The 63,545-nt window shown below is 40.7% G+C and overlaps 4 protein-coding genes across 4 annotated transcripts; 1 reads left to right on the top strand and 3 right to left on the bottom strand.

Moving 5' to 3' along the window:
- Nucleotides 1-8,417: 8,417 nt before the first annotated feature.
- On the bottom strand, nt 8,418-9,243 carry LOC131784726 (uncharacterized). The gene has a single exon (XM_059101550.2). The coding sequence runs from the start codon at nt 9,241-9,243 to the stop codon at nt 8,527-8,529; it is 717 nt and encodes a 238-aa protein (XP_058957533.1). The 3' UTR covers nt 8,418-8,526.
- Nucleotides 9,244-30,859: 21,616 nt separating this feature from the next.
- Nucleotides 30,860-31,510, bottom strand: LOC131784676 (uncharacterized). Its single transcript, XM_059101485.2, has one exon. The coding sequence runs from the start codon at nt 31,508-31,510 to the stop codon at nt 30,860-30,862; it is 651 nt and encodes a 216-aa protein (XP_058957468.2).
- Nucleotides 31,511-32,095: 585 nt separating this feature from the next.
- Nucleotides 32,096-33,169, bottom strand: LOC136283458 (uncharacterized protein F54H12.2-like). The gene has a single exon (XM_066172417.1). The coding sequence runs from the start codon at nt 33,167-33,169 to the stop codon at nt 32,096-32,098; it is 1,074 nt and encodes a 357-aa protein (XP_066028514.1).
- A 7,530-nt stretch (nt 33,170-40,699) lies between these two features.
- On the top strand, nt 40,700-41,836 carry LOC136283457 (uncharacterized). The gene has a single exon (XM_066172416.1). It carries the CDS (start codon nt 40,700-40,702, stop codon nt 41,834-41,836), a length of 1,137 nt encoding a protein of 378 aa, XP_066028513.1.
- The last annotated feature ends 21,709 nt before the right edge of the window (nt 41,837-63,545 follow it).

The following is a 63,545-nucleotide window of genomic DNA, read 5'->3' as shown; positions in this document are numbered from 1 at the left end:
CAAGTCAACTGTTGCTTGGACATGATTATAAAGGTCATTATTGTCCTGGGTGGTCGCATAAGGGGGATGGTATATGACAGCCAGTAGTACTTACGAAACTGACCTGGGGAGCCGGCGGGGTCTGAGCTGTAACCATAGGCATTCCAAAACATTTCCGGGGTTCACAAACTGAGAAAGCGACTTACAGCGAATGGTACTATTCACGTACACAGCAAGACCGCCACCACAAGACACTGATCGATCTTTCCGAAAGACCATGAAATCACTCATAGCAATCGCCGAGACTCTGTTACACAGATGACGTCAGCATTGTTTTGGCGAGCGACACACTCGAGTTCATCGACTTTACAAGTCAAAGAACGTGTGTTAGAGATAAGAAGGGATGGAATAGATGCTTTAGGATGAAAACGCCCGAGCATTGTTGACATCAGAATGCAAATGAGACCTGTTCAAACAGTTCAAATTTTCCCACCATCTTTGAGATCTTAAGTCTTGGTGTTCTTTCACTCGCTTTCCTGATCTCTTTCCACGATATCTGAAAATATCGTTATCCTTTAGGACAGCTATAAGCGTCGTATCAATGATCACGTGTCTTCAAAACCTTTTAAGCTGGTCCCTAGAGTATTGTAGTGAAACTTGAATCTGGCGAATATGTAAATTTCCATTGGAGACATGGTTTCTTGGGTATGACAGTGGGAGTTCATTTGTGAGAATTGCCATCGATTTTGTCCTCTTTGATACAGTCATTTCCTTTTTCTTCCTTGGTCTGCTCATTTTCAATGTTCCCAGTTCCTTTGTTGACTTTCTTTTCGTTCACAGAGTGACCAACACCCCTCACACTTTTCCTCATTTTTGACCTTTTTAGCATTTCCTTGTCAGAGTGTTTTCTAAATTTTGACATCTCATAGGCTGGATGTGACGCAAAAGGTTTAGGGCAAGAATCTACTCTCAGCTCACTAAAATTATGAAAAAATTCATGGTCAATCGGTTCATTCTTTTATGAACAGCAGTTTCTTGAATATGAATGACACTTGATTTCTTCTCACATTTGCTGATAAAAGGCATCTTTTATTTTCAAGAATAGCTCTTTTTCCCTTTGTCAATTGTGACATTTTGGCGGGCAGGTTAATATAAGTCAATATCCGTATGTGGTTGTACAAATCTTGTCTCTGTTAGTTTTATGAGGTTGTCTTTATTTTCGCAGTTTCATTATAACTATGATGGAGATAATTGTCTTCTCAAGTTTGTGATGTTCAAATATCCTAAACACGCTTTGTTATAAAATGCAAACTGCATGTTTTTTCTGTAGAAGTGAGAAATTTTATCGCCCTTAACTCCTGACTTTTAGCATGCCACGTATTTCTAAGGAGAAATGAGTGGACCTATTGAACCATGCGAGAAAAGCATCATGCCTTTTTCAGTTCCTTGTTACTTGTGCACAAAGAAGTTTAAAACAAGTGATTCATTGTGAACACATTCTGTTTTGAGGCACAAACAGAGAAACATTGACATTGTGCAATTTTTGGATGGGTCTGGTAATCCGTGTGAACAGCCAAAAGCAGCTGCACTCACTGAAGAGGAACTTGAAGATTATTTCAAATGGCTTGGGGTCCTGTTGGAGTGAATCAATGGATCACTGGTAAGGGATCATCCAGATAAATTCCTACCCTTCAATATGTTTATTCTGTTCGACTTGATAATTTTTTTCTTTCCTTGAAAGGAAAATGGTGTCATGTTGACTGCCCTCAAGTAAGGCAGAAGTACTTCGCTTACATGCTCCATTGCCTAGGAAACTCTATGCTGGACAGTGTGTGTGTGATGTTCCCCACCTCTGTCGGCTGATTTTCAAAAGAAAGGCATGGTGCTTCTCATACAAAATTTTCAATGAGGAAACTTTTGAGTGAGTTCTAGAGGAGCCAAACCATTGACCTTAGCGCCCGACGAGTTCTCCTTGTCCACTTTTTTGGGCATTGAAAGTACGATTTGGCCAAAAAATGTCCCCATAAAGTGCGTGGCCAAAATGATCACATTACATAGCTGTGATGTAGAAAACTGTGAAGACACATTGGTAACTAGAATAGAGCAAGAAGAAATCTAGAGGAAAGGACGGTTGTATTGTGTGGCTGGGGTGCCAACTGATGGTAGCTACAAGATTAATACACATGTACCAAGTATTTTTAAACGCTACATCAAAAGGATGTAGCTGTATGGCCAAAATGGACATGTTTTTACTCTTCAAAGTCATCTGCCTTATGCTCCGTTCTGGTTTCAAAGACGGCTGTTACTAACACATGCCACTAGCCAAATCAGGGGAAGATAACCAATGGATTCAGTCAAAAAGAATACCGATTAAGGGGCCTGTTCCCACACTGAACACAATTGTTCAACATTCTTTTCAGCTGGCATTCCACAAGCAAAGAACGGCAAGCTCCTTATTGTTGTTTATTTCACACTAGAGAAGTACTTATATTCCTTGTCTTTCCACATGACTACATTTGTGCTTTTCTTATTGTATGAAAATCAAACCACTTGTTGTCTCTATCATATTTTAATAACAGAACTACATCATTTTTAGTAAAGTTCAAGCCCTTTCCTGAACTGACCAATATCCTATTGCGTGAACAGTGCGAAACCTCTGGCGGATGCTGAAATAAACACAAGCTCAAAGCAACTGTGTATTCTCTTTTCCTAGGTTTCTGAAAATCTATCCCACAAACCATCAATTCTCCCTGCTCATAAGAAACTAAAAGAAGCAACAGCAGCAAAGTCATTGTGATAACAGTACTGCAATAAGGTAAATAAAGAAATACCAGTTTTATTGAATTAGATGGTAGTAAGATCAAGTGCTGTGTGAAAGTCGATGCATATGAATTATTCATTTACTCATTAGGCGAGATGGGTCATGTAGCAATGCTGCACTTAAACTAAAGAAGTTTTTCTTTACTAAAATCACTTTTTGAGATTAACTTGAATCAGATTACTATAAACTCACTCTCTGTTTGACCAGCTCGATGACAATAGCCTCTGCCTTTGCACTCTCTGAGGAAAGGAGCAACTTACAGTGAAAGTGCCCTATGACTTCTTGGCAAAAAATCATCGTGCCTTGTGATACAGCTGATTTTTTTGTCAAAAGTTGGCTTTTGGTTTGCTAAGAGAATTGTTCTACAGCAACGAAACTTTAGAGCACTGAGCGAGGGGAACCTTCGCCACACTCAGTGCAAAAGAATGAAACGTTATGGCAATAGAAATGAACACTCCCATTCTTAACATGATTTTGCCATAGAGAACAAAACACAAATGCAACAAACTAATTCAGTAACGGGAGTTTTTTGTTCTAGTCTTGACCTGAAAACCGCAGGTGAGAAACCGTCTTAGTCTTCATTGAAATCTTCGTTTGATGCCTGCGGTTCTCATTCATAGGGCTGAATCATGCTCTCAACTTCCATTTCTTCTTTGCTACTTGAGTATGATGTATCACAACTCTTGGTAGAACTTGATGAAGGTAAGTATACATTGTTATTGGTCATAAATTCAAGAGCATTTCCACGATGATTGATACAAAATTACAAGAGATACAAAATTACAAGAGATGTGAGAGATTTGTAAGTGTCAACTGAGAGTTTTCACAGTTTTCTACGTCGTCACTTGCTAATAATATGTCTTTATTCCATCATAAGATAAAACTACATATCTTATGTTACAATGAATTGAAAAAACTACAGAAATCTACATACATATTATGAATTAAAAAGTATATCATTACAATAAATGGAGCTTAAATATCAACCTATTTACAAATGTGTTCATAAAGCGCTGTGTATTAATTTTCGGGCGCGCGCAGCCTTTTTTCCTGAGATTGTGTAGATATGTCTTTTGGACAGGAATGATATCTTTCAGGGGGTGGCAATCCGTTGATTTTAGTTTCTTCAAAATATTTCTGTCTTGTTTGTTTAAAAGGTTCTTGATAAAAACTGGGAATGAGATAAAACCGCGTTCATGACATCGGTCTAAAAATTTTTGTACAACCGTAAGATCGGACTCAGATGCCCCATAGACTGAAAGTGCATAGCTAAAATTAGCCAAAACAATCGATATAAAAAGATGATCAATCTCTGCCTGAGAGTAATGTTCCTTTCTCAATGTTCGTAGGACGTGTAAACACTTGTTTGCTTTGACAAGCTTAGTTCTTACATGCTCATCAAATTTTCCATCACTCTGTAAAGTTACTCCTAATAAAACGAAGCTATTACATTGGGGAATATTATTAATTGGAGAGTAGAGTACATTATGATTTTTCTTTCTAACAACCAGCTCTTTACATTTGCAAGGGTTGCAGACCATTCTATTGTCTTTACACCATGTTAAGAACTGTCCTACTAAGTCGGCAGACGGGTCACTATTCCTAGTGATAGGCGAAAGAATAGTGGAATCATCGGCATATTTAAAAAGCACAGGGCAACCATTAAAAAAAAAATCTGCTACTTCGTTACCAGTCCATGGGACACTTTTAAGACAGAATAAGAGCACTTCAGGGCCCAAAAAAACGTGTTTTGGGCTTTTTGAAATTTTTCTTCAATCAGAATTGGTTTGTACATATGATAAACTAAATATTTACAAAAAATAGTCTCTTGTCATAGGCACTTTAACAGGGTGACACCAATTACTTTGAAATGATCTCCCTTGTGGTCCTTTAAAAACAAAATTGATAATAAACTACAAAAATGATGATAACAAGCCTATTTACAAATAGTAATCATAATAAAAGACCTTTAAAATTCTTGTATTCTCCCTCCCTAGTGGCCTTCTAAAAGCAAAATTGATAATAATAAAATTACAACAATCATGATAAAAAGCCTATTTACAAATAGTAACTATCATAAAAGTTCTTAAAAATTCTAGAGGTTGAAAAAAAGAAAACATTGGCAAAAAAGGAATCCAATCTACAATGATATTTAAAAAGCACAGATTTTTAAAAATCAGAATAACTTTTTAACTTTAAAATTGTCCACTGTATAGTTTGAGGCAGTGCTATTAGTCAGTGTTGTCTTCATTAAGCTAATAGAGGTGGTTGGTTGTAAGTTAAGAGCATTTAGTTCTGTAATAGTAGAATAAAAGAATGTTCTCCTTATGCTTCAGTTCTGCGTTTGGGTAAGCGGTATAATGTAGAGTACTTGCATTCAAACTGGAGTCCAAAGTTGCAATTAAGTATTTTGGTGCTTTTCCATAAATAACTTTCTTTAAAAGGTGGAATTTATTGAGCTCGAAAAGTTGATCAACCGGTAGCCACTTAAGCTTTTTAAAATTATCATAAGATCGTGCATCCCGAGGACTATCCAAAATAAATTGTGCACAGCATTTTTGAAGTTTAAACAGTTCATCCAAGTTTGTTTGGCTACAGTTGCTCCAAACAGTTCAGCAATAATTAAAGAGCAGTTTGATACTTGCGTTGTAGAGAAGCAATTGATATTTGGTTGATATATATTTCCAAGCTCTTGCTAAAATTGCAATTCCTTGAAGTAGTTTTCGACGCAGTGTGTCGATGTGTTCATTCCAGATGAGTTGACTATCAATATACACTCCTAAGACACGTTCTGACTCAACCTTAGTGAGTTGCATGCCATCAACTGAAAGGTCAAGAGATTGTTTTGCTGAATTTGCAATTTTTTGTCTGGTCTAGGTTATACTGTACTTTGTCTTTGCTGGATGCATTTTCATTTTATTTTCCTTTGCCCACATCGATACTGCATCAATGTCAAGTTTAATTTTCTCCTCGACTTCAGCTAAGGTAAGTGCAGATGCATAAAGGTTCGAGTCATCGGCATAAATGCCAGTATTATACTCCCTTGCAGTACACCATAGTGAATACTGAGTGGTTCAGATAGTTTACCATTAACACATACCTTTTGATACCTTCTGCTGAGGTAACTTTGGAACCATTTGAGGGAGTTAGTGTTCAAGCCATATACTTGAAGTTTCTTGAGCAGTAGTTTATGGTCTACAATGTCAAAAGCTTTGTGCAGATCAATCATAACACCAGTAAAGAGGCCTTTATCCATTGTTGCTAGCCATTCATCTGCAATTTTGATAAGGATGGTTTGCAGGAGTGGTTAGCTGTAAAACCTGATTGGCATTTGTATAGTAAATTGTGATTAGTGTGAAAATCAATGAAGTATTTGCAGATATGTTTCTCAAGAATCTTAGAATTGACAGGGAGGACTGATTTAGGTCTTTAATTGACAAGATTTGTTTTACTCCCCTGTTTGTAAATCGGAGTGACATGAGCCAGTTTGAGTTGAGCTGGGCAGATGTTGTTAATTATGCTGCTGGTAATCACTTTTGCTAGACTTGGAGTAACAGCAGGAGCGATTAATTTTAACAAAGAAGAGCTGATTCCATCAAGTCCAGTTGCAACATTTGATGGGAGTGATTTAATGATTTCTAAAACTTCCTGTTCTGAAACTGTGGGTATACTGAAATCAGCAAAGTTGCCAGCTTTTTTGCTATTTATGAAATCCATCAGATTAAGGAAAGAACAGTGATTGTCGAGCATCTTCTTTTAATAATTAATGGAAGATGGTCATCGTTAGTCACGTCATGAATTACTGTTGGTTCCAGATTTCTCGAACCTTTTTCATTCTTTAAGTGACTCCTTTTTCACTTGTACGCTTTATTTTAAGTTTGCTTTTAAAGGTCTGAGATAACCTCGAAGACTCAAAAAACGATAATTTTCATGACTGTTCTTTCCTTAATCTTAGTACCTTTTGCAGACAGGTATTAGGACAAACATCTTTTGGAAAACGTCTACATTTCTAGCAAACCGTGAGGCACTTGCATGCCAGTCCGTGGGACTGCAAAGAGGGTAAGAATTGAGATCAAATTGATGGAACAATAAGTGGTCTTCACTCTTTTCCTCCCATTATTCAAGTCCCAGTTTCCAGATGACCATCTATGAACATATAGTTACTGTCTCCACAAGAAAGGTTACCAGCTCAAAGACACACACCACAGATAAATACAAGTACAAAAAATAATTTTGCCAAGCCAAACTACATGATGAGCTTGTTCAGTCAAAATAATACAGTCTAAGAAGTTAGTACTCGTAAGCTACTTTGGATGACTTATATTCATAAGAAACTGGAAGAGATGGTACACATTTACCATGGTGAAACAGAGATTCCTCTTATCTGTACTCTTTGAGATAGCTTGGAGAAAAAAAAGGAACTGAATATGTGGCACTTGTTGAACAATTCTTTGTCAAGTTTGGAGGCAGCATAGCTTAAGAAGAAAGATTCCTTGAATTAATACATTAAAGTAGTTTGATATCTTCAAATACGTATCAGAAAGTCAGTCACTGTCTTTCTTAATCATGAATAAAGGTTGATTCTACAAATGATACCTTAGACCTCTGAAGTTTATAAAATTAATGTAAGTTTAGAAATCAAGATGATATACCTACAAGAGTCTTCTTCTCTACCTTGTTGCGTAACCTGTGCCCGGTTTTTTTTTAAACATCTTAAGATATCAGTGATTTTAAGAGAGAAAAAATTTTCTTGTATCTAAAATCTCTTGGAAATTGTCTTTGGTGGAGTGATTCATGATAACAAGATAAGATGTTACTGAAAATATCCCATCATTATAGAATGCTTAAGGCAAGTTGGCCATAAGCCTTAAGCAACTCTTACATCAAAAACAAGTCCACCACACAATCATTCACTTCCTTTCCATCCTCTAAAGTCTCAAGGTCCATTTCCAAATTCTCTATCCTACCCAGTGTGGGTGGCAGTGGAAACACAGCATAACTCTAATGATATGGGGTAATAAAACAGTTAATTTAGTTTTACAACTCTTAAAATTTCACTTCTATACCAACCACCTCTAAATATTTGAGGATGCTTTTCAAATAGATTGGGCATATAGTAAATGTACAAAATTTATATGTTGTCCTGGTGGTATAAAAGCATGAATTTATATGTTGTCCTGGTGGTATAAAAGCATAAATTTTCTATTGGAAGAAGAGTTGATATGATTGCATGTGACTCTTGCTTTTTAGTGTTTTGCAAAATGTTTTTACCTTTGTGGACAAGAGATTGCTTGTAATTCCCTGCAGTAAAATTAAAGATTATAGTACACATGTTTCACCAAGTACTCCTGATTGCTAATTTCCAATAAAAAATAGAAATAGACTCTATTCATCATCTGAACAAGTAACTGATGACAATGGATGACTAGGGTGTAACAACCGCTGGTCTTCTCAGTATAAACAATGCTTTAATAGAACAAACTTCTCCGACTCGAGCTGACAACGTGGTAATGCAAAGTGTTGCTAATGCGCATGTGCGAACTGAACTATGTTGCAAATCTCGGAATACTGGACTGGATATTACATTTCTCCTTTTCTTCCGAGATAGTCTCTTCCTTAAGTGAAAAACAACGCAACTTAAAACATGTGTCCTAACTTAGACTAGGCATGCTATTTTAAAGCACAGTCCTTTCTGTTCCATGTTAGGTACAGTTAAAGTACAGTCTTTAGGTGACAAAGTCTTTCAAATACTCTGGACGTTTTCGATCACACCTTGGTCTGGTCGCAGCTGTTGGCATAGATTGTTTGCTCTGGTCCGCTTTGTCACTGGTGTTGGTTTTAGCTGCTTCCTTTGCGCTGCTTTCCTTAGTCTCCTCCTGGACTGAGTGAGGGTTGGCATTCAGTAGAATCTTCTCTCTCCAATCCTCTTGGTTCTTTTGTTCTTCCTGGTCTTCATTTTCTTCGCTGGTATTTTCCTGGATCAGTGAGTTAGCAATCTTGAACTGGCTTCCGTCACGGTACACTTCGCATCCATCTGTGATCCTTTTTGCTGCAATGCTTGATCTGTCTATCCGAGTTACTCTGTAGAATGCTGGTTCAAATGCGGTAGACCATTTGTTTCTCTTTTTCTGTTTCAACAGGACATGATCTCCGACTAAGAAATTGTGCTCTTTGGTGTTCCTGTTCTCGGCATTCTGTTGGATCTTATCTTTGTATTTTTCATCCTGCTTATCGATGGCTGTGTCACGGGGATTCTCATTGCACTCCCTCGCTTGGTGATCTAGTTTGGTTCTGATCTTTCTCTTCATTAGGGCTTCATATGGTGGCACGCCAGTAGCAGGATGCGGTGTTGAGCGATAGCCTGTTAGCATCTCTTGAACAGCTACACTGCTTTTTCCCCCATTGAGACAAGCGATCTGCTCAGTCTTATTCAGTAGTTTCATGAAGCTTTCCGCCTCTCGGTTAGCACGTGCGTGTTCTGGGGTAACTCGGTGATGGTGGAATCCCTCTGTTTTGGCAAACTCGGCAAATTCTCTGGAGTTAAATGGTGGTCCATTATCGCTTTGTAGCTGTCTGTCTGTCCATGAGTGGCAAACATGGTTTTGAGCTTTTCCATTGTCAGCTGGAATGCTGTCGCGTGAGTCTTCATGACTTCAGGGTATCTTGTTCTCTTGTCAATGGCCACTAGGTTATAATGACCGTCAGGATAGGGTCCGCTGAAGTCTACAGATATGACATCCCAGGGTTTCTTTGATATGTCTGTGACTTTGATGGGTTCCTGTCTGTGCTGCTTCGTGGTTACCTGACATTCGTAACATTGACCGATGATCTGCTCTACCATATTGTTCATGGTTGGAAACCAATACTTTGCTCTTAACATCTGCTTTGTTTTTGTCATTCCTAGGTGTCCCAGGTGATGTGCTGCCTTGATGACCTTTCTCTGTAGGCTTGTTGGGACAATGATCTGATTCATCCTGAAGATTAGGTCATTGACTACGTACAACTCATTCTGTACACTATAAAATGGTGCAATGTCTGGGTCCTTCTTGTGTTGTTCCCAATCTCCAGTGAGTATTCTGATGGAAAGTTTCTGAAGCTGGGTGTCTTTGAGAGTTTCTTCCTTGATGTGATCTACAACAACAGCATGTTCGGCTGTCACCGTGTACTTGATCACTTTCTCTATGGTATCCTTTCCAGTTTCTGGCAAAGGGTGTCTCGACAGGAAGTCAAGTGGATCGGCTTCATCCTTTCCAGGTTCATAGATTAGCTCAAAGTCGACATCTTGCATTCCCATTACCCATTTTTCTATTCTTGGTGGAAGTCGCATGGCTGCCTTGTTAAACAATGGAAGTAATGGTTTGTGAGCTGTGATGATCTTGAATTTTGGCGCTCCCAGAAGGTAAATGCTAATGTATGGAGAGGGCATCTTTCTCTGTCTGACTGTATCTTTTCCCGGTGTCAGTCATGCTGTGGCTAATGAAGTGGACTGGCTGTAGGCCATTGCCTGTGTCCTGGAATAATCCGGCTGATAGTCCTTCATGGTAGCTGGCTTCAACTCTCACAACAATAGCTTTGGCTGGGTTGAAGTACGCCATTGTGCTTTCACTTGTTATGCTTGCTTTGAGCTTCTCAAATGCTTCATTCTCTTCTGCTCCCCATTTGAACTTCGTATCTTTGTGGGTCAGCTGTCTCAAAGGTGCGGTTAGTGATGCGTATTTGGGGATGAACTTTGATAAATACCCAGTCATGCCAAGAAAGCTTCGCACAGCTTCTTTCGATTCTGGTGGGCTGCTTTCCTTCACGGCTCTGACCTTCTCTGGGTTTGGTTTTAATCCGTTCTTCGTGAACTTGTGCCCATAGAACTCTATCTCTTCCACTCCGAGTTGGCACTTCTCAGGGTTGAAAGTGACACCAAAATCTGTTGCTCTCTGCAGAACGGCTTCCAATGTTTTGTTGTGTTCTTCTATGTCTTTCCCTCCTATCAGGATATCATCGCGCTGGTTGAGGCACCTTGGTATGTCTCTGAAAATTCGGTAGATAGCTTCATCAAAGAGATCTTGCGATACTTTTGCTCCAAAGATTAGACGTTTTGGTCGCATGTTCCCCCATGGTGTGCTGAAGGTAGCGACTTTTCTGGATTCTGGATCGAGAAGCAGTTGGTGGTACCCCTGCTTCATGTCAAATTTGGAGAAGATGGTACAGTCGTGGAACTTGTACATAAAGTACTCAACAACTGTTCCTTGGGTTATCCTGTGTCTCTCCATGAATTGGTTGGGTATCCTGAGGTCCACGCTGGCCCTAATCATGTGTGGTTCCAGGTCTTCCTTATCTACGCTGCTGAACTTTGGCTTTGGCTGAACTACTAATGGAGAGCACCATGTTACTGGTTCACCTTCAGGCACCTCTTCAAATATCTCCTCTTCTACACACTGTTCAAGCCATTTCTTTAAGGGATCTTGCAAATAATATGCGACTGGTCTTGGTTTCTGGGCTACAGGAGCAGCTTCTGGTCTCATGCTGAATTTAGCATAGAACTCTTTTCCATTCTTGATGTCTTGTATCTTCCCAATGCCCTTGAATACATCGCTGTATCGATCAGTGATTGCTTTGATTTCAGGATTGAGTATTACAGCTTGCTTGACACTCTTGATGTCTGGCAACTCTTCCTGGATTCTCAGGTCATTGGTCTCGGTGAAAGAGCCATCTTCGCGGATCTGTAGCATACCTAGCTCTTTGAGGGTGTCTTTGCTGATGAGCGGTGGGGAATTGATTCTACCCCTGACCACAACAAATCTTGCGACTGCTCTGTAGGTCTGGTTCCTTATGGTCGCTGTGAATTCTCCTTTCACGGGAAGCTCACTTTGTAAGGTACTCAGCTTCACTCTGCTTGGATGTAGTGTTGGCTTTACGCTTGATCGATTTGCCAATGCCTTGAATTGGTGTTCGTCCATAACATTCACCTCTGCACCACTGTCCGGCTCAACTCTAACATCAACATCTTCTATCTTCACTGACAGAGTTCTGCTCTCGTTATCTGTTTTGATTTTCTTCACCTGCTTAAGATGACGTACAGCTTGGCAGAAAAATTCGTCATCAGAACTTGTTGAGTTATCAGCATCTTCTTCTGTGGTTCGCTTGACACGGTGCTTGTCCCTCGAGGTTTCTGGTGGTTTTCGACTGTGTTTGTGCCCATGGCTTTTCTTGCTGTTGGGAGGTCCTCTGAACTTGCATACTGAGCTGAAGTGGTTAAACTTCTGGCATTTCATACATTTCCTCCCATATGCTGGACAGTTTTTGCCTTCCTCGTGTGTGCCTGTTTGTCCACAGTATCCACATGGTTGCTTTTTCATCGCAATTTGCTTCAAATTCGCAGTCGTTGGCTTTCTCTCTTAAACGTGCAGCGTACGCGTTCGTTGTTTCGCCATGTGCTGGTCTCATTTTGAGGAATACATATCTTGCGTGGTATTTATTCTTCTTGGGTTTGAAGTAGTCGTTCAGCTTTTTCCTCAGTTTCTCATAGTCATTACCGCCATCCGTTGGGTTCGGTAAGCTTTTCTCCAGACAAGCGATTTCCTTCCCGCCATAAATGATGAGTGCATCTTTCTTGTCGAGGGGTTCCGTAATCTTGAAATATCTGAATTCGCGCTCGATTTCTTCGAGCCAGTCGTCCCACGCTTTACCTGTGCCGATTGGGTCATCTCCCAGGTTGAATGGTTGAGATTTGAGATTTCTCGTCGCTGTGAAAACTTGTACTGGTGCTGTTGGTGCGGTGCCGCCGGTTGCTTCTTCGGTGTCGGGCATGTTTGTCGATCAATTGATTCAAGCGTTGACGTGTTTGTCTTGTTAGCCTCTCTCGCTGGGCTTCAAAACTCTCTGGCTTGGTTTCTCTAGCTTTCTTCTTTCTTCTTTGTGCTTAATCTAGTGTGGTATCCTCGTCGCCAGTGTAACAACCACTGGTCTTCTCAGTATAAACAATGCTTTAATAGAACAAACTTCTCCGACTCGAGCTGACAACGTGGTAATGCAAAGTGTTGCTATGCGCATGTGCGAACTGAACTATGTTGCAAATCTCGGAATACTGGACTGGATATTACATAGGGCAATATAAAAAACATACCTTGACATGAAACAGGTCAATCTCTCTTTGCTCCGTCTCTTTAAACACTTTTTCTCTTGTTACCATGGCAATTCCCCCCCATTCTCTTCAGACCTGGGATTAAATTTTGAGAGAATATGTTAAAATACAGCATTGAAGTAAATGAAGTTAGCACTGTATCAAACAAAAGGCTTTTCAATACAGTAAACAGCAACACCTCTACTATAGTGGTCTAGTATTTGGTTGTAATTTACATGTATCAGATTGGCAATTTATGTTATTGGAAAGTGTGAAGTCAATTGCAAGCTAGTCACAGCATATGCTATAATGTTTTAAATATCAACTAGACAAAGAAATAAATAATTGAACAAACAAGAACTTACAACTACACACAGGCTAAAACAACAGTACTCTACATTCAATAATGGTCTTCAAATCATGAATTTACTCAGAAGGCACTTTTAGTATCCTTGCAGGAACCCCAATTGATTTTCTGATAGAAATTTACCGTCCTCACCAATTCCAGTTTGTTAGCAATGTAAGATGCAAGTGCATCCTCTTCTGTGGGTAGAGACTTTTTGCATGACTTGCACAGCTTCTTGAAATAAACAGAAAACTCCTCCAACACTCTCTGCCACCCAACAAGACAACAACAACAACAACAACAACAACAACCTTTATTTATGTGTCAAATCTAAAATAGCAGTTATACAACCACTAACTGGGGACACTAAATACTACCTAAAAATTTGAGAAATTTAAAAATAAAACAATATATATGTACAATTTAAAATCTAACCTAAGTCTTACATAAAAGGCAGTTTTCACATTTACTATCAGTCAATTTAGAAACAAGGTCTATTCTACGTATGTTACATTTAAAAGATGATATGGATGTCAGTTCTCTTACATTTCTTGGTACAATTGCCCATATTTTGGGTCCCATATATCTAAGCGAATGTTTTCCAAAAGTGACAGTATTAAATCTAGGTATACCAAAATCATTATTACGCAGTGTGTACCTAAGTTGTGGAATTTGAAAAAGGCTACATATGTAATTAGGAGATAAATTGTTCTTTACCTTATACATAAGAATGGCTATGTCCTGTAGTCTTCTGTTCTGCAGTGTACTTAGGTTAGCCATGTCTAATAATTTATCATAACTACTCCCCTTATCACAGTAAACTGCCCTAAGTGCCCTTTCTTGAATACGTTCCAATTTTCTAGTATCACTCGCCCTACAAAAATGCCAGACAAGATGGCTGTATGTTAAATACGGAAGAATGGCTGCCTTAAACAACTTCAGCTTGGTGTCTGTTGGTATCATATTCCTGAGCCTCATCAGGACTCCAACACGCTGGCTACTCCTCTTACAAATGTTAGCAATGTGTTCATCAAATTGAAGCCTATTGTCTATATATACCCCAAGAAGTTTTAAACACTTGGTAGATTTAACTTCATTGTCATCAATTATAATACTATCCATATCATTATTTTTATTCCCAAGTGTCATTGTCTGATACTTGTCATAGTTCCCTTTTAAGAAATTCGATCTATACCATCTGGAGGCTAATTCGGCACTTGCTATTAACTTATCATGCACCTCAGTAACATTACTGCCTGCAGCATGGAACTGGTGGTCGTCTGCATACATATTGATATTAGAATTAGAATTTACACTGTATGTCAGATCATTTTGGAACATGTTCCATATCAATGGTCCAAATGCGGAGCCCTGTGGACATCCCCTTGACCCCCTCTCCCACTCACTCACTGTGGATCCCAACTTCACCCTATTGTACCGATCAGTGAAGTAGGAGTCCAACAATTTTAGACTGTTCCCCCGAATACCATAAGCCTTTAATTTAGCAAGTGTGAGTGGATAGTAGAGGGAATCAAAGGCTTTACTCATGTCCGTAGAAAGAACACCTACCACTTTATGTTCATCTAAAGATATCTTCCAATTCTCTGTCATAGCCAGTAGAGCTGTTTCGCAGCTATGATTTTTCCTGTAGGCTGTCAGTTTATCACATAATTTATCATTGAAACTATAATTAAGCTGTTTACTAAGTAACTGTTCAAAAATCTTATTTATAGTAACTTGTACAGTTATGGGCCTATAGTTCTTTTTCTCATGGGGGTCCTCTTTCTTAAATACTGGTGTCCACTCTCCTTTCTTCCACACCGCAGGCCACTCACCCAATGTTATACATGAATTGTATAATGCTGTCAGAGGCCCTGATAGTTCTCTAGCACCCAGCTTAAATGCTTTGGGGGGACACCATCCCAACCAGTACTCTTTCTGGGGTTAATACTTTCCAGTGCGGTCTCCACCTCAAGTATCTCCAGATTCCGAAACTGGAAGTCTTGATGGCCTATCATATTCTCTGTGATATTCCGAACACTTGAATGAGTCACAAAAGAAGAGTCAGTAATGCCTTCTGTGTCACCAATACCATCAGCAATGGTAGAAAAATAGTGACATAGATGATTTGCAATCTTACTTTGATCATGACTTATCGCTCCTTCAATGTTTAAGCTCAACTCATTAGTGGTACCCTTATTCCTCTTTTCACTCAAGAAGGGCATAAATGTTTTATAGAACTCACCAGGCTTACATTTCAATTTAGTAGTTTGATCTTTCCAATACTCCCTTATCGCCTTTCTCCTGAGTCTAGTGGCCTCGTTTCTTGCTTTACGTTTAGCCTCCCAATTCTCTCTGTTTTGCACCTTCAGATATTTCTTTGCTGCTCTTCTCTTAGCCCTAATGGCTTTTTTCCATTCGTTTGTCATATAAGGGACATCTTGAGTCCTCACTCTCATTTTCTTTTCCGGAAGATGCTCATCAACAATACTAGATAACAATGTTTCCAAAAAACTGGTCTTATCATCAGCAGTATCAAAAATTTCACCTACATGCCAGGGAGCCTGCATCAGTTCGTCCTTATACTTTTCTGCGTCAAGATGTTTAAATGATCTAAATTTAACAATCTTGCCTTTTTGAGGTTTTACCTTCTCATTCAAGAACCCATATACAAGTGCATGATCACTGATCTCTGGGTTATATACTCCACAGTCACCAAACAATTGTGGTTGGTTGGTGAGAATAACATCTATCAGACTGTGTGTAGTAATTGATCCTTGCATTTGTATCCTTGTAGGTGTGGTTATCATACAGTCAAATCCCTGTTCCACTTCAAGGTCAAGCAGTAGTTTACCCTCAGTGCTATCTGGCTTAAGCCTATTCAAATTCAAGTCACCAGTCATTATAACAGTTGAGTACTGCAATCCAGCCCAGTTGGAAATATGGCTCAGTTCTTCTTCTAGCAATAGTTGATAACTTCCAGTGACTTTCTTTGGTGGCCTATAGATAGCCACGACTATTGCATTTCTTGATTTAAGGCCAATCTCTAGTGCCAGAGGCTCGATTGTTTTGTATTTCCTTTCAATGGATATCCTCTTAGATTGTATCTTGGAAGAAACAAACATGAGAACTCCACCACCTCCTTTCTTCCTATCATTCCGGTGTAAATAATAACCCGGTATGAGAAACTGACAATCTGGGTACGATCCATCAATTTTTGTCTCACTTACAGCCATAATTTGCACAGTTGATTTGAGAATAATATCCTTCAATTCCTCAAATTTATTCTGGATACTGTTTATATTTAAATGACACACCAATAAATCCTTGCCATTCTTTTGTCTGGCAGTTTGAAGTGGGTCAATCATCAGTGTAGCGTCCTCCTGTTCCAAGTCAGTCTCCACTACCTCCTCCGAAATTGCCAACGATTCAGTAATATAATTGCTCACATCATAGAATGGTAGCTGTTCCATTAAATGTCTAGAAATACACATTGGGCAGATCCAAACTTGGTTTGCAAACTGCTGCATGCGTTTGTACTCGAAAGGCTTCACACCACCACATTTAATGTGGTACTCACTTGAACATGAAGCACAGCATAATACACGATGATTACGAGCGATAGATCTTAAGCATGTGCTGCATTTATCAGGCCCTGGATTTGGTGAAATATCGCCACTGACTGCTAACCTTTCCAGCTGAAAAGTCGACTCTGAGTTCGAATATCGCTTGATCCTTGCTGCAAAGTAAGCGGTTGATGGTTTGTAAAATCCAATATGGCGGATAGCCATGTGGCGACGAATGTCGAAGAATATCACCAAATTCACGTTAAATGAAGCGAGAGTCGGCCGAGTTTCGAAGCCATTAGATTCACTGATGACTCTGCCAGCGAAATATACATCTGGCCAGAGTAAATGTGTGCAAAATACGCCAAGAAAGTACAGACTTACTGGGACTATCAAAGACACAGCCGCCATTACGTGTTATTGTGTTGATCCATCTCAGAGTGACGCTAACAGCAAAGAATGTTATGCGGGGGCAGTGTAACCATCGTAACTGGTGATAAGACGAGATTCCATGTCAGCTTTAACATCTGTTAAACAGCAAGAAACAAAAATGTGAACTGAGAAAAAATTGTCATGAGAGGTCCCTTTGCAATTGTTCAGTGAAATATCTGTGGCAAGAAATTTGTTTTCCTGTGTGTAAGTTCATTTTTAAACTGCTGTGGCCATTTTTCAACTGGCTACATTATTAAGATATTTTTTGGAACAAGTTGTGTTTTTATTAACCTTTTTTTCATTTCAATGTAACAAACAAACGGAAGTTTAGTTATAAGACCAAGGATTACCGTCATTTGTAAGTGTTAAAAATAAGACAGTCTTAATACTTTAGCTCCACTTACAAACCTGAGCCTTTCAAGTCTACTTCCTCAGTGTGAGTGCTAAAATCTTGAATAAAGGTTCCCTTGCTTAGAGCTTCCACAAAGTACTAAAAGTTTTGAAAAGCATAGTAAGATACATGACAGTGCACTACCACAAACTGACAAGATCTTACTCTGTCACAACTTTAGTATCTTTAATCAAAGAAAATGTCTCAGTGTCTACTACAAGAAAACACTGGGTTACATTGCCCCCATAAGTGTGCCACCTAAAGTACAGGTTATCTCCTCAGTGTGAGTACCAAAATCTCAAAATAAAGTAAATAAACGTGCTGTTACGAGTGTTGATGTAGAGCAGGGTTGTTCCTAGACAAAACTCAGTATCGTCAGTAAGAGCAACAAACTGATTTATTTCCACATAGTCGACTTCTCGACTTTACAGCAATAAGCATCTTCACACTTCTCTGAGTTTTTTTGACGAAACCAATGTTCTTATACACATAAAGTCCAAGGATGTAGAAACTTCTCTAAAGAAATAAATTAAGATTAACATGGTTTCTAAATCTGAGTAATTACATAAGAAATAGAACGTTCCAGAATGTTCTTATACAAGAAGGTCATGGCTATATGACCTCGGGTTCTAGACTGTTCTATCAAACATTCTAGGACTTAACTTAGACAAAGTCTGTCTGAATATTTAAATTGGGCTTAAGTTTCTTAATGAAGAGCATTTCAAATACTAAGCAATCAAATTTGCTCTGGCACTTTCTTAAAACCGTGAATTGGCTTTCTCTCAAAAGGTTGTTGTTACCATGAGCTTCTAAGAAATGTCTACCGATTGCCGAATTTTTGTGCTCAGCAATGCGTTGATGAAGGTGTTGGGCTGTATACCCGACATAATCTGCATTGCACAGATCACATGAAAAATTGTAAACAACACACTGCTTATTAACAATTGACGGCTTGATTTCTTTGGGTCTGAGGTCTTGCCCCAATTTCTTGCTCACGAAAACTGGTTGCAAAGTAGGGCCAATCTTATGGCTAAGATCGCGTAACCGCTTACGAACCGCATTAGTGGCCACTTGATCTTTAAAAGGAAGACTAATTCTTACTGTGCTACTATCATCATTGTTTCTTTCTGCTTTGTTCGCTGAGGAATTTAGAAAAAGAAACTTTTTGATAGCAGAATCAATAACACTCATTGGATAGTCATGGTGACTAAATATAGAGCGCAACTTGGCACATTCTGCATTGAAAGCCTCTGTTGTAGACAACAAGGAGAATGGAACTAAACTTTAATCTTGAAATGATTTTAAGAAATGTTTTATCGCAAAGATTTTTTCAACTGGGTCATCTTTGCTGTCACCACCACACTTTCCCATTCTTTCGTGCTGTTGAGAATTTCCACTTATTGGGTTTTGCTTAGTGGCAAGTGGTGTGATTTTGGCCTATTGGAAGGAGTATTCCGAGTTGTGAGGTGTTGTCCCATTTTTGTTCAGCAGATATCAACCAAAATTGTTTAAATTAATGATAAAAGCATTAAACTTTGCCACAACACTTATGACCCTAAGACTAACATTTTCTGATATAGGGACAATCCAAATTAACTTCTGGTGAGGAGAACCATGCATGTCAGAAATTTGTTAACATGGAAATGAGGTTAAGAATTAAAAAATCCTCCTTAGCAACATTGCTTGGGGAAATTTGCAACAAAAGCCTTCAAACATAACAACCAAGTCATTTTCTGTCTATTTGTATTCATCTTATGCTATTAAGCTATCCTTTATAATACAGTATATGGTTTGAACCCAAGGGTAATATGTAATATTGTAGTTTGATCGTCCAGGTGAGTGTAGTACTGAGAAGGACTGTTCTTGGTAAGGTGACTGACATTTCGACAACCTGAGCAGAAGTCATCATCAGAGTCAAGTGAAAGGTTGTTGTCAGTCGAATGTACCTAGTCCGGTCAGTTTTGCCATGATGCTATTAGCTGTAAGACTCAAGTGGCATATGTCAGTCATGATTGGTCGGTCATGATTGGTTGGTTTGTATCCAGTTTCACTGATGTAGGAGGTGTGGCAGTCGGAGCAATTGATCTTATATACTGCTCCTTGTCTGTTCCTCGGTTCGTCTTTGTCTTTGACGATAGTCAGTAACTGATGTAGTGTGGTAATGGTTTGTGAGCGATGCGGATATTGAATGGTTGTAGGATGTGTGAGATGTTCTCAGATATGCCTTTTATGTATGGTATAGTTGCTGTGGTCACAGGAGTTGCATTGTCGTTAGCTTCGGTAGTAGTAGTAGGTCTGTGAGTGTTACATTGGATGAAGTCTTCGTTGTAGTTGTTCTCATGAGCTCATTTTACTCTTCAGATTTTCACAGCTCTAACTATGGTAAAGATTTGGTTGTACACATGTATTGTGTCTGGAATACTTTCAAACCAGGCAATTTCATTACCAAGAGGTCCAAAGTTAACTAATTATAACAATCTTAAAGAGTGCATCCTTATTTCCTCAATGAGTGTGTTAAAGAAGTTGGAGGATGCCCCAGGCTAGTAGAGACTGACTGTGGAACTAAAAATGGTGTTATTGCCAGTTTGGAATCAGTCTTCCTTGGGCAAGACCAGGACCAGTTTTCTGGACTTGGAAGCCTTGGATGTGGGACCTCAACATCAAACCAACAGATTGAAGCTTGGTGGTCTATCTTTCAAAGATTTAGAAGTGAATGGTGGATTAGTCTGTCTAAAGACTTGGCGGGTTATGTAGCATTTCAGAGTGGTAACCAGAAACATATGTTTCGCTTACAATGTTGTTTCATGGACCTGATTCAAAAGGACCTCGATGAAGTAGCATAGCTGAGGAACAGTCATACCATCACACCCAACAGGATGGCAGAATGTCCTTAAGGGGTACCAGATGAGATGTACTTTTTGCCTCAGAATTCAGTCGGATAGTTCTTAGTACTTCCTTCCAGTAGCATGAAAGATTCCTTGAGATGAAGTGGACAGAACTTGGCAGCAAATTTCTGACGACAGCATGTGCGCTCACTAGAGATTGCAGATAATTGTCATCAAAATACTTTGTTTCATTATTTGCCAACTCCAAAATTGACCGCGTACTCAGTGCAGTGTGGTGGTCTTCATTTCTGAATAAGATGATGGAAACCACCCTGGCCTCAATTCTCTTAGGGCATCATCCGGATACAAGGTTGCTGCTGCATTGTCAATGGAGAATTGGTTGGCTGCAGCAAATATATAGAAAATATAATGAGATAAATTTCATTTTATGCAAATATAAATTGAACTTCTCTTTTACAATTCATGTCATTCAGTGCTGAGAGGAAGTCACCATGCTCCTCAAGGAGTTTGTTTATTCATTTGATCTGAACAGGAGACAACTTGGGAAATCATATATATTCTAGTTAACACTAAACTAGAAAACAGTCTCTATTACAGATACGCAAAGATACTGAGCATGAAATCCGTCAGAAAGCCAAAGCTGTCTTTGATGGAAATTTTCCACTTCCTATTCCACGAGTTTGCAATTCTGCCGATTGAATTCAATTGCTATCGGTAAAATTTTAACCTCCTATCAGAGACAGAGTAGAAACAGTTGGTTGTTAGTGTGCTAAAGAACAAGTCAACCAGATTTCCAAGTCAGGCGTAAGAAATTGCCCTCAACACATGAGATCAATTTCTTTGCTCTGCGGGCGTGAAACTTGCGCACAATGCATGAGAGCTAGCAGGAATAAAAGTGTATATGAGAAATTGTTTTTCTAGTGTTGAAGTTGACTACAACTCTAGTCTCGGTATCACCTTGTGATCTGTGAAACCACAAGAGGCAAAGTGATCTGTAAAACCACTAGGGGCAAAGTGACAAGTACAGTATACTTTAAGTTTACTTAGAATGTATTCAAGATATAAATGAATGGCTACAGCTAGGTTATATAATACGTATAACTGACAGGCATGCAACTGCTAGTTCATATGATTAGCATTCAAACTTAAGTATGAAATTCATGTCTTTAATTCATTTGGTGCAACTGACCATGACAAATAACCTAAATTTTGTATGATGAAAGACTGTTTCTTAATTTTTTTTAATGCCAAAAACATGTTACAATGAAATCCACTGTTGGATTATTTTATAAATTACGGCAATGAATTCCATGCAAATCAGAAATGACTCTCGCAATGTTGGGATACTCAACAAACACTATTCATTGTTTTAAAATGAAAAATGTGTATGAAATGGACCTCATCATTCAATAATGTACAACAGAAAACAAATTTCATGGAAATCAGCAATGTCTCTTACAATGTCTCTAGTTGGGATCAAAGCCAATATAAAATTGCTCGTCAAAAAATGTAATAATTAATAACTATAGCAGTAAGCGAGCCTCATGCAAATCCTATTAGAAAATAGTCTATCTACTGAGTATTCAATCATAACATATTAAATCTTCATTCAATCAATTGAATCGTTCACTTTCCCGGTAGGTTGCCAACCACTTTCTCTTGTGGTTAAAGAACACGTTTTGTTTCTTAGGGCTTGCTTGACTGCAGATGCCTCTCCCCCTTGCTTTATTGGAAAATCTGAAAAAAATTAAAGAAACAAAAGAACTTAATTTACTGGACTTGTGCATGGAAACAAGGTTGTGTAACTTTGGAAAGACTCAGACCACAATAAGTAATTCAAGATCACTTAGATTAAAGGAACTTAAGAATCCTTACTCTGAGTTTTCCTCAGTTTTCTATATGGGTGATCTCAAAGAAAGTCTTGGAAACTTGCACATGTTGTTCAACATGTACATTCTGATTCCCAACAGTAATAAAATGACAAAAACACTAAATGCTATGTACTCACCCAAAATGGAGGAAACAATGTCAGCATTTAAGCCTCTTTGGCATTTGCTCCAGTCAAATTCTTGCCCTCTAGTTCAGAATTTTTATAAAAGCAGCTGAGCAGAAAACATGCTGCTGAAGTTGGGCTGTTTTTACTCTTTGCTGTGTTAATATGATCCACATATAAGTAGACACCTCTACCTTTTGATAACTCAACCACCCAAAAAGGAAACACAAATTTAACTTTAAGGTTTTCATGACAATCACGTCCTTTATACTTATCTTGTATTATGTTTTTAATGTTAAATTGAGGTAAGGCTATGGTGAACATTTGAATTTTAAAAGTGCGTGACCACTAAAGCAGTTCAAGTACTTTCAATTGATATCGGTAACCATGTAAGAAATGATTTAAAACTCTAAAAAAAATCTCTTCACATTGTATTTGATGGTCAGATATGCCTCTAAAACTCAAATTATAAAACAGCTATAAACTGAATAACATAAGCTTTTTTTTTTGCCTGAAAGCATTTACCTTGAAGTTTGCTGCCCAAATCTCGGAGACTTACCCAGGTTTAGGGAGCTCTTCATAACAACCATTCACTACAACAAATAAATGGATTACGTTATAGCTTTAGTTACATCATTATTATTGGAAGATTAAATGTAGCAATCAATCTGTGGGTCAGTCTGTTGGACTGTTACCAGGATTGGTCATAAATATCTAAGAGTAGTGGTATCCGCTCACTCAGGGCTGATTTTTTCGAATTCTCCCAACCTGACCTATGACGTAAATGATGACGTCATCAATTCTAGTGAGGAGAATTGATTTTTTTATCCTATGACGTCATCCCCATCACCATAACAGCCTGACCTATGACGTCATCAGTTCTAGTGAGGAGTATTGACTTTTTGATCCTATGACGTCATCATTATCACCACAACAACCTGACCTATGACGTCATGAATTCTAGTTAGGAGTATTGATTTTTGATCCTATGACGTCATTGCTATCACCCTGACAACCTAAAAATGGATGGGTTCGAATGAATATATATATGTCACGTTTCGATCTTTCCGATCCATGAGGTAACCTAAAAAAATGCGCATGCGTAGTTCTTGTTTTTGGTTTTTTTTTTGGTTTTTTTTGTTTTTTTTTTTGTTTTTTTTGTTTTTTTTTTTTTTTTTTTTTTTTTTTTTTTGTTTTTGTTTTTTTCTTGTTTTTTTCTTGATTTTTTTGTTTTTTTTTTACTTGAAAGGGGAATGGTAACTGGTTTCGGGGGTTGTGGTATGTGTGATACGTAATTCTTTACGCATGCGTACAAGATTAAATAATGTTTATTAAAATATTTATTACAATGTTTATGGCAATTAAAAAACTTGACGCCTAGCAAAGTAGAAAGAGACCGCTGACATAATTTGTAGCATGGCTTGCAGTAACTAAAGAGAGCAAAAAATTCATTTTAAAATAATGTATGCGACACGATAAGGATCATGGTTCTTCTAAACTCACCCTCAATAAATCTCTACGAACCAAGAGGGAGGTAAAAACTTTCCTTCTAGTTTACGAGTGTTACATGTTTGACAGGGACATCTATTAATTTCTAACTGGGGAAAAAAACCAAACACTCACCCTAAGGTGTCCATTGTATCGAGCGGGCTCTATAGACACAGCATGATATGCATTCACAGAAGAACCATGATCCCGATACATATTTCTAAAACAAATTTTGACAAAAAATTTTGACAAAAAACCTATTGGTTTTGATTGGGTTTTAGAGATAACAATGGATTGGCCTACACCCGTGAATCTCAACATACTCTCACAAGAAACAAGTACAATGGGGATAAATGCCGTAATCTGCATATCTTGTATGCTGTGGGAAAGAGAAAAAATGATACCTTATGGAACGTTCCTGTGAAAATAAAAAATCACCAATTCATGAGGAAAAGCCACCAAGGAAGCACCATATCATAGTCCCGATAATATTTACAACCTCTACATATACAATGGTTTCTGTGAAGAGAGGCGCACCCATAGAGGTCATGGAGGTGAACAACCTGATTGAACTATAGATTAAAAAACTGACCTGAATACCCAACAAGGAATGTGGCGAGGATAATATTTTATGAGATAACAATGTCTCCACAGCTCGCGAACGAGATTCAATCTTGCACAAGTTTGGGACTTAAAAAACAAAAACAAAAAGAACATACCTTAGGCAAGAAAGATACAAGATCCAGCTAGGAAAAATATCAAGGATTTTATGTCATGTACACGCCTCGCAGGAACACGTCTTAGGGGGTGCAAAAAAAAAAAGGCGAGTCTTAGAAGGTACTAATTAATGTTAAATAAAAAAATGACAAAACAAAAAACTTACCAAATGCCTGTGTACTTTTTTGCACTGCTTGCATTTTTTGTCAATCATGTGATTGGTCCACTTGCGGATTATACTGTTTCGTTCTTTGGGCGGTAACGCATCAGTGAAATAGGTCAACTGAAAAAAAACAAACAAACAAACCAATGATTTACTTGGGAAAAAAAATACTTTTCGATAAAAAAGCATACTCACTTCGTCCCATGTTTGAAACATATCAATCTTGTTTTGTATGACTTGGAGCAAGATGATCAATTTGATTTCCAATGGACATCTTTCAAGGTTCATCCGTAGTCGGATCTGCTCTTTGGAAAGGACTGGAAACGGTAAGCTGGTGACCATCCTTACGCGACCAAGGGAAAGACTAAAATGAGATCCAATAGACGTGCGACAGTCCTTTTTTATAGTAGTGACACGAAGAGACGACGCTTGATACAACGCCATCTAAAAATAGGAAGGGTATTGTTCTCTCCGCATCCTACCATGTATGGGAAATGACCCTTGATACGACGCCATCTAAAAAATAGGACGGGTATCGTTCTCTCCGCGTCCTACCATATATGGGAAACGACCTTTGAGACGACGCCATGTAAAATTAGGAAGGGTATTGTTCTCTCCGCGTCCTATCATATATGGGAAACGACCCTTGATACGACGCCGTGTTAAAAATAGGAAAGGTATTGTTCTCTCCGGTGACGCGGGTACCCCCTAAGAGAATCACGTGTCATAGATTATAAAAAACAAACGGCGCGCACCCCTCGCCAAAATTTGTTTACACCCATCATGGAGAACGAGAACACGTACTATCTTTTGGGTTACGATCAGGACGTGGTAGAAGAAACCCTTATATTATTGGCAGAAGGCGAAAAGCACCCGGAGCGTCCCATTACCACGAACGTCATGGAACTGGTACACCTCTTGCAGGAAAATAAGAAAGGAGCGAGACACGCAAGACTCTTGAACGAAGAACGGAAATGTAAAAAGGTCCGTGAAAATAGGAGACATAGTTGCAAGAAAAAGAGACACTTGAAAAAACTATTGAAAATGAAAGAGGTATGCTTTTTTATCTTTACAGATGGTTGTGCTTTATGTGTTATTTGTGGACTCCCTGAACAATCATTTCCGTGTGGTACTTCATTCCATCGTGAAAACGACCATGGAAGTCATGAAAACGAGATTGCAAGCTTTGGTGCAACGGTGATTATCATTTATTTAATTTTACACAAAAATCATAATGCCATTTTTAATGTAACATTTTTTTATTTTTAAAAAACAGGTTATTGAAGGACATCGATGAGAAGGAGGAGTACATTATCAAGATACGATTAGAAGAATGGACGTGTAAAATCAAAGTGTAATAAAAGTTACATGATGCAACACGGTTCTGGTCTTACTGTTGCGTGTGTAGCGTGTGCCCAATCGTTTCTATTTATCTTACCCCCTCTCTCACGATAGGTTTAATATTTCTTTTCGTACTTGTCTTGTATGCGCTTGATTCGGTCCTCGGTGGGTCCTCGGGATGCGTTCAAATATTCCATCTATCATGTTCGCTCTTGGTATTGAAATACTCTTAATCACGTATTCTTACTACACGATGCAAACGTTTGCATTCCATCGTGGCTCTAAGAATCTGGAACGTCGCGTTTTATGTGTCTGTTTTTAGCTACTAGACTGTACCACGTGGGAGAATATTTCACATGGGTCCAAGCCTCCATGTCGCCAACTAATAACGGGACAGTTTTTTGGTATCGTTCTCTCCAGTTTGTGTAAGTAATCATGACGTCCCTTAGAGTGTGTCCCTTGGCTTGTAATTCCTTTCCCAAATCCACGTACTCGAACCAATGAGTGAAAAGATGAAGTTGTTTGTGGGCTCCTTTTGGGCAGGCATAGTGTTTTAGTTGCTCCGATACGGGGTCTTGGATGTCTTCATCGCAAAACATTAGGTAGTTGCTAGTGCTTTGAGGATCCCCATAATAACGCGGGGGAATATCTTTTTTTCGCTTGTACACCTGTTGTAATACGTTTAGAAATAACCAAATGTCCTCGTATTCTCTGACCTTGGAAACAACCCTGTGCCTTAGTTCTTCAGAAAATCCGCGTCCAGATTCGAAACCCAAGATGTGAAAGAAGAGAATGGACGGTCAAAGGGTCTTTTCACGCTCGTCTACGTGTAACTTGTAGTATGGATGAGGACATATGGAACTTTGATAGTGAAGTTCAGCGGGACCCCTTTCATCTCTATTGCACATGATGTTCAGCCTTTCTAAAGTGAACTGTGAGTATCGTTGCACCTTGTGAGAACTGAACCAATTGATTCATATCTGTCTCACTTATCTCCGTTTCTATCTCCTCGATATGGGGATTGCGTAATTTTACGTATTGAATGATGGGAGCGTCGTACGAATACGTTCCTGTCAGGAGCGGTCGATACGGGACTTGTCTCAATAAGACGGTGGTCTGATCGCCTACCATGACGGGATTGCATAGAGAAGAATACATGTACAAACTCCTGGGTTTGTTATCTTTCTTGTAGGTACACATCTTGGTGTTTAGGAATGTCCAGGTCACTTCGTGGAGATAAAATACGACGGCTTTGAAATTGAGGGAATAAGACAAGTCGTAGAGGGTGAGGGAATGTTTACGAACACCACTTTGTCGTTTGGAAAGGGATTCGTGCCAACCCTGACGGTTTTTCTCTAGAGTCAAGTTATTTCCGTTTTGAATGGTGGGTGTCCCACCCGACGCAGGGGGTCCATCTTGTATCCATTGGAACAATCGACACAAATCCTCGCGTAGCATGACTTGGACGAAGGCAGCCACCGTATCCAAACTCAGGGTGGAAGTTTTAATGTTCTTGGCGGTGAGGGTACACGTTTCGCTCTCTTCATCCAAGCTGACATCGAACTGTAAGTGTTTATTGGTGAGATTGATGTAGAACGTGTTATCCAAAGCAATGACAAAATAGTCACGTTCCACGTCAAAGAGAGCTTCAAGCAAATCGTGTACGGTCACCAACCTTTTGTCTCGTACATCTTTGTAACGAACTATGGTGATTTTTGTGTCGTAGGATCGGCTCAGGGTATTGTATACTTTGCGCACAGTTCGTAAAAGTACGTTGTCAGCTTTCAAGGTTTGTAGATAGTCTTGTAATAATGATTCGCACGGTAGACTGATGCTGGCCAATCCTACCTCCCAATGGCCCTCTAGATCGATACGGTGCGAGAGGCGATTTTTCCAGGAATGATTCGTATTCTGTGGATAGTATTTGATGCTACCATCGTTGCTAGGTAATGTAACGTAGAAGTGATTTATCATCTTTGGACACTTAGCGCACACGTCTGAAATGAATGGTGAGTATGGACGGACCTTCGTTGAACTGAGCTAATTTATTCTCGTCTGTTTCTGTTATAGCTGTTTCGATGAAGGAGATGTGGTTGTTCCGGAGACGCTTGTATTGAATGGAATGCGGTTCGTAACACGAATGACCTTTCAACGTAGGACAGTACTCCACTTGTCTCAATAAATCGGTCGTTTCATTTCCCATGATGGTTGGAGCACAAAGCGATGAGTAGACGTAGAGTGCACGGTGTGACGGACCTCTCTTGTACGTGCAGGTTACGGTACGTGTGAACGTCCACGCAATAGAATCGAGATAGAATACAATTCCTTTGAATCCATTTATGGTGGTGTGTTTAAGACCGTGAGATCTATTCTGATTTGATCTGACTGTCTTAGACTCTATCCATCCCTTACTGTCATGAAGAAAATGCTTTGTTAGATTAGGTCCAGTGGTCAATGCCTGACCATTGTTTATCACGACGTCTCTGACCCATCCGAACTTATAACAGAAGTCGTCACGTAACATGACGTAAACATTTTGTATCATTTTCTGGGGAGTTATGCTATCGTCTCCAATGTTTGTGGTGGTGATGAGACACTCTTCCTGTTCCTTGTTGAAGGATACATCAAATTGCTTATGGTAATTTGTGGGGTTTGGCTGAAAACCGCTGTCTAAACTATCGATGAGTAAGCAACGTTCGGTTTCGAATAGTGCTTGCAGTAAATTGTGTACAGTTTCCATCCTTTTTTCTTTGATATCTTTGTAATACACTGTGGTTACGACTGTGACATTCCCACCGGTAGTATTGAAAATACACCGCGATGTTCTCAAAAGACCGTGGTTATCCTCAAGGGTGGAGAGATATTCACTCAATAGAGATTCTGTAGGTAATGCAATATTCGTTAACCCCATTTCCCACTCACCATCCATGTCTAAAGGTACCGGTAACACGTTCGTCCATGAATTGTTCTTGTTTTCGGGAAAAGCCTTAATGCTGCTGTCGTTGCTGGGAAGAGTGACGTAAAATCCGGATTCGGGGTAGGAGGTATTCATTGCGTTGCTAAGTAAAGTCAAGAATGAGACATGGATACGTTACAAACCTAATTTTATTTTACCCTGCATGATCTTTTTCACAATCTTTTCAGTCATTGTCTTTTTTCCAGGAAATCGATCGATACCCACCACCATTTTACGATCGGCTATCAATTTGTCTTTGTGACTCGTGGCGCGAGAATAATCGATATCGTGCTGTTTGGCGAGTCGATCTAAACGGTTTATACCAGGATCCCCGCCGGTCTTTTTTTTAACCGGTCTTTTTTTCTTGCTCTTCCCTTTCCCCTTTTTCCCCTTCCCTTGGCTCGTGCTTGATGCGTATTGATCTTCGTCATCTTCGTCATCTTGAAATGTTTGATAGGGATCGTATCCTCTCTTTTCCCAAGGTTCCCACGAACCGAACTCTTTCAATCGTTCGACTTCGGTTTGTTTACGTTTTTTCTTAGGCTTTGGCTCCTCCTTCTTTACCGTCAAAGGTGTTTGGGTGATTTGGGGGACAATGGATTGTGTGTTGGCATTTATGGATTTTACCTATTCTTTCAACAGTCTTTCTTGTAACCCATCCATCTTGTCGTCATCGACGGGGGGTTGAGGGACTCCAGGGGCAGTCATGGCTACCGAAGGTCCTTGTCGTAGTTTATCGTTTAACATGTTTTTTTCCTTCAACATCTCTTTCACCACAGGTTCTTTCAAGGTGGCAGGGGTATTGGGATCATCTATCAAAATCTGAGCTTCGGCTGCCACTCGCGCTGCCTTGTCCAGTAAGGTACTTTCTGAAATCTTTCCTTTGTAATAGTCTACCAAGGTACGAAATTCGTCGGGTTTTATCATCATGTACGTTTCCATAAGTGTTGAAGAGGAACGGCGATATGTTTCTTCCACAGACGACGAAACCACTGTTTGAAACGTGGGTTACATGTCACCCCATTTATGTCTATGTCGTAGTTCCCTACTCGAAGATGGAATGAACCTCTACCTCTTTTCATCTCATGCAACAACAAAGCGCTTCATTCAGACCACTCCAAAAGCTACCACCCTTTTGATTCATGAGCACTTGACGACGTATCTTCAAGGAATTCTTGCATTTCGAAACTTCCCTCAGATTATCTTTGTGCTTTCGTAATTTTGCCACGACGTGTGGTGGTAAGGGGAAGTTATTCTTCAACATGTTAATTGTGAATTCACTCACGGCATTAATCTGATCTTTATTGGCATGCAAGAGTTTTCCCAGTCGTCTGTGGCGATTCTTTTCGCGTAGAATCGATTTAAAAAAATCCAGATTTCTTGCAATGCGTTTCATCATCTCTTCTTCTTCTTGACTTTCTTTATTATTTAACCCAAGGCTTTTTTGGCACCGTACGCAGCTCCGCTGAGGGCTAAAGATTTGCCGCCTGATATGAGGGCCGGAATGACAGCTGCCAATGGTACGAGACCTCCTTTTTGTACTCTTCTTTTTCGTTTTCGGCGTGCTCGACCTTTAGGACGTGCCATCTGCTTGGTTCCGTACACTGGTAGAATTGCGCGTTACAGTGGGACGTCCGTTATCTTTATAGGTTGTCGTGATTTGCATTGGATATTCGAATGGGACTGGAATCCATTTATCTCTCTCTCTATCTGTAGCAACGGATACAACCCTCGTGTTTCAATAAGTGACTCAGTAATCTTCTATTGTCTGGAGTAGCAGGATGTACATCCAACAATAAATAAATGAAGGTATGTTCCGTACATGCGTTATATTGCTCCAACGGGTCTTTCCAAGTCATGGGATACATTTGAAGTAAGAGCATGCGCAAGGCCACCTGGTCCCTAGGATTTTTGAACGCCACTATGTATTGAGCATTCCTAGAGATGGTCTTGGCATATTTTCCGCGAGGGAACATGTCTTGACATAGATAAAACACGGTGACGTTCATGTGATGCGAATACTGAGTGAAGAGATTTAGGATATCTTTGTCGTCTCCTCCTTTGGCCATGAGATCGTCCAAGATCAAGAGACCCCCTTTTTTGTCCCCAAACCATTCTTTCAATTGTGCGTGGGTAGGTACACCTTCGTGGAACGTCACGCCTTCCTTTTTTAGGATGTCAAAGGTCGGTTGCCACGACCCGTAACAGTAGACGATTCTTCTGGAGGGCGTGGCGAGAAGGTCCTCATTTTCCAATAAGAGACGTTTTAGGAAGGTGGTCTTTCCACAGTTGGAGGGTCCCACGACCAAAATGCTCGAAGGAGACTTAAACGTAAAACCTTGCTCTACACAACTCATGATTCAAATGAAACACGCCTGTTTTATTCAAAAGCTTTTATTTCGTTCTCTACAATATCTTCCAAGATGTCTCCTACTTTGTCATCGTTGCTTACAAGATCATGCTCAGAAAATAACTCGAGAAACTCTTCCATACTTTTACCTCTCGCTTTATACATCAAATACACGAGAGCATAGTCTCCACAACTGGCTGTTTTGATGGACTGTATGGGTGCATCGTTTCTGCACACACACGACCATTTATTGAGCCACGCTATGAAAGGTTTCAAATGTTTGTAATGTGAAAAAGGAAGTCCGTAACTATCCAATACTTCACAGGTGTCGTGTTCCGTCCACACGCCCAACCAATGTTGTCCAGGTAAGTGGGAAGGATCCGTATTCACGATGTATGCTCTACGATCCAATTTTTCCGGATGTTCGGGTAATTGATCACACGCCATGGTTCCCACAAAAGCATTCCTCAAGTGTATGTCCCCCAATGCCACAGCATTCAACTGATCGGTGGTTAACCACCATCCCGTTCTGTCTGCTTAGTGCACACTCATGGAAGTGGTGGAATTTATACCGTCAATTTCTATTAAAGCTTCATATTCGGACATGAGGATGATGGTCTTGACTCTGTTGGGCAGCGCATTTCAAACGTAGATTGATCGTGCTTTGGGGTCTAGGCAATAGGATGGGATCGTCGTGTCTACCGTTAGGGACATTTGCGAAGATGGTGGCGTTTTTACCGTACCCCCAATCCAGGAATCGCACCATATTTCCGCTTCCACGCTGGAGACATCCTGTGGCTTCCAAGAATCTGTAATACCCCCCCACATCCTTTTGACCATTCCCCGTGTTCAATTCCAGAGTTTCGTAAGGATATTCTTCCCCATCTACAATTTGTTTGATGTATTCTGTGCCTGCTGGTTGATAGGCAAAGGTATCTTGATCGTATCTACCATTAAAAGCTGAGTTTTCCACGATAGCCAATACGAATTGTTGTGGGACTTTGTTATTGAAGGGATTGTTGATTTCTTTGTAGGTGGCTCCATTGTCCAGGGGGTATTGTCTCATTTCTGTCCTCACGAAGGGGTAGAGGGCCGCAGATTTACTCAAGAGGCCCATCATATCCATGTAGGTGGATGGATTGAGTTTCACGAGACACATGTAGAAGGAAAGTTTAACGTCGTCAGCGTGCACGCGCACGGATTCGGTGGGCGGGTTAGACTCTCCATTAGAGAAAATGGATGGTGGATTCAAGTAGAAATCCATTTCAAAACTGGTGCGGGGTATGATCCATTTACCTTGATGAAAAATTTCCAGAAAGGGTTTCATACGCAGAATACACCTCTTTCCTTCCAAATACAAATCTCTCGCTTCCTTTTTCTGGGCTTTGATGCTAGCCTGCTGATTGTCGGAGAGTGCCGCAAAGGCGGCATCGTCGCCTTTGACGTTCATTGCTGTGTAAGTGACGGGAGAATCAATTTCATTTCGCCAACCTCCATTCGTGGCTTGTAAGATGGTGTCTCCATCATTTCTGTCGTTGTTCAGTAGGGTCTGGAGATAGGCTTTATGATGGTACATGTCCACTTGTTCAGTGAGTAGCGTTCCATTACATTTCACATTGATGTGCTTGAAAAGAGTATGGGCCAAATTGTTGGCAAAAGAAGTCATCCTTCCCACATCGTCGTTGCGGGATGTGAGATTGCCACCTGCAGTTGTCTTGAATCCCACATCTATTTCCACAAACGATCGCGACAAATCAATGAGATCCTATTGTTTGTCGATGTAGATTTGAATGGGTGTGATACTCGACGTCAGAGGGGGAATTTTCACCCATCTCGAACTCACCGTACTGAGATCGGTGGGTGGAACTTGAAAGAGCGAGAGATTCGGGTTATGTTGCGCTGACTTTATCATGTTATTGTCGTTGCCTCCTCGTGCGTTTGCGACAGTGACGTTGCGAGGAGGATGTTTTATAAGGAGCCCGTCGTACTAAAAATCCACCTCGTTGTTGTTTCCTTCTATGCGAATACCTATGGAGAATGGTAGAGATGCGATCGTTGGTCCCCACGCCGATTCTAGGCTGACTACTACGTACTTGACGGACGCGTGACATGATTAGTTTACTCTCCGAAGATGTCTTTGATTTTTTTGGCCACTTTTCTCTTGACTTCGTTCTTGAGGGCCGTTTTAGCTCCTCTCTTTATGCCACGTTTCACTTCTGAAAGGGATCGTTTCTTAACACCACTTTTAATACCAGTCCTCACTTCTCGCAAAAAATCCTGTGCCATTTCTTTCATACCACTCCCCACTTGATGATGAGTACCGGACCATATACCCACAAAGGGTGGTGGACGTCCCCACCGATACAAACTACCTCCCTTTTGGGGGACGGGATGATGAGGTGGCGTGTACACCACGAATCGTTTCAACGTACCTCCTCTCATGATAACAACACACATACAAATAATAGCATCTTTTATTTCACGTCGTTTTTATGGATCCAACTATTGTATTTGGCAGGATACCCTTTCCACTTGACGTACAATTTATCTTTGGTACGTTTCAACACTTTTTCGACCCTAAAAAATGAGGATTCGTCCACTGTCACCTTTTGCAAGTCCCCGGCGTAAAAGGTACCCTGTAAAGGAGTGTCGTCCAATTCTTTCACCTTGTAGGTCGTGACGCCCAAAGAGGGAACCACTTGACGTACAACAAACACTTCCTCCGTCCATCCCGGTAAATAGCCTTTCTTAAAAGATCTGAATCTCTTGTTGAGACATACCCTATCTCCCACTTTAAACACGGGACGTCGTTTATTTCCCTTCTTCCAAGCGTCCGTCGTACAATCGATGCAATACGTCTTGCACGTTCCAAAGTGGGACTTTGGCAGGAGCCATGCCTATGCTCCTATGATAGGTGTGATTATACTGTTGGATGAGTTTGGGTAACACATCTACAAATCTTAGGGTGTTGGCGGCCGTGAAGTATCTGTAGAGTTTGGATTTCAGGGTGTGATTAAAACGTTCCACGACGCTAGCCTTGGCATCCCCGTGCGTCGAAAAATGATGGATCTTCTCTCGTTTCATGAGCTCCTGAAACGTTCCGTTGTAAAATTCTTTACCCGCGCCGGTTTGTAATTTAAGAGGTTTTCTCCCTTCGGCTTGGGTGAGTACACGTGGAAAGGCTTCGGTGACATCTTTTCCAGTCTTCTTAAGCGATTGCACCCACGCATATTTGGATAACACATCAATGACAGTGAGAAGATAGCGATATCCCTTATTCTGTTTGGCAATCGATTGTACTTCTATCAGATCGGCCACCCATTGTTCGTCCATGTCGAACACCAGAACGGGTTGAAAGGCACCGCGCCGCCTTCTGGGTTTGTGTAGGGTATAGGCAAGATTCTTTTCCAATTCTCTCTTGGCACGCCCGACCGATATCTTTTGAGCCTTGACATACTCTGAGACACTCCCCAGATTACCCACCACCCCAGGCGTAGAATAATCCAATAAGACTTTCTTCTTATAATCTTGATCGTCCGAGTTCTCTACTTTCTTCTTCTTCTTCCCAGAGCGTTCCATCTTCTTAGACATAGCAACTTGAGGTAGAGGATGTAGGCGTAGTAGAGGAGCCAAGTGTTTGAAAAGTACTGAAGGTACAATTGCTGCCAAACGTATTTTATATATCTTCCTTTGTAGAATCTCATAAAGGTCATGATGTGGAAGATCCTCGTACGTATAGGAAACCTGTGCGGGAGGACTTCATTGCGAAACACGTGGTGTTCCAAGCCCATAGGTACCCAGTCGTACGGTTTGAGTTTATGCAGGGTTTCGTGTTCGTACACAACGTCCCTGATCTTCATGCACACCCAGTGTGAGAGTTTATAGTGTAGGTAATAGAAAGCTCTTTCCATGATCAGTGTCTACCTCGATAATGATTCACATTGTCCATGACCCCCTTAAGAACTTGTTTACCCAGTAATCTTCCCAAGGTGCCGAATCCTGGGGCGGGTCCGGACAACAACATACTAACCACATAAGCCGCTTTATCTGTTGCGGAGGGTCCTCGATTTCAAATTCTATTCACGGTACGTAGAGACACCCCACCCTTTTGGGAAGTTCTCTTCTTCTTCTTCCTTCGTGAGGGTCTATTGCCACTACGTCTTTTACCCATGATAGGATACAAAAGAAATGAACCAAGACACGACATTCACACATTTTTATTGCTCCTCTAATAATTCTTTCAATACATCGTCGTAAGGTCGGTCCATTAAAATACAGAAGAATCGAGTCACCTTTTCGACCTTTTCCTGGGCCAACACTTTGGCAATACATTTCAAAACGTCATCAGAAGGTACACCTTCTTTAAATCGTAGTCCTAACGAAAACAAACAAATGAAAAAACTATGAAAAAATTCTTTTGTACACTTCATCTAAGAGTTCGTCCTTCGTTTGGGGCGTGACGATCAAACAATGGCAAAGTTTTAAGAATAACGTAGGTCCGCACAACACACCTACGTCCACTAAATCATCTTTTCCAATTTCATCTGTAACAACGAACAAAAAAAAAAACCCTAACGTTAACAGTCTGTACAAGGAGATTCATCATCATCTGTTTCATATCCTAATCGTAAAAAAAACGAAATGGAGCGTTTCCGTTGACATACACCTCTCTACAAAAGTCGTGACACTTTTTCCTAAACCCTAACCCTAACCCTAACCCTAACCCTAACTCCTAACCCTAACCCTAACCCTAACTCCTAACCCTAACTCCTAACCCTAACCCTAACCCTAACTCCTAACCCTAACGTCTCCGTGCAAATGGGGATGGGTTCGTTTCATGGTATCAGAGAATTCTACAGCAGTACCGTTCACCTGTCAATGAGAACCTTCAGGGTGAGCCATGAGTATCTCTTGGGTTTTCTTAAAGGGTCTCGTGTTCCACCATGCAAAGAGGTCACACTCTCTAAACGCACACCTCAGATACATTCTGTTTCTGTTCTTCTCAGACATGGAAATGGACAGCGTGGGGCTTCGACCACATTCGCACACCATTCGATCTATATGGTCCAACGTAAACCAATCGTGACCTTGGGCACGACACAGATCGTAATACTTTTGGTAGTCTTGGGCGGGACAAAACACGGGGCAAGTAGACAGGCTACAACGAAGGAACACATCCGTACAAGTTTCTTTTTTAGACTTGCGTTCTTCCATTCCTTGGGTAATATGAATGGGGCATGGGAACCAGGAATCTGCCTCCACGCTATCCAATAACTCATCCAAAGAGGAATAGTGAAACGTACCTGTACCTTCGACGCCCGGTACGATTTCACCTTCCTCTATTACTTCTTCTTCTTCTTCTGGTACTTCAGAGGGTAGAGCACTCGCGGAAGACTGGGGTATTACAGTCTCTCGTCTGCCTTTTTCCCGCCCAGGACGTGGAACCACTTTCCAATCTTTCTCGGTGTAATCGTAATGGTCGATGTCCACGACCATATTTGGTCATGCATCGAAGCGTACGTGATGTCCTTCCTATAAAAGAAAGCAGGTTTTGTAGTATCGAACGTCATTATGCTATCATTCTGCTCTTATTCCAGATTGCGGTCGGAGAGGGAAAGAGACGAAGCTTGGGAAGACCTATTGTGCCAGTTGTTCAAGTCGTTGCGCCTACGAGATGCTAAGGATGACGTCCCCCATGGAAGTGGGTATTTTGAATGGGCGTGTCCTGTACACTGGGGGCGCCGAAGGTGTGGATGCTCTCGCTGAGGAATTGGCCAGAAGGTATGACATGAGTGTTTGCGTCATCATTCCGCCCACTCACTCCCGCGCCGTTCGTATCACACCTTTGACGTAAAAGCATGTTGCACGAGGGTTTGCAGCACGTGTTACGCGCCAACAAGACGTTGCAATGCTCTCTACCCAATAACGTGTTAAAGACAGGACTGTTACAAAGAAACTATTGTGTGGTGAGGGATACCAATCTCGTGCTGGCCTTCGGACATTTCGACAGAACCAAACCCCACACATTACAGGGAGGAACCGGTTGGAGCGTGCAAATGGCGTTGGAGCAACAAAAACCCATGTGCGTCTACACTGACCGGTGGTACCAATTCGACTACCCGCAACAGAGATTTGTCCCATGTCACCCGCCCTACCTACACCCCCAAAACACTACAATCGTGGGAAGCAGACGCATCACTCTTTAAATGACACAAGAATTACGCAATTTATTTCAGAGAACCATTCAGATGGAAACTAGACCGTTACCGAATTTTTGGTTTCATTAACATTGTAAAAAAAAAAACAAAAACAAAAAGAAACGGAACAATAAAAAACGAGTGTTGTCTCATTCTTTTCCTTCTCTCTTCTCTTCGTTCTTATTCGAAATGCTACATTTTTCTTCTTCCTCTTCGACCCTACACTCTTCGCAATTGCACCCTACATCGTAACAAAATTTGACAAAGTTCATCAAGGCGCGCATGACTTGATTCCTCAGGATTAGAAACCGCTTCTCGTTGTCCGTCAGTTCGTTGTCGTCTTCCTCTTCCGTCATGTCGCGGATGTAAGCTTTGGCATAGCGTACCACTCGTCTCAAGGAATCCTAGTCCGCTCGGTGCTGCATAATGTCCATCATGTCTTCTAGGTACAAGGCTGCCCAATTGGGATTATCTTCCAGGTCTCCATTCATGTTGTTCATTCGTTCGTCTCTCCTACCACTGAGTAACGTGTCCCTTCGAAAAAGCCTACCTTCTTATAACCACTACAAACTCGTTACCAGTACCCTTCTAGTTGGACTAGGGGATACTCCCCTCATCCTACACCACATACTGAGTCCTAATATGGAGGTGCTTCCCAATATGGTGTGATGACGTAGAACTCGGTATATAAGTATAGCCTCCTTCCCAGTATTCCTCTTTTGCCTCAGTCAACATGGAAGCAGGACCACCAGACTTTGGAAGCTTCGTACAAGACGTGGATGATGAAACTCTACTAGCTGCGGCTAGGAACGAAGAAGGCGAGAATGAATTTGTAGAAGACGTGGCGGATGTCCTATTGAACGAGGTGGGTGAAGCTTTTGACCGTCAATTTTCCTATCAATCTCAACTGGAAGGCGCAGCCCTTTCCTCTTCCGCTCCTCCCGGTTCTTTCGAATTTCTTTTGGATCCCTTTGTGGATCGCAGGAGTGAACGCATGGGAGTGCGAGAGCGACACTACACCACACGTCTGAGACAACGCAGTGCGTTCATTCCTTCCCAGCACGTACCTTCGGCTCTTACCGAAGCCCTGCATGCTGCCGTCCGTCGTCTCATCACGTCCCGGCCCAAGATCGTGTGTACCTGGGACTGTCGAGTAATCGACTATCCCACGCTTACAATTATCACGGTCTGACGGCCGACAAATGGCTTCGAGGTGGGGGGCGGGTGGACGCCCTTCTGCAACAAATGAGTGCCATGCTCAACTCCAACAAACAGTTCGAAATGGATGATTCCTTCCAACTCTCCTTCACGCATGTGCGCGCGCCTCCATTGGGTTCCGGTCGCAAACGCAAGTTGAAACCCGGCCATTCCGCCTTGACGTCCCCCAAGAAAAAGAAGCTGTCCGTGCTCCTCATTAAGAACGGAGACGAGCTTTGTTGCGCCAGAGCCATCGTCACGGCCAAAGCCAGACTTGATCAACACCCCAACTGGGACGGGTTCAAAAGAGGCAGAAGGATCCAAGCAGAACATGCAGTAGACCTTCATCACGAAATGAGAGTTCCCTGAGGTCTGTGTGGGTACGACGAACTCCAAGCCTTCTCTCTATGACTATCAAATTCTTCTCTGCGATGCCACGCGCGGGTATGTTGTGACGTCGTTTGGCCCACCTTCACAAAAGCAGCTCGTCCTCCTCTACGACGACGGCCATTACGACGTCGTCACTTCTCTACCCGGATTCTTTGGCACCTAATTCTGCGCGAGGTGTCTCAAACCCTACGACAACCAAGGTCACCACGCCTGCGACAACAACCCGGACCACTGCAGTGCCTGTCTCTAGACTGGATGTCAGGATTACACCAAGGCCCGATGCCGAAGTCTTCCGGCGATGCAGACCTGCGATTCATGTAGACGGACGTTCTGTGGGACAGCGTGTCTCACCAATCACGTGTCTAAGACACAGAGCGGGAAGACCGTGGATCACCAGCAACTGAGCATCTGTACGAGTCGTAGGAAGTGCGGCAACTGTTGCAAACTCCTTGTGGGTCGCAAACAGCAACAAGAACACCGGTGTGGCTACGTCACGTGTCCTTCGTGTCACCATTACGTCGAAGCCTTGTCGCATCGGTGCTTCATTCAAGTGGCTAAGACTCCCGAGGAAGAACGGGCAGAACGTCGCGCCAAACGGAGACCTGGTCGTCTTCTGCGTGGTGCTGCTGCCAGCTTGGCCACCGTGCACTCCAACGAGGACGATGTGCCCTCCACTTCTCTTCTTCCTTCACCTCCTGCGGACGGTGTCGACCTCAATGACAAAAAACGTGGAGGAGCCATGCAGGACACGGGATGTCACGTTCCGAATCTTGTCGTGGCCGAAACCGAGAACAACGATCGTCCAGTCCGCTTCCGGGGAGACTCGTGCATGTGTGACTTCTTGGAGTGGCTGGACACGTTGACGGAGGAGGACAGCTGAGAGGTCAAGGTGTTGGCCCACAACTCCCAAGGGTACGACAGTTACTTTGTCGTCGAAGAGTACCATCGTCAACACCGCATCGTCCAGCAGTTGAGGAACGGTGCCAAGCTGTTGCAGGTCACCTTTGATCGCATCACCTTTATAGATTCTCTCTCCTTCTTCCAAATGCCGCTCTCGGCCTTTCCCAAGACGTTTGGTCTCACCGAACTCAAGAAGGGGTATTTTCCGCATCTCTTCAACGCCCTTTCTAATCAATCCTACGTCGGACGCATTCCTGACACTTCCTACTTCATGCCAGACGTCGTCTGTATCTGCACGACGGGACTTTGAGGCGTGGCATACTCGACAACATTTGGCCAACGTCATCTACGACTTCCAAAAGGAGTTGACTGAATACTGCGAGTCTGACGTCAAACTCCTCAAGCAGGGGTGTCTCTCCTTCAAGTCCGTATTCGAGCCTCTGGCTCGCTTCAATCCCTTTTCCCACATCACCATCGCCTCTGCTTGCAACCGAGATCTCCGTCAGAACCGCATGGAAGCTGACACGATCGCCAACGAACCGCTCCATGGGTGGCGCTTGAACACCAATCATTCTCGCATCGCCCTGGAATGGCTCCACTGGCAACAGCACCAGTTACCGGATGAAGACGATTACATCCGACATGCGGGCAATTCTGGCGAGTACGAGATTCCCCATTCCCGGTACACTGTAGACGGATACCATGAGAAAACCAACACTGTCTACGAGTTCCAAGGCTGCTTTTGGCATGGTTGTCCAGTCTGCTATTCCAATTGCATCCAATCCCATTGCCGCCTCGACGATAGGTGTTTTGACGATGTGTACTGTTGCACGCAGGTCAAACTCGACTTACTGCGTAATCGAGGTTTCAGGGTAGTCGAAATTTGGGAGTGTCAATGGGAAAAACTGAAACGAGAACGCGAAGATGTTTGCGCATTCGTTGATGCCCTAAATCTCTCAGCCCCTCTAAATCCTCGGGATGCGTTCTTCGGAGGTTGTACGAACGCCTTACGACTCTACCACAAGGTAGACAAGACTCGCGGGGAAAAGATTCGTTACTTCGATTTCATGTCTCTGTACCCGTGGGTCAACAAGAACGGTAAGTACCCTCTGGGACATCCTGAGATCATCTCTCAACCCGGTCATACAGACCTTTCTCGTTATTTCGGCTTAGCGAAATGCATGGTGCTTCCACCCCACGGTCTCTTCCATCCCGTGCTACCTTACCGTCACGCCGGCAAACTCACCTTTCCGCTCTGTGCCTCCTGCGTGGCCAAGGAAATGTCGAAACCCTTTCTGGAGCATACTCCCATCTGTACTCACACGGATTCAGAACGCCAACTCGTAGGGACCTTGTGCACACCAGAACTCCTCAAGGCTATTGAGAAGGGATACACAGTCGTCTGCATACACGAAGTGTGGCATTTCCCAACCACTCCCAGAGGGCTCTTCAAAGACTACGTGAACACGTGGCTCAAGATCAAGGAAGAGGCCAGCGAGTGGCCGAGTCACGTGGGCGACGATCCCCTGAAACGTCAACGACACTTGGCTGATTACAGAGACAAAGAGGGGATCGAATTGGACCCGGAAAAGATCGAGAAAAATCCCGGACTACGTACGCTGGCCAAGATGATGTTAAACTCCATGTGAGGTAAATTTGGTCAGCGTACCAACAAGACACAAGTCCGGGAATTTGATGACCCCAAAAAATTTTCCACATTCTGTTATAGTGACATCGTCCAAATCAAGTACGTTGGTATACAGTCAGATGATCGGGTGGAAGTACAATACACTTTAGAAGAGGAAGACGAATCCATCTCGCCCAACCTGAAGATATTCGTGTTCTGTTTCACGACCTGTTGAGCTCGTCTAAAACTCTATGACGCTCTCGACATCTTACAAGAGCGAGTACTCTACAAAGACACGGACTCAGTCGTGTTCCTTTCTGCCCAGGGAATGCCCGAGCCACCACTGGGAGAATATCTGGGGGACTTTAAGAACGAATTGCCCCCAGACGATTATATAGTGGAATTTGCCTCTGGAGGTCCAAAAAACTATGGGTACAAGACCCATAAAGGTAAAGAGGACTGTAAAGTTCGGGGCATCACGCTCAATAGTCTGGGGCAGAGACATGTCAATTTTGAAATCCTCAAAAATAGCATGCTAGAAGACTTAACTTCCCCACTGGAGTCTGGCGAGGCGCGCATCACCGCCGTACCCATACCATACAAAATCGTGAGGAACGCCCAAGAATACCAATTGTCCACCACGGCCCAACAAAAAAAATACAAGTTGGTATACAACAAGCGCGTGGTGAATCCTCACACGTTCCAAACCTTCCTGTATGGGTATGAGCGGTGGACGGAAGAGGACGCGCACGTGTCTGAACTGCTCACTTCTCTCTAATTCTTATTCTGACGGTCACCTAGCTTCATCTCACCTCTTTTTCCAAAAAAAACAAACAAAAAACAAAAAAGCAAAAAAAACAAACAAAAAAACAAAACAAAAAAAAATTGTAAATAGTGTAAATAGTCCCAGCGACAATGAGTTGAGATGACTACTCGATGATACCCACCCGCATCTTTCGTAGCAATGAGGGAATCAAAACACAAGTCGAAGGTAACCAACCCCTCGAGGCGTGCCCCATTGTCACGGGAGATACGGGTTTAATGCTCTCACACGAGAGGGGGACTGGGAAGTCATTTTTAAGAACTACGCATGCGCATTTTTTTAGGTTACCACATGGATTGGAAAGATTGAAACGTGACATATATATATTCATTCGAACCCAACCCAGTTTTAGGTTGTCAGGGTCATAGTGATGACGTCATAGGATAAAAAAGTCAATACTCCTAACTAGAATTGAAGACATCATAGGTCAGGTTGTTATGGTGATAATGATGACGTCATAGGATAAAAAAATCAATACTCCTCACTAGAATTGATGACGACATAGGTCAGGTTGTTATGGTGATAGTGATGACGTCATAGGATCAAAAAATCAATTCTCACTAGAATTGATGACGTCATCATTTACGTCATAGGTCAGGTGGGGAGAATTCGAAAAATCAGCCCTGAGTGAGCGGATACCACTACTTGTAAGCGTGGAAAAATACTCTTCCCCTCAAAATAATATTCATATCTTAATAGAAGCATCACGATATGAAACAATATGATGCATCATTAAAATACAATTTGGAAGTGTTGTAACCTTACTAAACTGCTTTTAAATGGTTTATTCCCTAATTTCAGAGTTATTGTACTCTTATACAAGTGAGGTAGACTATGAGCAACTGGTACCCATCTTTTCCCCCACAATTAGTCAATCTAATGAGAAGCCAAAGTAAAGGCAGACAAGAAAATGTTCTGCATTCTCTATATTATGATTTAATTTATGAGTGCTAATCATTTTAAAAGTAAGTGAAATTACCTTGAGCCTTGAGTTGAGCAATATCTTGATCTTGTGTGGCTATAATTTCCTTGTACTCCTCACATTTTTGGCAGCTGTGGTAGAACATGGACCTAGGCTTTTTTCCACCCACAGCTGGCCTTGGAGAAAGTTGTGGTTGACTCTGGCTGAAATCCCTGGGTCTTTTTCCACCAACTGTAGCTCTGGGGGTCTGTAAAGCTGATATGGCAGAGTTGGGAGGGGGAGGGGTTGATTTAAAGCTGATTTGTGAGAGTTGGGATGGGGATGAAGGTAAGACGAACATTCAGATATAATATCTCTTCCACCAAAGTATTCATCATTTATGGACTCAGCATTGTCGTACTCCACTTCATCAGATTATTGATAAATGGCTGCTTGCTTTCAACATCCAGATTTCTTGCTAAAGGGTTCATTTCTGCAAGTATGCAGTTATCCCTTTCTTTCAAAGCAGCTCTTTCCTTTTCCTCTAAAGCCTTTTCCCTTTCCTTGTTTTCCTTAGCCTTTTGTTATTCTGCTTGTTTCTTCTCTCGTTCTGCTTTCTTTCTTGCAAATTGTTCCACATCAGCCATTTTGTTTTTTGTGGATTCTTCATCCTCCTCCTCACTGCCATCCTTTTGCTTTGTTCTCTTTCCCGTTCTTTTTTTTTTGTTCATTTTGTTTGGGGTTTTTCAATTTCTACATGACAACTTTTCTTTTCATCACTTCCTCTTTATCACCTGCAAGTTAACACATTTCCAGCCGTCAAAAAGATATCTTCTTACAGTAAAATGAAACTTCAGTTGCAGCCACCAATCACATCACAAGTTTGAAACACAAGAATTGCATTTGTTTGTGATCTTGTTGCCCCCTCTCTCATCTATTTGATGCTAGTTTTGAATTATTTTTATCAAATTAAATTATTTTATTAAATCCTATCTGCAAAATATACAACTTGCAAGAGGCACACCAAGTACCAGTAGTTTGTCACTATCCCTGTTCCATTGATTTGGGATTACAATATCCAGTTCTCTCCTTAATTACCTTGATCATGACTTTCAAAAAGATTTTGAGAAAATGGACCATGTATCAAAGTAGGTGGCACCATTTCCATCAATGTCATGCTTCCATGCTGAAAACCGAGCCATGAGCATTTAAAAAAAAACTGGCTCATTTTTTTAGAACTTATTTTGGCAAACCTTTCATTTATCATAAGCATACAACAGCAAATGTATTCTCCATGTATTTCTCATTAGATTACGAGTTTATACCAATGAAACACATATTGAGTGATAATTTATAAGGCCATTTTACTCTTCCGTCTCAGAAAACATTGAAACTTAGAATCTTAGGATGGATCAGCAGAGTGAGATGGAAATTTTTCCCATAGCTTAAAAGGTGGCATGCCAAATCACAAGGAAATGTGGCCACAAAGCTAACTCAGAGTTAATTCTTTCAGATTTGCATAGAAAACCAAAATCAAACAACTTAGCTCTGTGTCACAAGATGATAAAAAAATGTGCTCAGACTCACCACTTTTCAAAATAATTGTGGACTAGTAGAAGGTATCCCCATAGTGTGCCTCTTTAATGCCATCCCCCCTTGTTCTGAAGTCGTTGTCAGTTTTGATGTCTAGAGTACCATCATCTACAAACTCAACCAAGTAGTACACTGTACAAGCAGGAAAGAAACAAATTAATAGAAAGTTTTACGTTTTAAAAAGAAAGTTAAATAGTATGAACAGAAAGTTTTATTTTAAATATGTGCTCCTAATTGTAAAAAATGTAATGCCCTAATTTTGACAGGAAGTCGTGTTCAGAGAAATTGAGAGGTACTGTATTCATTTTCAAGTTTTGTGGTCTCTGGGTTTATTAAATCACCCGCAGTGTGCACATGTGGCCTGAATTTGAAAGTGAGCGCGAAAGCCATGAATAGACATTTCAAATCAACCACAAGAAAACTAAATATATCTCATTTGTACATTGTGAATATAATTTCGTAAATATCTTGCACCAGAACAATCCATTTCAAAAGACCTGCAATCTGTTTCTGGAATATGTTTGTTTCACAGGAAATCAAATTAAGAGAAAATCAACTGGTGAATGATCACTATATGCTCTTATCTCTTAAGTTCTGAACCCAAGGATTATTAGTTGAAAGTTATTAAATTTTAGCGATAAAATCCTTGTTGTAGGGCAGAAGAGCAATGTAAGCTTGATAATTTATGCATACACATTCTGACGTGCTTCAATTCAGTATGACTATAACAAAGGATAGTAATTCAGAGTTAACCCAAAATGTCTCAAACCTTAATCCTCCAATCATTTGGGAGCCTTTTGCAATCTTCTAGAGTTGGTATTACCTTTCTTTGACACACAATAAATATATAAACACATACTGTAGCTTCTACTGTGGCTGAATAACGTTTAGTTTGGGCCAACTTAACCTTTGATACATGAATTTCGCACTCTTTGCTGGGCATCCAGTGTGAAGGGGCATTGTGGGTCATATCGTTATTGGGGCACGTGGGTCATGTTAGTCACTGAGGTCATTCAGGTCAGCAATTGAATGAGCGAACATGGCCGACAACAGTGAGATCGCTATAGGTCCATATTTGAAACATTTATGTGATTCTTCCACATGTAATGTTCCAAGAACTACGAAATATAGATGGAGCAAGAAAGCTAAATTAGTGAGCGAGAGAGAGGAGAGCTATCCAGAGGAAAGAAACCTAACAAAAAGTCACATCGATTTTAGCAACGCGACTTCTCAAGAATTGCACTGCTTTTACCCCCTATCAAGTTCACCTCTTTGAGTCTGCCCCTACCTCATACCATGTTTGCCCCCTCACTTTTTGAGTTTGCCCCCGCCAAGCTGAGTTCACCCTAGCCAAGCCTCCAAACCTCTTGTTTAGTAACTCTCTAACAGACATTTCTCCCACTTGAACTGAACCTGGGGCTGATGTGAGCTCAAGGTGTGGCACTGTCATAGCTTTAACTGGAGCTATGCGAGCTTTCCCCACAAGGAATTTACAATGGATGTCACCTCTCATTCTTGACTCTAAGGCGAGTCACCTGACCATAGCCTGTTGAACTGACATCCGAGAAGCTGTGGATCTGTCCTGAGATAACCATACCAAAGTTATTGGGCTTGAGACATTGTTCCATAAAGAATTGCTCCAAGTTAGGCAACTGGCTTTTCCACTTCACCCAATGCACACAGAACTCTTGGCTGATTTCATCATCCCAACTCAACTTCAAACGACACAAATCCTGCTATATCTTCTTTCCCACCAACAGAAAAGGTGCAGCTATTCCTAGGGGATTGTAGATAGAAGATATGTTGGACAAAATCCCTCTTAGTGTTAGCAGTTGTTCTTTTATGTTGATTCTGAAACTGGACATGTCAGACTCGATCCCCCACTGAATGCTAAGGGCCCTCTTGATTCGATAATAGTTGTTGCCTAGTTCCAATGATCTCACTCCATGGGCACATGCTTCTTCTGGAATACTTTCAAGAACGACCTTATTGCTACTGAGGAACTTGGCCAAATTGAACCCTCCATATGCACAAGCACAGTGAACACCATGCATTCTTTCGACAGCTAAGTCTACTGACTCTTCTGAACAAAGACAATTGTTGACATAGAAACTCTTCAGAACATCAGCAGTATCTGCACCAACAATCTTCTCTACGTCATTGGCATCTTTCTGCAACGCGAAGTTTGAGCAACTCAGTGATGAAGACCAGCCAAATAGGTGAACATTCATCTGATACTCCTCAAGATCCTTTGTTAAATCTCCATCAGGCCACCATAGAAATTAATGGAAGTCTCCCTGGCTTTCTGGCACCCATCAAACTTAATGGAACATTGATTTAATTGTCACTTGCAGTCGAATGCCACCTGATCTTGTTAGGTTTCTTGGCATGGTAAAAACCATGGTGGGGTATGTACCAAACTTGACCTGTCTTTGCATGCATAAGATGTGACAGTACCTTCTGAGCAAAACCATAGTCTGCGTAAAACTTCTCACTCTTGATAAGACTCTTCCTTAACCAGTGTGCTCTTTGGAGGACTTGCTCCCTGTTGTCAGGAGACCGTGGATCATCACTGTGGAGTGGAAGGGAAATCTCATAAAGAAGATCTTCTAAGTGCTGAGTTCCCTGGCAGACTATCATCAAAAACCTTTTGTCTTTTTGTGAATACTCTTGCTCTTTGTCGTCCATTTGCTCGGTGAAGTCCAGTTCAAACATTTTATTCAGTGTTTGTGGTGTGACCATCTCTCTAACTTTGGTCTCCACCATGAAGTGATGACCATGGTGTTTCCCCGAACCAACTTCCTTCGCAGCAACTCTACAACAACTTACAACTGGATGCTTTGTACTGCACATGTACAAGGACCCCATTATCACCCATCTGGCAAAAGTGTTGATTGCAAAGGGACCACCCTTGTCACTCGCTAATATACCTGCTGGTTCAAGAGCCTTTGGGCAATTCAAGCCAATCAGAAGACTGATCCTGGCATTGGGCAACTGTGGAGGTAAATCTTCCAGTATGCTTCTAAGATGTTTCCCTATGATGGGCAAGTTCAGCTGTAGGGATGTTTTCGGGCATAGAAAGGTCCTCTTTAGTGAATGTCTTCAGCAACTGCACAGGATGATCACCATTTAAATCAGTCACGACCAATCCATTCAAGACTTTGGAGTTGTGCAACTTCACACTCTTGATGATCTTCACCATCAGCTGCGTCTCCATACCATTCACCTTTAGCATGGCCGTGATATCACTGAGAACAAACAATCTGGTACTACAGGCATTGAGCATGGCATAAGTGAGGACTTCTCTTCCTTCAGATTTGAGCCTGACTAGAACGATGGGATGGGCAGAAACGGATTCCTCAGTACCTAGGGCATTACAGATATTCTCTTCCACTTTCTGTATGGGCATTTGATGCAGAGTCCTTCTGTTGCAGAGGAGGGTGGCTCCGTTGCTTGGGGGCCTCTTTGTTATGGGCAAAGTTGTCATCATGCAGTCCTGTAGGATGTCAACGAGAACACTTCTAACAGGTTTTCCTCTGGACACAACTGTGAGCTCTATGTCCAGGATCGTAACAAGCAAAGCAGAGTGCTTTCTCCTTAAAAAAGTCTTTCCTCCGCAACCAAGATTTCTTTAATAATAATAATAATAATAATAATAATAATTTTATTTATATAGCGCTAAAATCCAATAATTGTCCAAAGCGCTACCTAATTACAAAATAAAATATAAAAAATATAAAATATAAAATATAAAATATCTACAATATACAATATAATTCAAATATAGCCTAAGTTATCTACTATATAAATCAAAAACATATCAAAACAAAAGGAATCTCATAACCTATATGCTAACTTAAATGAAAAAGTTTTAAGGGATTGCTTAAAAGTTGCCACTGAAGCACATTTCCTAATCTCTAGAGGTAAATCGTTCCACAATTTAGGTCCTGCAATAGAGAAAGCTCTGTCTCCATATGTTTTCAATCTGCTTCTTGGAACCACTAAATATTCTTTACATGAAGAACGCAATGACCTAGAGTATGTTTTAAAATTCAAAAGGTCAGAAATATAAGAAGGTGCAAGGCCATGAAGGGCCTTGTTTACCAATAAAAGGACTTTAAAAGTTATTCTAAACTCAACTGGTAACCAATGAAGATTAATTAAAATAGGAGTTATATGAACATGCCTCGGTGTCAATGTGACAACACGAGCTGGAGCATTCTGAACTGCCTGTAGTCTAGCTAACAGATACTTAGGAAGGCCATGTAATAAGGAATTACAGTGATCAAGTTTCGAACTAATAAATGCATGGACTAAGATTTTACATGTATCTTGGCTTAAGTACTTGCGGATTTTAGCAATATTTCTCAAATGATAGAATGATGATTTACAAATGTTCTTAATGTGCTCCTCAAAACTAAATATACTATCAAACTGAACCCCTAAATTACGAACAGAGTCACGAGGTGCAATGCACTCAGAACCAACAGTAATGTGACCGATGTCAGGCATGGGATGGAATCTGGAACTGATGACTACAAGGTCCGTTTTATCCTGGTTTAGTTTAAGACAGTAAGTAAGTAAGTAATCCTTGCAATCGTGTAAGTCATGACCCTTGCTACAGAGTACACAAAAGCTTGTGGGCTTGTGGGCTTGTGGGAGCCCATCAGTTAGTCAGCGGTTACATTTGTTGCGTGATTGGAAACGTGAAGAGAGATACGAGTACACTACCCAAAGGTTTTAACTTGCCAGGGCCTTTCCCTTTGTTGGTACGATCAGGTCTATTAGAGGGACCATCCACGCGACGCAGAGCTTCTCCCGAGAAAATGGATTGGTTGCAATCCCTGCTTCTGCTGGCACAAAGTTTATCAAATTGTCAAAGGTGGTGATTGCTCCTCTTGTGGTTCTTGTTTATTTGCTTCTCAGTTCCATCAGTCTTGAGGCGGAAAAGTAAGTTTGGTCACTAAGCACTGCAGATTATTAGGATGATTGAGAATAGACAGGAAAGTTAGAGTTGACATGGTGCTTTGGCATTGGCTGAGGAAGACAGAAAATCTGTCTAGCCCAAGCTCGTCTCCTGGTCAGATGTAGGGCCACTCGTTAATCTTCTTAAGAAAAACGTTCAATTTAATTTTCTCACCAGTTTGTTGTAGTTGAATAAGTTTGACTGTGTTAGCAGCACCATTTGTCAAGTCCTTATGTTAATAGATATGTCTGTCCTTTCACCTACTGCAAGGTTCAATAATGTATGTTTTGTTTGGTTGATCAAGTGGAGCTTCTTTAAGAATTTTTTTTCTGAGAGTGTGAGATTGAGCTTCAATGACAGTGTCATGTGCTTTGATTGAGTACTTAGGACCAGACATAGCATGGTGAACTCTGTCTTTGAAGTTATTTACTTTAGCATTTTGTATGAATAAGCGAGGTATATCAAGATATTCAGTGCCGTTGGAATCTATTAATCTCTCTTCAAACTTCATAATATCTTGGCAATTATGTTTACCTTCTCTTAATCTATTTAGCATTTGAGCAAACATTTTACTCTCTCTTTGCCTCATAATTTCATGCAATTCAAACATTCTAACATGTTCTTGGCAAAGGTTGGGTGCAAGAATAGAATACTCTGAATTATCTAGGTCTCTAAATATATATCCATCTATTACTGGCTCAAGTTGAAAAAGGTCACCTTTAGCAACAATACTCACAGTTACAAAGGGTAAATGACCTCCCTTAATATCTTTACGTCTGTTATTGATTTGAATATTAAACATACTGTTGCCTACCATGGAAATCTCATCGATAAATATCAATCTGACACCACCTACTGTATTTACTTGTGTATAAGTTCAACTGGTGTATAAGTCAACCCCCCACTTTCGAGGTCAAAAATCGGATTTTTCATCATTTCTAGTCAAAGAAGTAAAATTCAGACAGGTGGAAATTTCCCAAAAAGTTAATCTCTTATTTCTGAGAATGTATTGAAAACACAGGGAATTAAAAAAACAGCAGAGCAAAACGTAACTGTACTCTGTGAAGTTTATTAGCACTTGTTTATGCACTTATCAGCGGCCATCCCGGGGGGTTGACCCCAGGGAACCCCCAGGTATTTGCAAATTCCACCTACCCAAGGCCAATATTCTTCCACAAAAGCTACCACTGTCCCTCCCCTGGGGAGCATAATTTGAAAGGACCCCCAAATTGTAACTTACTTTCCTGCATAATTTTCAATAAAAGTTTAACAATAGTATATACAGTTAGCAAAAATAGCTAGTCCACCTGTTTTCAGCACACAATGACGTTCAGCTTTATACCTTGTAAGTCATAGAATGACAATTTCAACGCACATACACTTACTTTGGCCTGTGTTTACTATGCAGGGCTCTACAGGGCTCAAAGTTAGACATCCCAAGTTGCTTTTTGCCGGTGACTAACTGGAATAAAGTAGCGGCAAATATTATGTGTTTTACGGCTCTGTCAGTCTCAATTTTGAGCCTTGACAAATAACTTGCAATTGAAACAAACAGATTCTTTTATTTTCTTTCGAAATCTTCACGTAGGGTCCATGGTACCAGATCTCGCATGCTTTGCCTTGTTTCTTGCACATGTTCATGAATCTGTGAAAAAAAAGAATTATTCTTTTATCTTGTGGAATAAAGATAGCTAATACTGCTATCTTAGTAACTGACTACGCGAGTGTTATTGCTTGCCCATACTCCTCCATCTCCCAAAAGCACCAAACATTTTCAACAGTCTCATTTTCACTCTGGCTTCCTGTATTATCGTCAATGTGACAAAAACAAAGTAGAGGGAATGTTCACGCACCTGCCCATAAAATAGTACCGTTAATGACATAAAAAAGGTAATTGAGCACATCAACATAAAATTGAACATAAATAACATTTTCCCTGGGTTGCTTTCTTACAGGAGCACTCTGCGGCTCTTGCCTTTTGTCTGGATACAATGTTAACGTGCTCGACCCACATGTGAACATTGGTCACTGGCAGACAGCAGTTGTCCGCCAATGCCAGAAGCTCCTCGTCGGTGAATGTTGCATTTTTCTTAGCTTTATCATTAGTGGCTTCATCAATGACACTTTTGGGTACTATTGAGTATTAAGTCTGTGAAGTAATAAACCATGGTCGACCGTGTCAAATGCCGCAGAAAGATTAAGCAGTATAAAACAACAGTACAACCACGATCCACAGTACGTAAGATGTCGTCATGAACTCCCAGAAGGGCAGTCTCAGTGCTATGCAATTTCTTGTAAGCAGATTGTAATTTCTCATCAAGGTTGCTGTCATCAATATACTGCACAAGTTGTACCACAACCAATTTCTCAATCAATTTAGAGGCGAATGGAAGGTTAGAAATAGGACGAAAATTCTTAAAATCTTCAGTATCTAAATTAGTCTTCTTTAACAATGGAATAATCAAGGCAGTTTTGAGTGAGTTTGGCATAAGAGCCTTATCTAAGGAATGATTTACAATATCCGTTATGACTGGTAGCAACCTTGGTAAACATTTTGTTAGCACAGAAGCTGGTAGTTGATCGAGAGCACAAGTTTTCACTCTGGAGGATTTAATAAAGTTAGCTATAAGGTCGGTAGTCAAATTTCATCTGTAAACCATGGCACATAAGGATGAAGAGTAACAGACCTACGAACGATTGGGGCATGATTGTTGATCATAGATTGAAGAGTGGAGTTGAATTGATCAAAAACTAATGAAAGGTCATCATTTAGAGGTGATCTAATTAGCACAGAGTCTTCCAGGTCAGAGGAGAACTTATACATGTCAATGGCACGTACGCGTTGATTATTCTTGAGAACAATGCCAACCCGCCACCAGTAGTATGTAATCGAGGGACATGGTGGAAAACATATCCGTCTGGACAAATGTCACAGATGTGATATAAATCCTAGTCATCACCACGAAGCCACGTCTCTGACAGGGCAAAGAGGTCGATATTGTGATCAGCTATGAAATCATTTATCAGCCGAGACTTGTTACAAATAGATCGAGCATTCAAAAGGCAAAAAAAAGGTACAATGGTTGATAACTTAGACCGCAATGGATTGTTTTGTAGTTTGAAGTTTGTATGCAATCTCGACATTCCGGAAGCCATCGATAAACAATCACGACATTCTCTTGCCAAGAACATTATAGAGGTTTTTGCAGAGGACATTTTTTTTTGCCTATTGCATGCTTAATACCACGATATTTGCATCTCGTGGAGTCACTTGGCGAAAAGCTTCATATGTGATGAAGAAATTATAGCCGTTGTTTTTTCAACAGCCTTCTACATTAAGCATGCAGTAGCATGAAAAATTAGTTTAATTTTTGAGTCTTGTAATTATGGGGTCAAACAGTGGAATGTAGAAAACCGTTCCTTACGTTCACTGAAGGGATTATTGTTGAATCAGTAAGTGATCCATCTTCTGGTAATGAATACCAATTTGTACTAAAGTAAGCAGCAACAAATTGTTTTCATTCTTTTAAAAAACACCATAAACTACAACAGCTGTTCTCTATTTTAAAACTGTTTTATATGAACCTGGTTTAAGAAACTGAACGAAATGCCTATATATAATCGGAGCAGTTGCGTTACAGAATATTATGACATCATTAGGCAAATATAAACAGTTATGTGAGGGCTATGATCTTTTTAAAACAACAGCAAATGCAATCTGACATAAACTTTGACTGTACTGTCATATAACCGAGCTTTCCACAACAGGTTTTTTCAAATCAATTTAACCCTAAAACCAAGGAATGCTTTAGTTCATCGGTCAGTGTGTATGGCAATGATAAGTGCACATTATTTGGCTGGAAGGTTTGGATTTCTTCCAATAATACATTTTCGGTTTACATAGTAATGCTTGTTTTCAATTTTCTTGATCCACTGATTTGTCTTGGATATGTAGACATAATCCTCCTCTTTGTGTCTAAGGCAATACTGGGAGTCAAAATTCTGTCCAGACGTGTCAACAGCTGTCTAGAATTGTGGCCCATTCTTCAGGTCAACTCTGCAACCAGTACACTTTCGAATGTTTCCGCTTATTTAAATGAGCTCAACTGGAGTGCTCTCAGTGGGTCAAACTACTGGCTTCTCTGGTCTTGGATTGGTGATATGTATGAGCTGTACCTTCAATTCACTACCATCAGAAGACTGCACTGAATATTGCAACTGCGTACAGTCTGGAGGAATGTCTCTCAGCAATTCTCCCAGGGTTTCCCTCTCTGTGAGTACAACAGATTCTTTTGATTTATTCCTTAGTGGTTTGACCAGGTTTCTTCCCTGCCTGGCGACTTACATTTACCACTGATGCTGCTGTTAAATTACTTGTTTTGTTTTCCAAAAGGTACAAGGTAACAAAGCACTGGAGGTAATGGTTGTCAGCAGCCAATGAATGAGAACATATATGGTGCATCAGACATAGTTTGATGCTACTCTGGTTTGTAGATTTAATGAATGTAACCGAAGAAGTTACAATTCATAGACCCAACGTTTTGACACTCCTTTCTACTGCCTTCATCAGGGGTGATCTAAACGCTGCATATATGGTGCATCTTGAACTGGAGACATGGGGTGCAACAAACATATTTATGTTCATCAACACACTTTATAACATGTGGCTGACTTCCTGACTCACTGGGAACCATATGGGACTTGTGTCCATGGAAACCTTGACGGATGTTACCATTGAGGATTCTCTCCACTTTGACGTTCGATGCAGATACTTGGTCATCGAGGAACTTTTCAGTTAACCTCTGAAGTTCCCTTGTAAGGGAATCGGTTGGAACTTCATCATCGTCAAGAGGTTTCATTGGAACAACTGAGACATAGTCAAGAAGCTGCCTTCGTTTTGGAGGGACTTAGAGCCCAGAAGTTTGGAGGCATTTTTGCATTGTTGTACTCGTCCTTTAAGACTTATGGACCTGACATTTCTGTAAACGCTTTGCCAATATCGTGATGTTGTTTCATCACAAATCCTTGAATATCATTGACAACCTGTGAGACATCTTTCCTTTTGTTTTCCATCCAGGTTTTCAGGGACGCATTCATTGACTCAGGGCAGTTGTTGTCAAACATGTCTTCCTCTATGCCAACTTCTTGGAGAAGACTTGGTCATCAGTGATGGACAGCACTTCAGCCTTGTTTTTTCGAAATAGAGAAAGAATTTAACATCTTGAGACATGTTTTTCTTTCTCCTTTCTTCCAGCTCCAAGTCGTTCCACGTTACTTTAAGTTTAGAGAGATTTAAGTCAAAATCAGCATGGCTGTTACAGTTGATCAGTTCCTCTTGCTGTTTATCAACAAAAAATCTTTGGCAACTGTTCTGTAGAAGCTGTCAGAGAGATGTAGATCAGATTTGATCTTGTGTTCAATGTTCCTGACAATATGTGGTAGACATAGGAATCCAAAAGCAAAGGGAAATTCTAAGTCTAAGGCCTTGATCCATCAGATCCATACGCTTTAAGTGTGTTCCGTAGCTCTAGGCAGGCATTTGTCATCTTTTGGAAAAGTGACTGATAAGTTTCCCGATTTTTTTTGGCACAGATCATGACTGGTCCAGTCACAACAGGTTTTTTTGCCACTTTCATGTGATTGGAGTGGCATATGTCAGTAAGTTCTAACAACAACATAAAAATTTCCAATGTGAAGCGTCATATAAACACAAAAGGGTGAGTTGATATTATTGTCTTTTGTACAAAATTTGGCAATGTCAGATATCTGCTCCTCCATAAAGAGGATAATGGTAGGGCAATTGTCTTCCACAGTTACTCCTCTACTGATCTTGGATTAAGTTTGGATGTTATGTATTTTCCTTGGCGTTCGTTTCTTGGGAGAGATGACTGGGATGATGCCATAAACCCCCCAGGCTTTGTCAGTCCCACGGTCAGTGGCAATACCAGGTCAGGTGGGGAAATCTGACCAACATGTCCCAACACACCGACACTGCACCGGAGTAGATTCTATTAAGCAATGTCTTACAAACAAAGGCAACAAAAGGTCGACATGAAGGGTTTTTTCTTAATTCAATTGATGGAGGGTAAGCCGAATGATAAGATACCCCTTTAAAGGTACTCCAAAAGGGGGAAAAGGAATCTTCCACCTAAACCTTGTGCCGAATCCAACGTAAGACCTGAGTTTGTTGAGGGCTTGGAACAGTGCCTGCTATTTCTTTCCATTGTCCCTCGTGGCTGTGTAACTCCCCAGCACAAAAATGATCTGGATCTCTGAATTGTAATTCAGAAACATTACCAAGAGCATCACCCTGAATGATTCGTCTGAGCCTTTCTTCTGGAAACCTTGGCCCCCACATACTGGCCCCTACAGGGTTTCCCCTCCAGTCAGCCCAACACACTTGTTTGGGAAGTGACTGGGCTACAGCCAGGACCGAGATGTCAAAGGATGGATCAAACTCCCATTTCCACACCAGATCAAAGGAAGCCTAGAAAGGAAAAGGCAGGACAAACAGGTGTGGGTGGAGATTTAATTAACAGCATAAAAGGAAATAAAAGTATAATGAGGGGAAGACTCAAGGGCCAGCAGGTGGTGACAATTGTAACCTAGAATGACCAGGAGGGTATTTTGAGACCGTTTTCGCGATTGTCTTTCGCTGCAGTCCTCAGGGTGGGATTTATCATGAGAAAAGACAGTTCAACAAGCATTTATTCAATCATCAGGCATTTATTCAATTATCAACCATCAAACATTCATTTGATCATCAATTATTCATTTATTCAATCATCAATTATTTAACAAACAGTTTCACTTATCATTTCCTTGTTTATTATTTGCGTTGCGTGGGGAAGATTCAGCAAGATCGCTCTTCCTCTTAAAACAGGTTGCTCTAGTGTGGCCAAACCTCTGATGGTAATAGCAATGAAAAAATTTATATGGGGCTAGGGTTGCATCGCGATGAGGAGGCCTAGTAAACTTACGCTCTTGGCACCTTCGGGTGTGCTTGTCAACCTTGGCTTCTATTTCTAAAACCTTCTCTTGATCCTTATCCCCCAAAAGGGGGAGAAGATAATCATGGAACTGGCCGTCGGAACTAGAATGGAGCTTTGAACAAAGGGTCTCACAGGCCAATCTTTGGTAGTTGGCTCGATCATGTTTGCTGTCTTGAGCAGCATCCTCTATGGCTTCAATCAGTTCCATTGCCTCGAAACGGGAGAACTCAGCAATAGGACATGCGGACAGGATTCTAACTTTACCCAATAGGCTCTCCAAGGACAGGGTAGTTAGTGACTCTACCCTCTTTTGCAACTCAGTAAACTTCCTCCTAAGAGTCTGAAAAGGATCACGGAAATACATTCAAATATCTGCCAGAGAGCTCAAACAGTCCTTTAAAACCACCACACAAAATTGGTAATAATGACAGTTTAAGAACAATAATATTAATAAATGGATCCTTGCTGTCCAGGTTATGTCTCAAGAGAATGAAACCAGAACAATAATAACCTAAAATGCCATTAATGATCATCACAACATTCTTCGCCGAGAAATCGTAGCACTAAAATTGAAGTAAGTAGTGAACTTTACACCATAAAGACCAAAAACGCCTTTAATCAACTATGAAGCACTAAGCTGAGAAGAACAGGTGGATTCACACGAAACTTTGGTTCTCAATCACGAACTATTAAAGGTGCAGATGCATAGCGTAAAAGTCACATTACTGAGAAAAAAGAATTATACTTCAAAGGAATTATATCACCAAAACATCAATAGTAAACCCCGAACTCCAAACAAGAATCACTCTGAGCATACTCATCAGTGAACATCCAACATTTCGTTCGCCTGACGAAATAATCATGTCATCTAAAGTACAATCAGAACACTTAGCTCAATTTTTTTTTGTTTACAATCCATTGTAAACACACTCATTAGTGATCATCCAGTCGCTCTCCAGACGAAAGAATCATGTCACCAAGAGAACAATCAAATACTGAGCTCAAACAATATGCATTTTAAACACACTTTTTAGTGATCGTCAAATCGCTCTCCTGACGAAATAATCATGTCACAAAGAGAACAATCAAAAACCGAGCTCAAACAACATGCACTGTAAACCCACTCATTAGTAATCAACAAATCGCTGTCCTGGCGAAATAATCAGGTCACAAAGAGAGCAATAAAAAGCCGAGCTCAAACAATATGCATTGTAATTAACAAATAGAGAGGCTTTCACTGAGCTCTGTTCTGTTATAAAGCACGCAGGAAGCGGCTAGAGCACGAAAGAAGTGTAGGGAGAAACACGAGACGTAGACTTGTGTTTCTCCCCACTTCTTGTTCCCAGAGAGAACAATCAAAACCGAGCTCAAACAATATGAATTGTAGACACCATTACTGATCATCAAATCGCTGTCCCGACGAAAGAATCATGTCACTAAGAGAACAATCAAAAACTGAGCTCAAACAATATGCACTGTAAACCCACCCATTATTGATCATCAAATCGCTGTCCCGACGAAACAATCATGTCACTAAGAACAATCAAACATTGAGCTCAAACAATATGCATTGTAAAGACACCATTAGCAATCATCAAATCGCTCTCCTGACGAGAGAATCATGTTACTAAGAGAACAAATACTGATCTCAAACAATATGCATTGTAAACACACTTATTAGTGATCATCAAATCGCTCTCCTGACGAAATAATCATGTCACAAAGAGAACAGTAAAAAACCGAGCTCAAACAATATGCATTGTAGACACTTATTAGTGATCATCAAAACGCTATCCTGACGAAAGAATCGTGTCCCTTAGAGAACAATCAGATACAGAGCTCAAACAATATGCAATGTAAAACCCACTCATTAGTGATCATCATACATACATACATACATACATACATACATACATACAAAACCTTTATTTAAGTGTCTAATCGTTCTAGTGCCTATTGGCACTAATTGGGGACACCTTAAAGACTAAAAAATCTAATTAAAAACTGAATCTTAAAAGCAGGAAAATAACATTATTCAGACTAAGTGCTCCTCTACACTTTAAAACTAAGTTACAATTTTACTCAATAACACTTTGTAGCAGGGTGCTGAATTTACAATGTAATATATGAGCTCGGACACTAAAAATGAATATGTATAAAAATGCGTACGTCAAGTTAACCTAAGCATAAGCGACATTCACTCCCACATCCTTCGAGAAATGATGTTACATCCTTCTTACGTATAGCTGTCCTAAAAGTTGCCAAAGTTCCAATATTTGTCTCTTCCTTGCTTAATATTGACCACAATTGTGGTTCAAAAAATCTAAGAGAATGTCTTCCATAAGTAACACTTTTAAACCGAGGTAAGACAAAATCTGCATTTCTTAGGTTGTATCCCTTATTATTAGTATTCTCACTGTTGATATTAAAAATGTTTGCAATTTCGTTCGTTGTTAATTTGTTTTTAACTTTAAACATCAAAATTAGTATATCCTGCAACCTCCTATTTTGCAAAGTAGTTAATTTAGCTCTTTTTAGTAAGGCGTCATAACTTTCGGCAGTAGTATTATACACTAATCTTAAGGCTCTTTCTTGTAGACGCTCCAATTTACGATTATCAGATGCCGTGCAAAAGGTGCAAGGTGTGGCATGATAGCTGATTTGTACAAAAGTAACTTGGCATTTACTGGGATAAGATTTTTAAGCCTTCTTAAAACTCCGATCATACCGGCAACTTTCTTACACACACTACTTAAATGATCTTTAAAGTTCAGGTTTTCGTCTAGGGTTACACCTAGGATCTTGATGGATTGTGACTGTTCAACTTTTTCGCCACTTATATCCAGATCAGCGTTCCTTTCACCTTTTGGATTTCCCAAAACCATAGCTTGGTATTTATCGCAATTGACCTTTAAAAGTTTATCTTGATACCATTTAGTCATCTTCTCTCCATTGTCCACCAGTATCTTCTCCACTCTTTTCATTGTTTCATGTGCTACAAAGACCTGATGGTCATCCGCATACATCGAGACATTGGCATCTGATATTATGTTAGGCAAATCGTTCTGGAAAATATTCCACATAAGTGGTCCAAATGTGCTTCCCTGTGGACATCCTCTCTTCATCACAACCCAGTCGCTTATTACAGAACCTATCCTTACTCTATTCTCTCTTCTCTGAAAATATGATCGTATGAGCTGTATGGCTTTGTCAGAGAAATTGTAGGCTTGCAGTTTATTTAAGAGTAATTGAGGGCTAAGAGAGTCAAAAGCCTTGCTCATATCCGATGACAATATACCGACAATTCTCTTGCTGTCTAGTTCGGCTCTCCATGTTTCGGTCAGCCTTATCAGCGTGGTCTCACAGCTATTCTTTATACGATAGGCAGTGATAGCATCACTGAGTCTGTCATCCATAACCTTACTGACTTGTTGGCCCAGCAATATTTCATAGACTTTATTTACGCATGACAGTATCGTGATAGGTCTATAGTTTGTATCCCTTTGTTTATCATCCTTCTTATGTACCGGTATCCATTCTCCACGCTTGAGCTTTGCTATCCATTTTCCATTTCTAATTGCTTGGTTAAAAATCACAGCAAGAGACGAAGCTAACTCAGTGGCGCCTACTTTAAGGATCTTAGGGTCGATCCTGTCATATCCCCTTGACTTATTGGGGTTTAGGTCGCTCGTGACTTTTCGCAATTCTTCGCATGTAATTTCGTTAAATTCAAAGTGGTTTTCATGTAAATCTCTCTTGATAGGATTAGTCGAAATATTAAGAAGAGAGTTGTGATTCATGACATCACTCTCTACACAGTCATTTACGTGGTCCCCTCCAATTCCATCAGCCATAGTAGAGAAAAAATTAGCAAAGTGGTTAGCTACTTTGGTTTGATCCCCCTCCAACACATCCTTAACTTTCAAGCATATATCACCGCTGTTTCCCTGTTTGTTCTTGAAGTCAGTGAATGGTCTAAACGTTCTATAGAACTTTCTTGGATCAGACTTGACATTATCTGATACTTTTTTCCAATACTGCCTAATTGCTTTTCTTCTTTTTTTGGTGGCTTCATTGCGCCACTTCCTCTGCAATTCAAAATTGTCTTGTGGGGTTTTTACTGAATTTCTTTGAGAAGCATCTTTTAGCTTTGATAGCATTTTTCCACTCTCTCGTCATGTAAGGTACATTATGTGCCCTTACTTATATGTCCCTAGTAGGTAGATGATCATCCACAATCTTATTTAGCAGTGCCTCCCAATACTCGTAATGTTCATCAACAGATTCGAAACTCTCACCCACATGCCAAGGGGCCATTTTCAGATCTTCTTTGAACTTCTCCTCATTAAAGTTCTTATAGCTCCGTACCTTCAGAATTCTGGTCTTGTGTTGCACTGCTCTCTCCTTCAGTGACGCATATACCATATGATGGTCACTAATTTCTGGGTTGTACACACCTCCTTCTCGAAAAAAATCTGGTTGGTTTGTTAGAATAACATCTAGCAGAGTAGAACTGTTCTCTCTGATCCTCGTAGGTTCTTTGATCAGACATTCTAGACCATACACTCCCTCAAGATCACCTAAAATTTTTCCTTCCTTATCTCCTGGTCTGAGCTTATTGAGATTCAAATCTCCCATAATAATAAAGAACTGTTTCTGAAGGGATATCCAAGAACAGATTTCATGTAATTCCTTTTCCAGAGCTTCATAGTAGTTCTTCCCAATAGCTTTCGGAGATCTATAGATGCCCATAACGATGACATCCTTACCGCCGAATTTAGATTGCATTGGTAGAACCTCAAATGTTTTAAACACCTTTGGTTGCTATAAACGCTTCGATGGAAGTACAGATGAAAAATATGCTATCAGACATGCCATCAAGTGAAAAAAATAAAAGGTACTTGGAATAAAACCAACTGTACCACAAGAAAAATTTCCTGATAATCTTTAGATGCATGTTCCCCTTCACAAAACAACCCAGACGGGGAAAAACTTACTCACCCAAATCTGAGCAACTATGGAAACTTATTTGAACAACGGAGCATAAATTTGATCACACAAAAGACAAAAGCACAGAAGAGTCGTTACCAAGAGTTCTCCATGAGCTAGCGGTTGTGCTGACTGTGCTGGTTGTGCCGGTTGTGCTGGCTGTGCTGGCTGTGCTGGTCGTGCTGGTGGTGCTGGTGGTGTTGGACGTGCCAGTCGTGCTGACTGAATAGGCATTTGTGGATCTGCCATCAGAACTACAGGCAATCTTCTTCACTTGAAATTCAAGGGTTGTAGGATAGGAGTCGTCAGAAGCTCTTCCAGGCGCCTGATCATGTTTGAAGGGTAGAATGCCAGTGAGAGTCATCTTTTATCCCTATTTAACATCCCTAGAAGTTGCCAGACTCAATGGGGTTCGTTAACACAGTTTGTATAGGTAATCACATGATTTCGAGTGCAATTTGGAATAAATAAGCACGAGTAAATTTTTTTAAAGACTAACAAAATTTGTGGTCTTTGAAAAAATTAACAAGTGCTTGTTTATTCCAAATTGCACGAGAAAATCATGTGATTACGTGTTAATAATATACATGGAAAAATACGAGATGGCTTGTCATAATTAAACATAAGCAAAGCGCGCGCGTCAAGTGCAAAAATCATTTATTCAAACCTTGCGTTCGGTCAAAACAACCGCGTACGATCAAAATAATAATAAATTATGCAATGATATCTTCACATCTTTAAGGTGCAAAAAAGTTCAAAGTCCGGCTAAACAGTTCAAGGAATTGTTCAGTCTGTGTCCTAATCGCTTTTGACGAAATGGAATCGTCTTTTCCGAGGTTTAACCATGTTTGTATTTAATTTCGGCGTGTGATCGCTTGAGCAAAGTGTTAAGCTGGGTCGGCTCGTAATTTTCGATTTCAGCAGTGCTTTTTACAGTGTTTTCGTTGTTTAAGCTGTTTTTCAGCTGCGGTGGCGAAAGAAAGCCTACTTAAAACACCGGCCATCGTTTCGCTGGCAAATTTTCAAATTTTCAAATTTTGTTGCGACATCCAAGGCTCGCATTTGATTGGCTATCTGTGAGTTTCTTCGATTATTGACCAATCAGAATGTCTGATTTGTTTCTTTCTTTGCACTGAATTAACTCTCTTCTGCACTGAATTAACTCTCTTCTGCACTGAATTACCTGAAAACTGCATTTATCTTAACCAATCAGAACTAAGTAATTTGTCCATGTATATTATTAGAGTAGAAATACCTCTGAGATTAAGTCTCTGTGCTTAAATTAACATTTACAGTAGTACTTTTTGAAGATTCAGGCAAATGTTTGTGGCATGAAGTGCCACTTTGATGACGACCTTCTAAGTCGCACCAGGTATTTATTTTGTAGAAAAGGTTGTGGTTATTCATCATAATAAATAACAATAAAAGCTAAGTTTTTTCGTTTGTCTCATGATGTAGTCATGTGTG

The sequence above is a fragment of the Pocillopora verrucosa genome, chromosome 9, assembly GCF_036669915.1.
Source record: "Pocillopora verrucosa isolate sample1 chromosome 9, ASM3666991v2, whole genome shotgun sequence".
Lineage (NCBI taxonomy): Eukaryota > Metazoa > Cnidaria > Anthozoa > Scleractinia > Pocilloporidae > Pocillopora > Pocillopora verrucosa.
The sequence above is the reverse complement of the archived record's forward strand: the minus strand, read 5'-3'. Positions and strand labels throughout refer to the sequence as shown.

Excerpts from the sequence above, each read along its gene's own strand:
- LOC131784726 (XM_059101550.2), bottom strand. The coding sequence starts at position 9,243 with ATGAAACTACTGAATAAGACTGAGCAGATCGCTTGTCTCAATGGGGGA.
- LOC131784676 (XM_059101485.2), bottom strand. The coding sequence starts at position 31,510 with ATGAGTTGTGTAGAGCAAGGTTTTACGTTTAAGTCTCCTTCGAGCATT.
- LOC136283458 (XM_066172417.1), bottom strand. The coding sequence starts at position 33,169 with ATGACTTCTTTTGCCAACAATTTGGCCCATACTCTTTTCAAGCACATC.
- LOC136283457 (XM_066172416.1), top strand. The coding sequence starts at position 40,700 with ATGGAAGCTGACACGATCGCCAACGAACCGCTCCATGGGTGGCGCTTG.